At 36.7% G+C, this 63,304-nt stretch overlaps 2 protein-coding genes and 2 non-coding genes across 4 annotated transcripts in view; 1 reads left to right on the forward strand and 3 right to left on the reverse strand.

Annotated features, from left to right (window-relative positions):
• The window catches only part of LOC112722722 (GPI ethanolamine phosphate transferase 3), a 6,962-nt gene extending 3,280 nt beyond the window's left edge, over nt 1-3,682 (reverse strand). Inside the window, exons 1-12 of the mRNA XM_025773851.3 lie at nt 3,129-3,682; nt 2,827-2,861; nt 2,592-2,713; nt 2,348-2,437; nt 2,091-2,210; nt 1,872-1,955; nt 1,690-1,767; nt 1,260-1,385; nt 1,038-1,127; nt 739-774; nt 591-646; nt 198-330 (exon numbers count right to left, since the gene is read on the reverse strand). Coding sequence (XP_025629636.1) covers nt 198-330; nt 591-646; nt 739-774; nt 1,038-1,127; nt 1,260-1,385; nt 1,690-1,767; nt 1,872-1,955; nt 2,091-2,210; nt 2,348-2,437; nt 2,592-2,713; nt 2,827-2,861; nt 3,129-3,412 — 1,254 coding nt within the window. The 5' untranslated portion in view covers nt 3,413-3,682. The remainder of the gene's footprint in view (nt 1-197; nt 331-590; nt 647-738; nt 775-1,037; nt 1,128-1,259; nt 1,386-1,689; nt 1,768-1,871; nt 1,956-2,090; nt 2,211-2,347; nt 2,438-2,591; nt 2,714-2,826; nt 2,862-3,128) is intronic.
• Nucleotides 3,683-18,941: 15,259 nt separating this feature from the next.
• LOC112725592 (small nucleolar RNA R71) lies at nt 18,942-19,048 on the reverse strand. Its single transcript, XR_003164690.1, has one exon. It is a non-coding gene; the product is annotated as a small nucleolar RNA R71 (small nucleolar RNA).
• A 4,906-nt stretch (nt 19,049-23,954) lies between these two features.
• LOC112724717 (small nucleolar RNA R71) lies at nt 23,955-24,062 on the reverse strand. The gene has a single exon (XR_003163866.1). It is a non-coding gene; the product is annotated as a small nucleolar RNA R71 (small nucleolar RNA).
• Nucleotides 24,063-47,733: 23,671 nt separating this feature from the next.
• On the forward strand, nt 47,734-60,631 carry LOC112721860 (protein FAR1-RELATED SEQUENCE 6-like). The gene is made up of 7 exons (XM_025772886.1): nt 47,734-47,928; nt 48,165-48,167; nt 48,968-49,027; nt 49,123-50,356; nt 50,578-51,060; nt 59,997-60,427; nt 60,518-60,631. The coding sequence occupies exons 1-7, from the start codon at nt 47,734-47,736 to the stop codon at nt 60,629-60,631; spliced, it is 2,520 nt and encodes an 839-aa protein (XP_025628671.1).
• The last annotated feature ends 2,673 nt before the right edge of the window (nt 60,632-63,304 follow it).

Below are 63,304 nucleotides of genomic sequence, written 5' to 3' on the forward strand. Positions count from 1 at the left end.
AATAAGAGACTTGGCAGAAGTTTGAAGACAACAAATATCTCGGAGAGATAAGAGCACAAGCAGTTGGTAAGAGAGGTAGTTTCAAAACTTTAGAGGTCACACTACCAAGTCCATTTCTTAACCAAAAGTACATTAACAACAGAAAATTAACAGAATTGGTAATCTGTAATTTATAACCGAAGACTCAAGGTATGTACCTGCCAAGAATTTATGCACAGTATATTAGCATAATTCTGTATCCAGATATCTGATTCTGATAACTGTTGCGACACATCCAAGTTCCAACTACCTGCTCCTAAAGCATATAGTTCGGGATTGACTTGACCTATGCTGAGAAGAGAGAAGGTAAAAAAAAAATTCTTAATATAGTTATAAATTTCCATTAATAAAAATGTCATACAAAAAAGGCCATAAGAAAATGCCAAACTAAGTTTCCAAGTAGAAGCTTCTAGATTGAGAAAATGATTCAAGAATAAGATTAGGGTCACAAGAGACAGAAATATGAAAATTTCTTATTCACTTATATGGTTAAAAAAGTACATGAACAGCAGAAGCAGATAGTAGCATTAGACAGGATGCTTACACTGCACCTTCCATAAGGGAAAGGTATGCCAAGCAATGCTGACATTGTTACTGCGAAGTCAAGCTGCAAAGATTATATGAATAAATAAAGGCATTAATATATTAAGTTGCATATAGGGCCTTCATAATGCCATTACAATTGATAGCTTTCCTAACCTGTTGCATAGAGCTGACGCAGACATTCTTCCCATCCTGATATGGAAAGCAAGATAGTAAATTCATCCCATAAAAAGAATTATTGATCTAAGTGCAGAAATGTAAAACAGTTTTTCCAATCTTGGGGGGTGACAGTAAATTCATAATCCAAAACTAGATATGGTCTTTGATTCAAGATCTTCAAAATTATTTTATGTTGTCGACTTTTAGCTTTCTACAAGTACAGTAGGGGTACTAATCATGCAGAAAAGGTGGAGAAACCAGCATGATTATGTATGCGTAAAAGCAGGGGTAAATACCAGATCTAGTTGACAAGAAGAGGTGTCATATTCAACTGGTACAGAAGAAGGAGGTTTCTTAACACTCATAGCAAAAATTGCAGTTTCCACCTGCAAGGCATCATCGCAAATATCCTTAGTAAAATTTCAGAAAAGTATATAAATTAATCTGTTCGAACACACACACACACGAAAAAGAAAAAAAAAAAAGAAATCAACAGATACCACATGTAATGAATATACCTCTTCAGCACCTCCACCACCATGATCACCATTTAAAGTTTGTCCATGGTCACCCATTACCACCAGCAGAGTATTCTCATGTAATCTCCCAGGTCCAGACTCCTTCTCCAGCACTTCAATAACTTTCTAAAACAAAATCAGGCAACTTCATTCATTAACTAAACACGGGATTTAATAAAAGACTAAACCACGTATATTGGATAACTAAATGACCAGTTCACCACCATGCAACTGACATGAAGAGGTTCCATAAGCCCAGGAATGTAGTAAAAAAGTATAACGAAAAAATGATTGGATCATCAAAGCAGCAAACAGAAGCCACAAAAGCCCCGTCACACACCAAGGGACAATCAAAAAACAAGAGAAGTAACGGAGAACTATGCCAGGTAGACCACAAATATATGTCAAAATCAGGAAGTACAAAACTTACTTCTAAAATGCTATTGTATTGCTCCAACTTTTCTGTCATTTGAGTGGAGTCAACACCAAATATATGTCCAGCATGATCCTGACCAAGGCAGAAACAATACAAGACAAGGTTCACAATAATCTGAATAACAGGGGATAGAATATGGATAGTGGGAGTATTAGCTAGTATACAATAAAGCATACCACTCCAAGAAAATGTGAAATGAGGACGTCCCAATCATCTTCATACAGGGATGGAAATAAGTGTTCAATGCATCCATTGTCAACCTAGACAATATGCAATAGTATGTCATAGTCATTGAAAAATGGAGCAAAATAAAAGAGAGAAGCCCCCACTACTCAAATTAATAGGTACTGACTGCATCAGAAAGTAACTCAAAAATCAATCTTCATAAGGCTTACGGTATCAAGATCTTTGACATTAAAAGAAGGGTATGGGTATGATCTTTCAAAATGATGTGGAAACAACTGTGTCCATGTATCATCTCCCATCATAACAACTTTCTTCCCACTTTGAACCAACTGTTAAGTTAATAGATAAAGTTTAGATCAAACTATCTTGGAGGACTATTCAAAATCTGGAATTTAAAAGTAGAACCTGCTACAATCTTGAAAAGAAAAATAAAAAATCAATATTTGAAATACGAAGTTTTGTAAACCTGATTTAAAAAGTTATCTTCAACAATGGCCGGTGCGCCGAAACTATTACCAACATCTACAAAAGTAGGAAGCCCACCAGTCGTCAAGCCCTATCATAACATAAGATAATACAATGTGAGAAAGCTGTCAGCTCAAAGCTACACATTCCAAGTGAGAGAATTGTGATTCATACAACAAAATGTAACTGTTAACAAAGTTAAGTGATATATAATGAAATGAAAACAGTTTGAAATTCGACCAAACCTTTAAGCGCTGCAAACTGGTGGTAGGAGGATCAGCAATGGCCTTGAAAATCTTAGCTGAAGTTGGACTTTTAGATACCACTTCCTTCAAAACTTTCAACTTATCCATCCAGTGCTTCGACTCTGCCATCACATCACACATTAACGAACATACAATAATAATGATTAACAAATTCAAAGAAAAAAAAAATCATGACGTGCAACAATTGTTAAAGATTCAAGAGTAAGACACATACCTGGAAAGAAGGTACTAGGAGCAACGAAATCAAACCTGAGCGACAAATAATTATAACATGACAACCGTTAATCACAATGTATGATGCTCAGATAGTTCACTTTTACTCGATTATACGTATCTGCATCAAATATTACTATCTTAAACTTGTTAAATTTGTGATTCATTTCTTCATTAAGTATCGCACTTACATATCGTGATGAATCGTATTCAATTATCGTATTCATATGTAAGCAACATAGATCACAATTGAAGGTCAACTAAACGAGTATTAGTATACATATTATATAATACGTAGAGTACCTGAGGGCGTCGAGAACGATGATGATGAGGCGGTTAACGGCGGGTTTGGTCCAAGAGGAAGTGGTGGTGTTGTTGTGAGAGGAAGAATAGAGGCACTGTGATTCGGACACGTCAGAGGAGTTGCTGTAATAGGGAAGCTCTGTTCTCGTGAGTAGAAAGCCTCTCGTGAATAGAACAATGGCGGCGATGTGGAGCAGCAGCGTCACCCACAGATGCCAGGTGTATCCCCATTTCCCGGTGATCTTCCTCCGCCGTGCCGCTCCCTCTATCTCTCTCTCTTTCATCTTCTTTTTTTGCCAAAAACCGAACCAATGACTTCGTTATTCAGGAGTTTTTCACTTTTTTTTTTCAGTCAAGATCTATGGCTTTTTTTTTTCCCTCTCCTTTACAAGAGACTTTCATTGACTTTCAAGCTGCGGAGGTTACAAGACATCTGAAAAGAAGAGGATGAGATGGCGTCGAAGCGGCGAGGAGAGGCGGATGAGGATGGGTCTGTTGGGGATGGGTCGTCCGGGTCGAGTGCTTTTGGTGTGTTGGTCTGGTTCATTTGGGCTTCGGTTTAACTGGATCGGTCCCTGACCAAAAAACAGAAAAATTCCTAAACATCCCTTCACAATCATTTCGAAAGACAAAAAGGTTCTCAACAAAAAAAAATATCATTTTTGGCCCTGATCTTTATTTTTGAAAGAGTGATTAGCTCCTTCGTTAATATTTTTTCTCTATATTAATAAAATAAACCTACATGTCATGTTAAACTGTTGATTTATCCATTAAAAATCAATTAGGATTAACAAATTCTTTTTTGTTGGAAATGTTGTTGTATTTTAATAATAATTGTCAAGGCCGTTTAGTTTTTAGTTTTATTTTTTTATTATCTTTGTTAAATATATTAACTAAATTTATTGTGTAAAACTAAAAAATATTAGTAATTTTTAAATTTTTTTTACTTAATAAAATTAAATGGCGGATATATTAGTGATTAACATATCATATAAGTATGTTTTGAAGAGAGATCATTGATAGATGGGCTAACTAGTCTCACAAAATTAAATATCAAGGGCCGAAAAGGGCTTTTTTTTTCGGGAGCCTCGTAGTCTATTGAAAAAATTATCAGTAGCCGGAGTAGGTATTCACTCAAAAAAATGATTGAGCATCTTTAGGTTAAATTTAGGATTGGTTTTGAGAACATCGATCCAGAGAAGGAAATGTCATGCAACCGAAACCATCTTTTGAAGAAGTGGACCAACTCCAATGGAGCAAGAAGAAAATACGAAATGATATTGTTGAGTTAAGAAATTAACCAAATTAATTAGTGATGACAAACATTATTTTTGGGCAAAATAAATAATCAGTGTTGATTAATTATAAGTACTTATTACTAATTATTTATTATATGTTGCAGGTCTTAATTCAATATTAAGCAGCCCAAATGAAATGTAAAACAAATAGTAAGGATGGTGGGCTAAAAGCAAAAATCAGAAGCCCAAGAAAAAGCAAAGAAAGAAGCCAAAGGAATCAGATGGGCCAAACGGGTTACATGAACCATATCCGATCTAAGCCCGAGTTGAGTTCAATTCCCTCCATCTTGCTCTTACCAAAGCAACGTTCCTCTCTCTTTTGTCATAGTCAAATCAGAGCTTCGGAAAAGTAAGAAAGAGAAAGAGAGAGAGAGCTTCCTCCCTAAGCAAAACACCAAAGAAGCAAGAAAGAGAAATTAAGCTTGAAAGGCAGATGTCATTTCAACAAGTTCAAACCAAATCAAGCTTAGGTTAAAGGTAACCCATTTCCTCTTGCATGCATCATATCTTCCTCTCTTCTTCCCAACTCTCTGCTCTATCCGAAATGGAATACAAAGAAAAGATGGTTTCTGTTCTTCTCTACTGTATATCCACGGTCTTAATCTTCCAAGTTGGTTTTCAAAGGCTAAGATCAAGTTGACCATGGGAAGATTTCTATGGTTACTACTTTATGGCTTTCGGTCAAGATGAAGAAGTCAGGAGTAAAGTTTCTACTCTGGGGATTAAGGAGAAAAAGTGAATCTGTGGGTTGGTGAAGCTCAAGGCTCAAGATGTTGACCTTGGAAGAAGAACCCAGCAACATGCAAGGAGATAAAAGAGGTTTGCTGTTCATTCAGAAACCAAGGAGAGAAAACCAGTGAATAGAGGTTTTGTTCGGAGAGAGCTCTTTGAAGAAGTTCAACTAACTGGACAGTGTAACCTAATCAAAGGTGCATTCCGCCAGTATGAAGAACTGAATCAGAGGCTTGCCAATCTGGTTTTTCGCATAGCACAGAGGTTGTTGATGAAATCAATCTCCTTCATGTTTTACAGATTGTAATGTACTTTTCAATGTTTATCTTTCTGTAATTTCTTGTGAGAAAAGGCATTGTGAGGAAACTCAAGTAAAAGCCATGAGTGAAAAAAGGCTGAGTGAAACACTTGAGAGAAAAGCCTAGAGTTATTTTCTGATTTCTTTAGGTATGTCTATGTCTTGTATCTTGTACCTGTGAGGTATCCCTTTCTTAGTTGGATTAGCACTAAGAGTGATTAGTTATGTATTAGCATAGCCAATGTCAAGTTAGGTTAGAACTTGAGTGTGAAAGGATTGGGTCAATCCTGTGAAATTTGTGTATGTAATACTGTTAACTATAGTGAAATTCTTCCATAGTTGTGGAGGAGACTGGATGTAGGTTGCATAGCACAAGGCAACCGAACTAGGATACATGCTGGTGTTAGCTTTTCTCTTCTCTGCTGAGTTCTATTTTCTGATATTCATGAGACAAAAATAAATTGTCTCATAAATTTTCGGTGCTGAGTTCAAACAGAACCTGAATTGAAAATTTGTTTTAAAAGGGTAATAACAGCAACTTAAAAGGAAGGCATAGATTTAACCCCCCTTCTCTAAGCCTACCACAACCTTCAATTGGTATCAGAAGCTAAGGTCTCAAGAATCAAGCTTAACCGCTTGGAGCAAAGATCCAATGGCGAACAACTTGGGCACAACCACAGTTGCCTACACCCTCACTGAAGAACTACTCCTACTGGAAAGAAAGGATAAGGATTTTCATCCAATCCATTGACTACAACTTATGGAAGATTGTTGTGAGCGGTCCCAAGATCCCAACAAAAATAAGTTCTGATGGAGTGGTGACTCCAAAAGAAGAAGCTGAATGGAATGAAGATGATAAGAAGAAGATAGAGCTGAATGCTAAAGCAATCAACCTTCTTCACTGTGCTATCAGCTTTGAAGAATACTGAAAGTTGTCTAGATGCAAGACAGCCAAAGAAATCTGCGAAAAACTCTAGGTTACACACGAAGGCACTAAACAAGTCAAAGAAACGAGAATTGATATGTTGCGAAAAGAGTACGAGATGTTTAGCATAAAGGATGGAGAAAGCATTGATGAAGCGTTTGAGAGATTCTCAATCATAATCAACAACCTTGATGCTATGGGTACAAACTATGCAGAACAAACCTTGGTGAGAAAACTCCTTAGAAGCCTCACAAAAGAATGGGAAAACACTGCCACTGTCCTAACTGAGAGTAACAACATAAGTCCCATAACCTATGATGAGCTGAGAGGAAAACTCCTTGCCTATGAAGCCACACACACAAACACAGACTCAAAGAAAAAGGGAATAGCCCTCAAGTCACAAATAGAACCGAAAGAGAGTGAGTCTAGTGATGGTATTTCAGATGACGAGCTTTTGTTTTTTGCTAGGAGATTTAGAAGGATGATGAAGAACAAGGGAAAATACAAGGGTTCAAGTTCAAAGGAGCACAAGATCAACTTGAGCAAAGTGACGTGCCATTACTGCAAGGAGGCTGGACACTTCAAGCTAAACTGTCCAAAGCTCAAAAAGGAGGACAAAAGAAAGAAGGAAAGGAAGAGAGTACTCATGGCAGCTTGGGAGGATCTTGAGAACGACTTAAATGAAGAAGAAGAATCTGAAGGAGATGACAAAGACTGCTTCATGGCTGGAAACAACAATCTTGATGAGGTAAATTACTATGATTTGACCATTGAAGACTTACATGCTATTATTGATGATCTCACTTTAAACACCTCAAAACTACTTGACAAGTACAATGAATGCAGATCTGAAAGAGATGTGTTAAGAGCTGAAAATGATTTTTTAAAAGAAAAATTGAAGGAAACTGAATGTGCTTTGGACATCATTGAAGAAAACAGATTTCTAAAATCTAAACTTGAAAAATTAAAAAGAAAGCACATTGTGGATCCTTCTCATGAGTTAATTGCTGAAAATGAAAGATTAAATAATATGATTAAAAGGCTGAATGGTGACTTAGCAAAATTTGCTCAAGGTTCTAGTAACTTGGACAAACTACTTGCAAGTCAAAGACCATTGTTTAAAAAATCTGGTTTAGGCTACATAGCCAAGGAAGATGCAGTTTCCAACACTTCCTCTATAAAATTTGTGGCTTCTTCATCAAATACCAAATCCATACCAAACAAATCGGGTATTGGATATGTTTCAACTTTTGAAGAAAAATTTGATGAAGTGTACACAAATGAAACTGAGCCTTCACCAAGAACTGATCCGAGTTCAAACCGGCCAGGTTTGGGTTACATTTCGAAAAATGAGGCTGCTTTCAAGAAACCACCATTTTACAACAAAACCTCATTTTCGAAAGGTAAAAATGTTCAAAGAAATTCTGGTGAAAATGCTTTTGCAAAGAGGAATAACTTTAATAAAAATCAGTTTGTCAAAAGAAATGCATCTCCTCCAAAAACCAGAAAATTTCAACACTTTAATCATTTCAAGTAATATAACTCACCTCAATTTCAGCGACACACATCAAAAAATCATTGTGTCAATTGCAAGAAATTTGGTCACTCATATGCACAATGTTTTATTGAAAAGAGAGTTGTAGGAAACAAAGTTTATAATGTTGTTTGTGATTTCAATGCACTTGGACAACCAAGATGGATTAACTTCAAAGGATCCAAATTAATTTGGATACCTAAGGTTACTTGAAACTCTTCATGCAGATTTGCCTAGCATCCAAGAACCAAAAGGACATGTGGTACATGGATAGTGGATGTTCAAGGCACATGACTGGAAGGTCAACTTACTTCATCAAACTAAATAAGTATGATGGAGGTTTTGTGACTTTTGGAGATGATGGTAAAGGTAAAATCATTGCTGTTGGAAAAGTAGGTAATGAGCAATCTACTTTCATTGATGATGTACTTTTGGTATGTGGTTTGAAGCACAATCTTTTGAGTATAAGTCAGCTGTGTGATTTAGGATATTTAGTTATTTTCAAAAGGCTTGAATGCTGTGTTGTTAATGAAAAGACAAATGAAGTGATGTTTGTTGCCAAGCATTTTAATAATATGTATGGACTTACTCTTGATGAACTAAAAGATCAAAATGTAGCTTGTCTTCACTCTAAAGAATCTGAAAAGTGGTTATGACACAAGAGATTGGGACATGCAAGTATGTTTCAAATAAACAAACTTGTAAAGAAAGAATTAGTAAGAGGTCTTCCTTTGATAAAGTTTGACAAAGACATCATTTGTGATGCTTGCCAAATAGGAAAACAAACAAAAAGTTCTTTTAAACCAAAGGAAGACATCTCTACTAAAAGACCACTTGAGTTGCTACACATTGATTTATTTGGTCCAACAAGAACTCAAAGCCTAGGTGGTAAACATTATGGTTTAGTAATTGTGGATGACTATACTAGGTTTGGTTGGGTTTTATTTCTTGCACATAAAAATGAAGCCTTTTCGGCCTTTGAACCTTTTTGCAAGAAAATTCAAAATGAAAAGGATTTGAAAATATCTTCTATAAGAAGCGATCATGGAACTGAATTTGAAAATAATTTATTTGAATCCTTTTTGTGAAGAATTTGAAATATCTCACAACTTCTCTTGTCCAAGAACACCACAACAAAATGGTGTTGTGGAAAGAAGAAATAGAAGCATACAAGAGATGACAAGAGCTATGCTTTGTGAGAGTAATGTTCCAAAATTCCTTTGGGCTGAAGCGGTTAACACGGCTTGCCACATTTTGAATAGAACAATCATAAGGAAATTTTTGAAGAAAACCCCTTATGAACTTTGGAAAGGCTACCCACCAAACTTAGATTACTTGCACATCTTTGGATGTAAATGTTTTATTTTAAATAACAAAGAAAATTTGGAAAAATTTGATCCAAAGGCTTATAAGTGTTTGTTTGTAGGATATTCCACAACTAGTAAAGCATATAGGGTTTATCATCAAGATGCTAGGATTATTGAAGAGTCCATACATGTTATATTTTGTGATACTAATCTGGTGCAAAGCATTTTGGAAGATTGTGATGCAGAAAATCAAGCTCAAAAGAAAGATGAAGCCACTCAAAATAATGAAAAAGGAAATTCTGGTCAAACTGAACCAGAAACTGCAACTGCTGAAAATTCAAGAGACAATTCCATTTTGTCTCACGAATCTGAAGGAAACCCTGAAGCTAACAGCACCCAGATTCCCTTGGTATCTGAATCTGCCTCCAAATCCACCAGACCTCGTGAATGGAGATTCTTAAAGAATTATCCTGAGAAATTTGTCATTGGGGATGTTTCTCATGGAGTGCAAACTCGGTCTTCCACTAGAAAGGCAAATGAAGGATCAAACATTGCCCTTCTTTCACAAATAGAGCCTCAAAATGTCAAGGAAGCCCTTAGTGACCCTTCTTATGTTAAAGCTATAGAGGATGAACTTCTTGAGTTTGAAAAGAACCAAGTGTGGACTTTGCTTCCAAGGCCAAGTGGAAAGAAAGTGACCGGCACCAAGTGGATATTTCGGAACAAGTTGGGAGAAGATGATAGCATTGCAAGAAACAAGGCAAGGCTAGTGGCACAAGGATATGACCAAGAAGAAGGAATAGACTTTGATGAATCATTTGCCCCTGTTTCCCGAATGGAAGCCATAAGACTTCTCTTAGCTTATGCTGTATTTTGTGATTTTAAATTATATTAAATGGATGTGAAATGTGCATTTTTGAATGGTGTGATAGATAGAGAGGTGTATGTGGAGCAGCCTCCTGGTTTTGAAAATAAAGAGCATTCTAATCATGTTTTCAAATTATCTAAAGCTCTCTATGGTTTAAGACAAGCTCCTAGAGCTTGGTATGAGAGACTTAGCTCTTTTCTTTTGAAAAATAATTTTCAAAGAGGCACCATTGACACAACTCTATTTATCAAGAATTCTAGTGATTCCTTCATTCTAGTCCAAATATATGTTGATGACATTATTTTTGGATCAGCCAATGAATCCCTTTGTTCTGAATTTGGAAAGCTCATGACAAGTGAATTTGACATGAGTATGATGGGTGTACTTAATTTTTTCCTTGGGCTGCAAATTAAACAAACTGAAAAAGGTATTTTCATTCATCAAGAGAAGTATGCCAAGGAATTAGTTAAGAAATTTGGTATGGAAAATGCCAAACCCATGGGAACTCCCATGCATCCTAATTCAAAATTAGATAAGGGAGAAACTGAGAAAGATGTTGATGAGACTAGGTATAGAGGAATGATTGGTTCTCTTATGTACTTAACTTCCTCTAGACCCGATATTGTGCAAAGTGTTGGATTGTGTTCTAGGTTCCAATCCAAACCAAAAGAGTCACATCTTTCTGCAGTTAAGAGGATCATTAGATATGTTCATGGCACATCCAAATTTGGTCTTTGGTATCCTAAGATTGATGATTTTTCTGTAGTTGGTTATTGTGATGCAGATTTTGCTGGTGATAGAGTTGATAGAAGGAGCACTTCAGGTTTATGTTGCTTCCTTGAAAAGTCCTTAAACGTTTGGACAAGTAAGAAGCAACCAACAGTGGCCCTATCCACTGCAGAGGCTGAGTATATAGCTGCTTCTTCTTGTTGTTCTCAGCTTTTATGGTTAAAAACACAGCTTGCCGATTACAAATTAAATGCTAAAAATATTCCCTTGATGTGTGACAATATGAGTGCCATTAATATTTCTAAAAATCCAGTTTTGCACTCTAGGACTAAGCATATTGAAGTGAAATTTCACTCAATAAGAGAACATGTCCAAAAGGGGGATATTAGTATTCAATTTGTTAAATCAGAGGAGCAATTAGCAGATATTTTCACAAAACCATTAGCTGAGGATATATTCTGCATGCTTAGGACTTGTCTAGGAATTTTGAGTTATGATTCTTTATTTGAAAAATGCTGATGTGTTTGCTGGAGCTTTTTGTCTCATAAACAGGTATGAGACAATTCTGGGCAGAAGAAGAGCGTTCCCCCTTAATCAGCATGATCTGGGCCTATTTCAAGTGCAAAATGATTTGGGCCAACCTCAAAAATCAGATCTAGAGTGGTCCAATGTGTTTCCTTAAATCCAACTATCCCTGGGCCCATATATGAATGTCACCATTTTTGTTTGGTTATTATTTTTTGATGGGCTGTGTGATTAAAATATCTTTTGAAAGGATTTTCATTTTTATCCAAAAGGATTTTCAGTTTGATTTTATTTTTTGGTTGTATTTCAAAATTTAAAATTAATTTCTAGTTTTATTTTAAAATCAAATAAAATCTTTCTTTTATGAGGTCATGTCTTTTCAAGTCTTTTCAAAAAGTGATGCAGTTGCATGGTTTTGGAAATCTACTTTTGGGTACGTACCAACACTCCCTCTCTTCCCTCCATAACTTCTCCTCAAACTCTTCAGTTTCTTCCCACTCTCTTTACTGCTTCTCTTCCCTCAAAAGCCTAAATATTACCAAATGAGGAAGAAAACCATTGCTAAAAGGCCTCCTTGTGAAAAAATCTTCAAGCCTCTCACAAAGCCCTCAACTCGCTCTCACGACCGAACCTTCACTCCATCTCCTTCTCCTCCTACCTCTCCTCCTTGGTGTGATCCCATGGCACGAACTAAAAATCCTTCTAGGATTACTCCTTTCACCAAGAAGACACCACAGACGAAAGAACCTCCATCCAAGCCAGGGTCATCGAAACCGAGTTCATCCAAGGGGAAGCGACCAGCCACACCTGAATCTCCACCTGAGTCCACACAACCAAAGTCTAGGTCTGTTCCATCACGTTCTCAAAGAGGTAAAACTCGAGTTCCTCTTAAGTCAGTTAAAGAACCAGACATTGGCCCTTTTGATCACAAAGCTCACTTTTTGACTTCTCATTCGAACTATAACCCTTATAGATTCAAATCTGCCATGAATAATGATTTTTATGATGGGGTTATCAAGTATCGTACCATGTGTCCCTCTTTTCTTGCTGATTTGCTATCTTTGAAAAGAAAAGGTTTTCCATTTGTTGATAACTTGATTTTTCTGGACTGGAATCATCTTTTTAACATCAAAAAGCCTGTTTATCCCTTGTTGGTCAAAGAATTTTATGCAAACATGACTTATCATGAAGGTACTGCTCACTCATATGTAAAGGGCCGAGACATAGTTTTAAATAATGAAACTATCAGTGATGCTTTGGAGTATACTGATGTTGGGCCTTGTGCTTACACTTCGGTTAAGTGGGATGAAGGTGTTGGAATTTCTTATCATGATGCATTGGCTCACATCTGTGAACATGTTTCTTTAATTGATGGCATTACACCCACTCACAAAGCCCTGGGGTATGAGCGTGCTCAGTTGCACCGAATGGTCAACCACATTATTCTTCCTCAAAGTGGCTCATATCAAAGGGTTTCCTACACTGATACTCTTGTTTTATATGCCCTTCTCACTAAAACTGAAATTTCATTTGCATACTTGATGGTTAGATATATGTTTGATACTGTTAGGAGTGAAAATGACAAAGCACTTCCTTATGGCATGTTTCTAACTTGCATATTTGAGTATTTTGGTGTTGACTTGACCAATGAGGAATATCAAAATAGACATTCATACCTAAAAGGGGGTGGTTCAGTGAAACAGCAAAAAGGACCCACTAGATCTGAAAGAGTTGTCCTAGATGATGAAGATGATGATTTTGTCCCTGAGGATTCTGCTGCTCCTTCCACTGAGGGTACATCCATCTCTACTGGGAAGAAATCTGCCTTGCTGAATGTGGTCAAAGATGTTGTTCAGGAGTTTGTCTCCCAATCAAACCATTTGATTGCCATGAGCAAGGAACAAAGGAAGCTAGCCAGCAAGCATGAGAATTTCCTAAAGAAATCAAGGGATCGAGTGGCTGTGTTCATGTACTTCATCGATAACCTTCAAGAGGATGAAGATCCTGCCACTGATGTTGAAGAAGAAGCCAATTCGGAGGGGAATGGTTCTGATGCCTAGAAATTGTCTCATGAAAACTGCTGCTGATCTCTTTCTGTCTCATGAACTATGTTTTCTTTTGCTACTTTTGAACTGTTTCATTTTGGATGATTGTAATAACTCTAAATACTGCTACACCTTTGGTAGTTTAGTTAGTACTTTGCACTGTGAACTAACTCTTTTCTGCAGAATTCAAGACTTTGTTTTTTGTTGTTCATGCTTATTGTCCGCCCTTGATGACAAAAGGGGGAGTAATAGAATTAGGATGGTAAATGTGTCTTAGGAATTTGTTGGAATTTGTTGCAGCTACTAGTATGTCTTTTGGGATTTTTTATCCAATTGCTGCATTAAAACTTGATTTCACATGCTAAATCCTTTTGCTGCTGATATTAGCTTGATGTTAGGCTGATTATGTGATGTTGCTTATTTGATACCCTTTAGCCAAGATAAATGTGTATAGCTCTTTATTGTGCTCTCTTTAAGTGTAATATAAAACAGGAACAAAGAGGAAAGCATAAATCCAGGGGGAGCTAATCTTGAAAAGGAAAGGGGGAGAAATATAAGAGCAAATGACAAAAATCAAAGTGAGTTTCTATACCTTACTCAAATTTATTTCCTTTTTGATTATTGCTTAAATCATGTTTGTCATCAAGGGGGAGATTGTTGAGTTAAGAAATTAACCAAATTAATTAGTGATGACAAACATTATTTTTGGGCAAAATAAATAATTAGTGTTGATTAATTATAATTACTTACTACTAATTATTTATTATATGTTGCAGGTCTTAATTCAATATTAAGCAGCCTAAATGAAATGTAAAACAAATAGCAAGGATGGTGGGCTGAAAGCAAAAATCAGAAGCCCAAGAAAAAGCAAAGAAAGAAGCCAAAGGAATCAGATGGGCCAAACGGGTTACATGAACCATATCCGATCCAAGCCCGAGTTGAGTTCAATTCCCTCCATCTTGCTCTTACCAAAGCAGCGTTCCTCTCTCTTTTGTCATAGTCAAATCAGAGCTTCAGAAAAGTAAGCAACAGAAAGAGAGAGAGAGCTTCCTCCCTAAGCAAAACACCAAAGAAGCAAGAAAGAGAAATTAAGCTTGAAAGGCAGATGTCATTTCAACAAGTTCAAACCAAATCAAGCTTAGGTTAAAGGTAAACCATTTCCTCTTGCATGCATCAGATCTTCCTCTCTTCTTCCCAACTCTTTGCTCTATCTGAAATGGGATACAAAGAAAAGATGGTTTCTGTTCTTCTCTGCTGTGTATCCACGGTCTTAAACATGACTTGGGAACCAAGTTGGTTTTCAAGGGCTAAGATCAAGTTTACCATGGGAAGATTTCTATGGTTACTGCTTTATGGCTTTCGGTCAAGATGAAGAAGTTAGAAGCAAAGTTTCTACTCTGAAGATTAAGGAGAAAAAGTGAATCTATGGGTTGGTGAAGCTCAAGGCTCAAGATGTTGACCTTGGAAGAAGAACCCAGCAACATGCAAGGAGATAAAAGAGGTTTGCTGTTTATTCAGAAACCAAGGAGAGAAAACCAGTGAATAGAGGTTTTGTTCTGAGAGAGCTCTTTGAAGAAGTTCAACTAACTGGACAGTGTAACCTAATCAAAGGTGCATTCCGCTAGTATGAAGAACTGAATCAGAGGCTTGCCAATCTGGTTTTTCGCATAGCACAGAGGCTGTTGATGAAATCAATCTCCTTCATGTTTTACAGATTGTAATGTACTTTTCAATGTTTATCTTTCTGTAATTTCTTGTGAGAAAAGGCATTGTGAGGAAACTCAAGTAAAAGCCATGAGTGGAAAAAGGCTGAGTGAAACACTTGAGAGAAAAGCCTAGAGTTATTTTCTGATTTCTTTAGGTGTGTTTATGTCTTGTATCTTGTACCTGTGAGGTATTCCTTTCTTAGTTGGGTTAGCACTAAGAGTGATTAGTTAGGTATTAGCATAGCCAATGTCAAGTTAGGTTAGAACTTGAGTGTGAAAGGATTGGGTCAATCCTGTGAAATTGGTGTATGTAATACTGTTAACTATAGTGAAATTCTTCCATAGTTGTGGAGGAGACTGGATGTAGGTTGCATAGCACAAGGCAACCAAACCAGGATACATGCTGGTGTTAGCTTTTCTCTTCTCTACTGAGTTCTGTTTTCTGATATTCATAAGACAAAAATAAATTGTCTCATAAATTTCCGCTGCTGAGTTCAAACAGAACCTGAATTAAAAGTTTGTTTTAAAAGGGTAATAACAGCAACTTAAAAGGAAGGCATAGATTCAAACCCCTTCTCTAAGCCTACCACAACCTTCAGATGTTCGAGTTTTTGGAGGAAAAACGTCGAGAGCTTCGAGAGAGGAGCCCTGGATGTTCGATAAGACTACCCTTATGGGAGAGAATGGAAGAAGAAGAAGAACATACGCGGACCTTGTCATCCATAGTAGCTTGGAGTCACAATCGGTAGAATCGGAGTACTCTGATTAGGATGAGGGTATGTCTGAAGACTCTTCAAAAAGTGACTCTGGGATAGACATGAGAGAATTAGAGATGAGTCAAGCTCGGAGGGAGGCTATACGCCAGAAGAAGAAGGAGGAATGTAGTAACCCATCTATCTCAGTCAAAAAGCTTCAAGATAGCACCTTCAACATCTATGTCAACAAATCTAAGAACAAAAAGGTTGGAGAAACCTTGGAAGTAGGCGCTCATTATCAAGCTTTTAGGGAGAAGGATCAGTTATGGAGTCCTCAAAAGGAGACTGGATACCATGTGGGCCAAAACAGGAGGTATGAACTTAATAGACTTTGGAAATGAATAGTTGAATACTTTGTTTTCAGGTTATACTATGAAGATGACTATTGGCATGTCATGGAGGGAGGGTCGTGGCTCTTTTTCGACCACTACCTCACTATCCGGCCTGGACACCAGATTTCCATCCCTTTGGAGCGGCCCTCAATAAAATTGCAGCATAGGTACGCTTTCCAGATATCTCTATTGAATACTATGATAAGCGATTTTTGGATATGGTTTGGGATCAAATTAGGAAAACATTAAAAGTTGACATGAACACTATTAGTCAGACCAAAGGCAAGATCACTGATGCGTGAGCATCTTTTCTATCTTTTCTTAGTGAATTTGCATCTAAATTGTTAAGTTTAATCAATAATTAATTATCTTTTAGCCACTATGGATGCTACTTTGAGTCTTGTGTAATTTTATTTATTTTAGGTAGCATTCAGATGGATTTGATGGAGTTTCTGCAGAGAAAGAGAAGAAACCAAGGAGCTGACCAGCGAGGAGCGACGCGTGCGCGTGCCTGATGCGTGCGCGTGATTTGGAGCTGTCTATGGCGACGCGTGCGCGTACCTGACGCGTACGCGTGAAAAACGAAGTTGCTCAGCGACGCATGCGCGTACCTGACGTGTACCTGTAACACGCGAAAAAGACCATCGACGCGTACGCATGACTGACGCGTACGCGTGACATGCGCGACATGTAGAATTCACAGAAAATGCTGGGGGCGATTTTAGGCCGAGTTTCAACCCAGTTTTCGGCCCAGAAATACAGACTAGAGCCAGGGGATAGCAGAGACTCAAGGGAGATTCACACAAGAATGGTTATGCCCACTCCAAGTTAGGCGTGGACCCTACGAAGCAAGTGGTCCCCATCCATCAATTGAAGACATGCTGATTGCTTTAATTAATTCTGATTTAAACTTTAATTTTTATTATAAAATAGAAAAAAATATTATTTTAGTTTTAGAAGATAGATTTTTAAATTAATTAGGATTAGATATAAAAGGTGATTCCAACAAGGGGATTCTAGCCCAACATTATTCCATTCCATTCCAATTTATATTTTTTTAGAATCCTTATTTTCCCTTTACCATGAGCAACTAAACCTCCACTGTTAAGGTTAGGAGCTCTGTCTATTGTATGGATTGATTTTATTATTTTTCTATTTTAATTCATGTTTTGATTTATATTTCAAGAATTGTTTTCGTTCTTTATTTTATGAATTTGGGTGGAACGGAAGTATGACCCTCTTTCTAATTGAGTTCTTGTATAACTTGGAAAAGCTCTTTACTTGAACAACAGCTTGAAAACAAGTTCTCCTAAATTTCTAGTTTATCTGAATTTAACGAGATACGTGACATATAATCCTTTTATATTTGGGTAATTAGGATTTCTGTGGCATATAACTAGGATTGAACTTCACCCCATAATTGGAATTAATTGACCAAGGAATTGGCTGTTGATGAATTTTAGAGGAGACTAGGAAGGTCTAAGGAATTAGGGTCTAGTCACATATAGTTTTCCATGAATTAAATCTTACATGATTAAAATAATTTAATAAGAAAAGTCAATCCGAAAAATAAATAACTCTGAAGCCTTAACTGTCTCTCCATATTTTATTTCCAACTTATTTACTTGCCTTTCTTTAATATTCTTGCTATTGTTTAATGTCTTTGAATTCTCAACCACTATTTTCTGTTTGCCTAACTAAGTAAATCAATTAACCATTGTTGCTTAGTCCTTCAATCTTCGTGGGATTGACCCTCACTCACCTGAGGTATTACTTGGTACGACCCAATGCACTTGCCGGTTAGTTTGTGGGTTATAAATACCGCATCAAGTTTTGGCGCCGTTGCCGGGGATTGATAGTGATTAACAACTATCAGTTGTTTGATTGCTTAGATTAGGCGTTTTAGTTTTAATTTTGTTTAAATTTTGCTTATTATTTTCGAAAATTTTTTTTTTAGAAATAAATAGCACTAATATTTTTCCTTAAATTCTGAAATTAAGTTTGGTATCACCTAGTTAATTTTATTTATTTTAATTTGCTTGTTTATTTTCCCTGTTAATTTTTGAATTTTCTGTCTAATTTCATTTAACAATTTCGAAATTAATTTATTTATTTTATTTAGTATTTTTATTTTATTTTTTTTACACAGGATACCTCACTGGGAATTTTCTACACTCTGACGTAGAGATTCCCATCTTTTTTTGTTTTCTGTTTGTTTATGCACAAGAACAGAGACAAGGAACCTCTTTTAGACTTTGATCCTGAACCTAAAAAGACTTTCAGGCGGCGTTTGCAACAAGCAAGACTTTGCAAACCTGCAGAATCCACTATGGATCACAATAATGATGTTAATGCCAATATGGCAAATCCGAATGGGAATGAAGAACAAAGGAGAGTGCTTGACTCTTACTCTGCTCCTACTGCAGATATTTATGGAAAAAGCATTGTGGTACCTCCTATAGCTACGAACAACTTTGAGCTGAAGCCACAATTGGTCACCCTTGTGCAACAAAACTGCTAGTATAATGGTCTTCCTCACGAAGACCCAAATCAATTTATTTCTAATTTTTTACAGATTTGTGATACTGTGAAGACAAATGGAGTGAACCTAGAGGTGTACAAACTCATGCTCTTCCCGTTTGCTCTGAGGGATGGAGCAAATCTATGGCTAGATTCCTGACCCAAAGAGAGTTTGGATACTTGGGACAAGGTTGTTACTGAGTTTTTTACTAAAATTTTTCCCACCAAAGAAGCTGACTAAGCTTAGGGTGGAGGTTCAGACCTTCAGGCAGAAGGATGGTGAAACTCTTTATGAAGCTTGGGAGAGGTACAAGCTACTGACTAGGCAATGCCCTCTAGACATGTTCTCCAAATGGACCCAACTAGATATCTTTTATGAAGGCTTGGGTGAAATGTCCAAGATGTGCTTAGATAATTCTGCAGGTGGTTCATTGCACAAGAAGAAGACATCGGAGGAGACTATTGAGCTGATTGAATTGGTTGCTAGTAACCAATATTTATAAGGGTGTTATGAAAGTAGAAGCTCTTAATGCTCTTCTTGCTCAGAATAAGCTTATGTCTTAGCAAATAAGTCTACTTACTCAACAGATGGGTGGCATGCAAGTCTCAGCTATCAACACCCAAAATCCACCTCAAGAGGCCTCCTATGACATGACAGGTAATTTTGTGCAAAATGATAATTATGGTTATGCTCAATCTTCTTCTGAACAGGTCAATTACATGGGGAGTGCTCCTAGAAATCCCAACAATGATCCCTATTCTCTGACCTACAATCAGGGGTGGAGAAATCACCCAAAATTTGGGTGGAAAGAGCAACCTCAGAGGCCACAGAATTTTAATAGTAATTCTTAAGGTGGTTTTCAACAGAAAAATTTTAATAACCACCATTTTCAGTAATCTCAGCAAGCAACTTCTCAGCCCCAGTAGAACAATGATTTGGAAGCAACATTGATAAGTTTTAGACAGGAAACCAGAGCATCAATCAAGAACTTGGAGATTCAGATGGGTCAACTAGCCACAAAAGTTAATGAAATTGATCAGAGGACCACTAATAGCCTTCCTAGTAATACGATTCCAAATCCAAGAGAGGAATGCAAGGCTATCACCTTGATAAGTGGACAAGTGGCAAGTACAGAAGCACAATTTAATGAGGAGCCAGTTGAAAAAGAAGATTGCAAGGTTATTCAATTGAGAAGTGGTAAAGTAGCTGGCTCTGAGACCAAGGTCAATGGAGAGTTAGTTGAAAAAGAAGCTTCAGATGAGAAGAAGGAAGAAATAGAGCACGTCCCTCCAAAGCGTGCAAACAACCCATTCCCAGACTCTCTTGACACTTATCCTACATTGCCAAAGGCTCTTGAGTACAAGCCTAAAATGCCATATCCTCAGAGACTTCAAAAGGAGACCAAGGACAAGAAGTTTTCAAAGTTCTTGAAAGTCTTCACAAAGTTGCAAATCAATGTTCCTTTTGCTGAGGTTTTGGAACAAATACCTATTGATGAGCGGATATTTTATACACTTTTTGGCATTGTTTTTACATAGTTTTCAGTATGATTTAGTTAGTTTTTAATATATTTTTATTAGTTTTTAAATAAAAATCACATTTCTGAACTTTACTATGAGTTTGTGTGTTTTTCTGTGATTTCAGGTATTTTCTGGCTGAAATTGAGGGAGTTGAGCAAAAATCAGATTCAGAAGCTGAAGAAGGACTGCAGATGCTGTTGGATTCTGACCTCCCTGCACTCAAAGTGGATTTTCTGGAGCTACAGAACTCTAAATGGCGCGCTCTCAATTGAGTTGGAAATTAGACATCCAGGGCTTTCCATAAATATATAATAGTCCATACTTTGCCCGAGTTTAGACGATGTAAACTGGCGTTCAACGCCAGCTTCCTGCCCTATTCTGGAGTTAAACGCCAAAAACAGGTTGCAAAGTGGAGTTAAACGCCAGAAATAGGTTACAAACTGGCGTTCAACTCCAAGAGAAGTCTCTATACGTGTAAAGTTCAATGATCAGCCCAAACACACACCAAGTGGGCCCAGAAGTAGATTTCTGCATCAATTACTTATTTCTGTAAACCCTAGTAACTAGTTTAGTATAAATAAGACTTTTTATTATTGTATTCGAAGTCTTGGTTACTCCGGTTCCCCCTCTGGGGCCGAAACCAATGAACTCCATTATCACTTATGTATTCTCAACGGTAGAGTTTCTACACACCATAGATTAAGGTGTGGAGCTCTGCTGTTCCTTGAGTATTAATGCAAAGTACTATTGTTTTTCTATTCAATTCAAGCTTATTCCTATTCTAAGATATTCATTCGCACCCAAGAACATGATGAATGTGATGATTATGTGACGCTCATCACCATTCTCACCTATGAACGCGTGCCTGACAACCACTTCCATTCTACATGAAGACAAGACAGAATGAGTATCTCTTAGATATCTAATACAGGGGACCGAGTCCGAGATATTAGAGTCTTCGTGGTATAAGTTAGAACCCATGGATGGCCATTCCTGAGATCCAAAAAGTATAAACCTTGTCTGTGGTATTCTGAGTAGGATCTGGGAAGGGATGGCTGTGACGAGCTTCAAACTCACGAGTGCTGGGCGTAGTGACAGACGCAAAAGGATAGTAAATCCTATTCCAGTATGATCGAGAACCGACAGATGATTAGCCATGCAGTGACAGCGCATTGGACCATTTTCACAGAGAGGACGGGATGTAGCCATTGACAACGGTGATGCCCAACATACAGCTTGCCATGGAAAGGAGTAGGAATGATTGGATGAAGACAGCAGGAAAGCAGAGGTTCAGGAGGAACGAAAGCATCTCTATACGCTTATCTGAAATTCTCACCAATGAATTACATAAGTATCTCTATCCTAGTTTATATCTTAATTATGTTTTTATTATCAATTCACCATAACCATTTGAATCCGCCTGACTGAGATTTACAAGGTGACCATAGCTTGCTTCAAACCGACAATCTCCGTGGGATCGACCCTTACTCACGTAAGGTTTATTACTTGGACGACCAAGTGCACTTGCTGGTTAATTGTGCGAAGTTGTGACAAAGTGTGATTCACGTTTGAGAGCACCAAGTCTTTGGCGCCATTGTTGATGATCGCAATTTCGTGCACCAAGTTTTTGGCGCCGTTGCCGGGGATTGTTCGAGTTTGGACAACTGACGGTTCATCTTGTTGCTCAGATTAGGTAATTTTCTTCTTGTTTCAACTTTTATTTTGTTTTCAAAAAGTTTTCAAAAATTTTTCAAAAATTTTTTCTTTGTTTTCGTTTTTCTAAAAATAAATTTTCGAAAATCCAAAAAAAAAAATTTAATAAAATCATAAAACCAAAAAATATTTTATGTTTCTTGTTTGAGTCTTATGTCAAATTTTAAGTTTGGTGTCAATTGCATGTTTTTAAAATTTGTGTATTTTTCGAAAACTCATGCATGTGTTCTTCATGATCTTCAAGTTGTTCTTGACAAGTCTTCTTGTTTGATCTTCATATTTTCTTGTTTTGTATCTTTTCTTGTTTTTCATATGCACTTTTAATTTCTTAGTGTCTAAATATTAAAAACTTCTAAGTTTGGTGTCTTGCATGTTTTCTTTTATTGAAAATTTTTCAAAAATACATACTTGATGTTCATCATGATCTTCAAAGTGTTCTTGGTGTTCATCTTTGCATTCAAAGTGTTCTTGCATGTTTCCTTTGTTTTGATCCAAAATTTTTTTTGTCTTGAGTCTTTTTTATGTTTTTCTCTTTCTTCATTAAAAATTTAAAAAATAAAAAAAATATATTTTCCTTATTTCACTCATAATTTTCGAAAATTTGATTTGATTAGTCAAAAGTTTTAAAAATTTAGTTATTTCTTATGAGTCAAGTCAAATTTTCAATTTAAAAACCTTATCTTTTCCAAATCTTTTTCAAAAATCAAATCTTTTTCATTTTTCTTTCATAATTTTCGTAAATTTCAAATTGATTTTCAAAAATCTTTTTCTTATTTCTATTTCATATTTTCAAAATTAATGCTAACAATCAATGTGATTGATTCAAAAAAATTTTTTTAGTTTGTTACTTGCCTAGTAAGAAAGGTTCAATCTTTAAATTTCTAAATCATATCTTTTTGTTTCTTGTTAGTCAAGTAATCAACTTTGATTTCAAAAATCAAATCTTTTTAAATTTCTTTTTCAAATCTTTTTCAAATTAAGTTTCAATCACATCTTTTTTAAAATCAATTTCAAAATCTTTTCTAACTTCTTATCTTTTCAAAATTAAATTTCAATTCCTTTCCAATTAATCCTATCTTTTTGTTTCAATCATATCTTTTTCAAAACTACCTAACTAACTCTCTCTCTAATTTTCGAAAATCACCTTCCTCTTTTTCAAAATTTCTTTTTAATTAACTAATTGTTTTAAATTTTAATTTAATTTAATTTTTCTTTTTTTTTAAAATTTTCGAATTCTAACTTTAATTTTAAATTAAAAATAAAAATATTTTTATTTTATTTTAATTAATTTTCGAATTCTTCCCTCTCTCATCTCCTTCTAATTATTTATTTATCTACTAACACTTCTCTTCTACTCAAAAAAATTCGAACCCACTCTTCTTCTCTGTGTTCGAATTTTTCTTCTTCTATTCTTTTCTTCTTCTACTCACATAAAGGAATCTCTATACTGTGACATAGAGGATTTCATATTTTCTTTTCTGTTTTCTTCTTTTTCATATGAGCAGGAACAAGGATAAGAACATTCTTGTTGAGGCTGATCCTGAACTTGAAAGGACTCTGAAGAGGAAGCTAAAGCACAACTCTCTGGAGAAAATCTGACAGAAATTTTCGAAAAAGAAGGAGACATGGCCGAAAATAATAACAATGCAAGGAAGATGCTTGGTGACTTTACTGCACCAAATTCCAATTTACATGGAAGAAGCATCTCAATCCCTGCCATTGGAGTAAACAATTTTGAGCTAAAGCCTCAATTAGTTTCTCTGATGCAACAGAACTGCAAGTTTCATGGACTTCCATAAGAAGATCATTTTCAGTTCTTAACTGAATTCTTGCATATCTGTGATACTGTTAAGACCAATGGGGTTGATCCCGAGGTCTACAGGCTTATGCTTTTCCCGTTTGCTGTAAGAGATAGAGCTAGAATATGGTTGGACTCTCAACCTAAGGATAGCCTGAACTCTTGGGATAAGCTGGTCACGGCTTTCTTAGCCAAGTTCTTTCCTCCTCAAAAGCTTAGCAAGCTTAGAGTGGATGTTCAAACCTTCAAACAGAAGGAAGGTGAATCCCTCTATGAAGCTTGGGAGAGATACAAGGAACTGACCAAAAAGTGTCCTTCTGACATGCTTTCAGAATAGACCATTCTGGATATATTCTATGATGGTTTGTCTGAATTATCTAAGATGTCATTGGACCATTCTGTAGGTAGATCTATTCACCTAAAGAAAACGCCTGCAGAAGCTCAAGAACTCATTGACATGGCTGCAAATAACCAGTTCATGTACACTTCTGAAAGGAATCCTATGAATAATGGGACGCCTCAAAGGAAGGGAGTTCTTGAAGTTGATACTCTGAATGCCATATTGGCTCAGAATAAAATATTGACTCAGCAAGTCAATATGATCTCTCAGAGTCTGAATGGATTGAAGGAATCATCCAACAGTACTAAAGAGGCCTCTTCTGAAGAAGAAGCTTATGATCCTGAGAACCCTGCAATAGCAGAGGTAAATTACATGGGTGAACCCTATGGAAACACCTATAATCCCTCATGGAGAAATCATCCAAATTTCTCATGGAAGGATCAACAAAAGCCTCAACAAGGCTTTAATAATGGTGGAAGAAACAGGTTTAGCAATAGCAAGCCTTTTCCATCATCCACTCAGCAACAGACAGAAAATTCTGAGCAGAATCTATCTAGCTTAGCAAATATAGTCTCTGATCTATCTAAGGCCACTCTGAGTTTCATGAATAAAACAAGGTCCTCCGTTAGAAATTTGGAGGCACAAGTGGGCCAGCTAAGTAAAAGAGTCACTGAAACTCCTCCTAGTACTCTCCCAAGCAATACAGAAGAGAATTCAAAAAGAGAGTGCAAGGCCATAACCTTACTTGGTGTGGCCAAACCTAGAGAGGAAGAGAAGGACGTGAATCCTAGTGAGGAAGACCTCCTGGGACGTCCATTGACCTATAAGGAGTTTTTCTTTGAGGAACCAAAGGAATCTGAGGCTCATCTAGAGACCATAGAGATTCCATTGAACCTCCTTTTACCATTCATGAGCTTTGATGACTATTCATCTTCTGAAGAAGATGAAGACATTGCTGAAGAGCAAGTTGCTCAATATTTAGGAGCAATCATGAAGCTGAATGCCAAATTATTTGGCAATGAGACTTGGGAGGATGAACTCCATTGCTCATCAAGGAACTAAATGCCTTGGATCAGCAAACTCTACCTCAAAAGAAACAGGATCCTGGTAAATTCTTAATACCCTGTACCATAGGCACCATGACCTTTGAGAAGGCTCTGTGTGACCTGGGGTCAGGCATAAACTTAATGCCTCTCTCTGTAATGGAGAAACTTGGGATCTTTGAGGTGCAAGCTGCCAGAATCTCATTAGAGATGGCAGACAACTCAAGAAAACAGGCTTATGGACAAGTAGAGGACGTGTTAGTAAAGGTTGAAGGCCTTTACATCCCTGCTGATTTCATAATCCTAGACACTGGGAAGGATGAGGATGATTCCATCATCCTTGGAAGACCCTTCCTAGCCACAGCAAGAGCTGTGATTGATGTGGACAGAGGAGAGTTGGTCCTTCAACTGAATGAGGACAACCTTGTGTTTAAGATTCAAGGATCTCCTTCTGTAACCATGGAGAGGAAGCATGAAAAGCTTCTCTCACTACAGAGTCAACCAAAGCCCCCACAGTCAAACTCTAAGTTTGGTGTTGGGAGGTTCCAACCTTGCTCTGATTACCTGTGAGGCTCCATGAGAGCTCACTGTCAAGCTATTGACATTAAAGAAGCGCTTGTTGGGAGGCAACCCAATGTTATTTAATTATATTTAATTTTATTTTTATTTTTATTTCATGTTTTATTAGGTTGATGATCATGTAGAGTCACAAAAACTACTGAAAAATCAAAAACAAAATAAAAAATAGCATTAAAAATAGCACACCCTGGAGGAGGAGCATTCTGGCGTTTAAACGCCAGAAACAAGCATCTGTCTGGCGTTTAACGCCAGAAACAAGCACCAAGCTGGCGTTTAACGCCAGAAATAAGCATCTACCTGGCGTTAAATGCCAGAAACAGGCTACATTTGGGCGTTTAACGCCAGAAACAAGTAGCAGTCTGGCGTTAAACGCTAGGATTGCACAGCAAGGGCATTTTACACGCCTAATTGGAGCAGGGATGTTAAGTGCCAGCCAAAGGAGTAGGAGCATGGGCACTGGTAAAAGATTCAATCGATCTTGGTTCTGGTAACAAAGCAGTAGGCAAGCCTTAGTGGGGACCATCCATACCTCTAAGCCTGATACTTTTTCCCCTCGGATGTGGACCCCACAGGATCCCCACAGGATCTGTGGACCCCACAGGATCCCCACCACTTCTTCTCTCCTCTTCACACCTTTTCATAACTCTCTTCCCCAAATACCCTTCACCAATCACCTCCATACCTCTTCCAAAACCATCATACAATTCACCTATACCCACCCACTCAAATTCAAACCATCACTCCTTCCTTTTCACACATCACACCCCCTTAGCCGAATTCCCATATCTCCCTCCATCTCCTCCATTTTCTTCTTCTTCTACTACTTTCTTTCTTCTTTTGCTCGAGGACGAGCAAATCTTTTAAGTTTGGTGTGGAAAAAGCATTGCTTTTTTGTTTTTCCATAACCACTAATGGCTCAAGGGATGCACTTTCCTCCACAGAACTATTGGGAGCAAATCAACACTTCCCTAAGAGAATTAAGTTCCAATATGGGACAACTAAGGATGGAGCACCAAGAGCACTCCATCATCCTCCATGAGATTAGAGAAGATCAAAGAGCTATGAGGGAGGAGCAACAAAGACAAGGAAGAGACATAGAGGAGCTCAAGAGCACCATTGGTTCTTCAAGAAGAGGAAGATGCCACCCTCACTAAGGTGGACCCGTTCCTTAATCTCCTTGTTCTTATTTCTCTATTTTTCGTTTACTATGCTTTATGTTTATTTATGTTTGTGTCTTATTACATGATCACTAGTGTCTAAGTGTCTATGTCTTGAAGCTATGAATGTCCTATGAATCCATCACCTCTCTTAAATGAAAAATGTTTTAATTACAAAAGAACAAGAAGTACATGATTTCAAATTCATCCTTGAAACTAGTTTAATTATTTTGATGTGGTGACAATACTTTTTGTTTTCTGAATGAATGCTTGAACAGTGCATATGTCTTTTGATATAGTGGTTTATGAATGTTAAATATGTTGGCTCTTGAAGAATAAGAAAAAAGGAGAAATGTTATTTGATGATATGAAAAATCATAAAAATGATTCTTGAAGCAAGAAAAAGCAGTGAATACAAAAGCTTGCGAAAAAAAAAAGAAAAAAAAAAGGCGAAAAAAAAAAAGAGAAAGAGAAAGAAAAAGCAAGCAGAAAAAGCCAAAAGCTCTTTAAACCAAAAGGCAAGAGCAAAAAGCCAATGGCCCTTAAAACCAAAAGGCAAGGGTAATAAAAAGGATCCAAGGCTTTGAGCATCAGTGGATAGGAGGGCCTAAGGGAATACAATCCTGGCCTAAGCGGCTAAACCAAGCTGTCCCTAACCATGTGCTTGTGGCGTGAAGGTGTCAAGTGAAAACTTGAGACTGAGCGGTTAAAGTCAAGGTCCAAAGCAAAAAAAAGAGTGTGCTTAAGAACCCTGGACACCTCTAACTGGGGACTTTAGCAAAGCTGAGTCACAATCTGAAAAGGTTCACCCAGTTATGTGTCTGTGGCATTTATGTATCCGGTGGTAATACTGGAAAACAAGGTGCTTAGGGCGGCCAAGACTCATAAAGTAGCTGTGTTCAAGAATCAATATACTGAACTAGGAGAATCAATAACACTATCTGAATTCTAAGTTCCTATAGATGCCAATCATTCTGAACTTCAATGGATAAAGTGAGATGCCAAAACTATTCAAGAGGCAAAAAGCTACTAGTCCCGCTCATCTGATTGGAGCTAAGTTTCATTGATATTTTGGAATTTATAGTATATTCTCTTCTTTTTATCCTACTTGATTTTCAGTTTCTTGGGGACAAGCAACAATTTAAGTTTGGTGTTGTGATGAACGGATAATTTATACGCTTTTTGGCATTGTTTTTACATAGTTTTTAGTATGATTTAGTTAGTTTTTAATATATTTTTATTAGTTTTTAAATAAAAATCACATTTCTGGACTTTAGTATGAGTTTGTGTGTTTTTCTATGATTTTAGGTATTTTCTGGCTGAAATTGAGGGACTTGAGCAAAAATCAGATTCAGAAGCTGAAGAAGGACTGCAGATGCTGTTGGATTCTGACCTCTCTGCACTCAAAGTAGATTTTCTGGAGCTTCAGAACTCAAAATGGTGCGCTATCAATTGCGTTGGAAAGTAGACATCCAGGGCTTTCCATAAATATATAATAGTCCATACTTTGCCCGAGTTTAGATGACGCAAACTGGCGTTCAACGCCAGCATCCTGCCCTATTCTGGAGTTAAACGCCAGAAACAGGTTGCAAAGTGGAGTTAAACGCCAGAAATAGGTTACAAACTGGCATTCAACTCCAAGAGAAGTCTCTATACATGTAAAGCTCAATGATCAGCCCAAACACACACCAAGTGGGCCCGAAAGTAGATTTCTGCATCAATTACTTATTTCTGTAAACCCTAGTAACTAGTTTAGTATAAATAAGACTTTTTATTATTGTATTCGAAGTCTTGGTTACTCCGGTTCCCCCTCTGGGGCCGAGACCAATGAACTCCATTATCACTTATGTATTCTCAACGGTAGAGTTTCTACACACCATAGATTAAGGTGTGGAGCTCTACTGTTCCTTGAGTATTAATGCAAAGTACTATTGTTTTTCTATTCAATTCAAGCTTATTCCTATTCTAAGATATTCATTCGCACCCAAGAACATGATGAATGTGATGATTATGTGACGCTCATCACCATTCTCACCTATGAACGCGTGCCTAACAACCACTTCCGTTCTACATGAAGACGAGACAGAATGAGTATCTCTTAGATATCTAATACAGGGGACCGAGTCCGAGATATTAGAGTCTTTGTGGTATAAGTTAGAACCCATGGATGGCCATTCCTGAGATCCAAAAAGTCTAAACCTTGTCTGTGATATTCCGAGTAGGATCTGGGAAGGGATGGCTGTGACGAGCTTCAAACTCAGGAGTGCTGGGCGTAGTGACAGACGCAAAAGGATAGTAAATCCTATTCCAGTATGATCGAGAACCGACAGATGATTAGCCATGCAGTGACAGCGCATTGGACCATTTTCACAGAGAGGACGGGATGTAGCCATTGACAACGGTGATGCCCAACATACAGCTTGCCATGGAAAGGAGTAGGAATGATTGGATGAAGACAGCAGGAAAGCAGAGGTTCAGGAGGAACGAAAGCATCTCTATATGCTTATCTGAAATTCTCACTAATGAATTACATAAGTATCTCTATCCTAGTTTATATCTTAATTATGTTTTTATTATCAATTCACCATAACCATTTGAATCCGCCTGACTGAGATTTACAACGTGACCATAGCTTGCTTCAAGCCGACAATCTCCGTGGGATCGACCCTTACTCATGTAAGGTTTATTACTTGGACGACCCAGTACACTTGCTGGTTAGTTGTGCGAAGTTGTGACAAAGTGTGATTCACGTTTGAGAGCACCAAGTCTTTGGCGCCATTGCTGATGATCGCAATTTCGTGCACCACCTATCTATGTCAAGTTCATGAAGGAGCTGTTGTCAAAGAAGAAGCCTTTAAGGGGAGATGAGACAGTGGTCCTGACTAAAGAATGCAGTGCCATCATTCAGAATAACTTACCAAAGAAGATGCCAGATCCAGGGAGCTTTCAAGTTCCATGCACCATTGGGAGCACAACCTTTGAGAAAGCATTATATGACCTGGGGGCAAGCATCAATTTAATGCCCTTGTCTGTGATGAAGAAGTTGCAAATCCAGGAGGCACAACCCACACGGATAGCATTACAGATGGCAGACAAATCTATGAAGCCTGCATACGGATTAGTGGAGAATATCTTAGTCAAAGTGGGTAAGTTCTTCCTCCCAGCCAATTTTGTGATTTTTGACACATGGGAGGATGAGAATGCCTCTATAATCCTAAGAAGACCTTTTCTAGCTACTGGAAGAGCTCTAATTGATGTAGAAGTGGGTGAATTAGTGCTCAGAGTGCATAATGAGCAGCTGGTCTTTCATGTCTTCAAAGATATACATTCAGCAGGTAAAGAAGAGAAGTGCATGCAGACTGAGCTTATTGATCCAAACCTTCAAGAACCCCCTGATGATGCACAGTAGAAATTGCAGCTCAAACCTCCTTTAGTGACAACTAATAAAATCCCTCCGACAACAAACCTAAGTTTGGTGTTGGGAATGCATCATCCACCAAGGAGGAGGTCCCCAAAAAGAAGAAAGTACCCAGGGGATGGAGAAACAAAAAGATCTCCACCGAAGGTTTCTCCCCAGGAATGAAGGTGGTGTTGACTAGGAATCCAGTTTGGATTTATACAGTAAACAGAATCCTCTCTCTGGACCATATTGAGCTAATTTATGGAGACACAGGAAAGAAGTTCAAAGTAAGGGGTGAAGAGCTAAGCCCCTATGATCCTCCTCCTTAGAGGAGCTGACCGTCAAGCTAGTGACGGTAAATAAGCGCTTGTAGGGAGGCAACCCGATAATTTCGTATCCTTAGTTATTTTTCGTAGTAGTAGTTTTATTACTTATTTGATTTTTATTAAGTTTTTACTATTTTTCTGATCATGCAGCTATTTTATAACAGGAACCGAACACTTCAGGCGACAAAAAAAAAGAGCACACGACACGCAAGCGTCGCTGACGTGTATGCATCATATGTGGGTGCGAGAAAAAATAATAAAAGTTACAGAGAGTTGCACGAGAGTGGCGCAGGAAGTGTGCCTTGCGCCCAAACATGGTCACGCGTGCGCGTCATTTGCGATTTTGGCACTCCACGCGGACACGTCAAGCACGCGCACGCGTGGATAATTAAAATCGGCGTAAAAAGTGTTTGGGCAGAGAGTTGTAATGGATTGGGACAGGAAGTGTGCTAGAGGCACAAAGTTGATCACGCGTACGCGTCCCTGACGCGTGCGCGTCCTTTCCCCAAATGACCTTCCACGCGTGCGCGTGCATGACGCGCACGCGTCATCTGAAAATTTTGATTTCCAGGCCACACGAGCAGAGAGTTGTGCGTGCGCGCGGCCGCCTTTACACGATTCGCACAAACCAAATCCACGCGTACGCGTGTTTGACGCGTACGCATCATATGAAATTCTCGCGATCCACGCGTACGCATGCCTTATGCGTACGCGTCGCCTGTGATGCCCAAATTAAACCCCTCAGCGCCTGATTTCAAATCATCCACCCCCCAATCCTAATTCTCGCCTGTTCTTTTTTTTTTCCTTTTATTCGTCTTTCATCTTACTAATTATTTTTGTTTTCAGTTCTTCTTTGCTTGAGGACAAGTAAACCTTTAAGTTTGGTGTTGTGTCGCTTCGCTTATGGCTTTTCTGCTTATTTTAATAGCACCAAAGGAAGATGAATGTTCTTCATGGAGGAATTAGATGGCCACTAGCATAACTGAGGTGGTTGAGCTCCTTTCATTCTATTTCTCTTCCGTTCTTATGTTGTTGTTTTCTGTTTTCTGTTGCTTTGATTGCCTGCATGATCATTAGTACTTTCAGTTCTTAGAATTAGTTTCATTCTATTATTTGTCTCATGTACCGCTCACTGAACTTGAATCTAAAAAGAAAAAGAAAAAGAAGTAATGTATTGCATGAGAAATTGAGTTTATATTGAAGAGTAGTCTTATTCACTTAAATGTGGTGGTATTTTCTGTGATTCTGAATGCATGACATGAACAGGGCATATTTAAATTTGAATCAAAGAATGTTGATGTACAAAGAACAGGAATTTAGAGAATTATTATGACTTCTCTGAAATAAACAAAAATTTAATCTTTGAAGCAAAAGAGACAGCAAAAAAAGAAAAAAAAAAGAAAAAAAGAAAAGAGATATAAAAGCAAGGTCCAAGGCTCTGAGCATCAATGACTAGGGAGGTCAGACATGATTAAAAGCTCAAAGAGTTGTTTCCCTAGTCACATGCTTGTGGTGTTCTTGTGTCAAGTGATCATTGAGACAAAACATTTGGAGTCGAGATCAATTGTAATTAGCAGAGTATGCCAAAGGCTTTGAGCACCACTGTCTGGGAAGAACTAAAAGAAAAATCAGAATTTCAAAAGAGTTCCCCAGTTAAGTGCTTGTAGTGTTTCTGTGTCAAGTAAAACTTGAGACAAAACATTTAAAGTCACGGCTAGGCTCAAGGTGCAAAGCACCAAAGAAAAGAAAAATTGCTGTGTGCAAGGGTTAAATTAAGTTACAAAAGATCAGAGCATTCATAATATTATCCGGATTCTAATTCCGAAAAACAGTAACATTCTTCTGATTCAAAGGAGAGTGAGATGCCAAAACTATTCAGGATTACAGTTGTAAACCCCACTATAAGAAGAGACATGAGCTTAATCAAACTCTCATTCTCATGCAAATTCACATTCTAAGCGTATATTAGTTTGGTTGCTTGAGGACAAGCAACAATTCAAGTTTGGTGTTGTGATGCGTGAGCATCTTTCCTATCTTTTCCTAGTGAATTTGCATCTAAATTGTTAAGTTTAATCAAGAATTAATTATCTTTTAGCCACTACGGATGCTACTTTGAGTCTTGTGCAATTTTATTTATTTTAGGTAGCATTCAGATGGATTTGATGGAGTTTCTGCAGAGAAAGAGAAGAAACCAAGGAGCTGACCAGCGAGGAGCGATGCGTGCGCGTGAAAAATGAAGTTGCTCAGCGATGCGTGCGCGTACCTAATGCATACGCGTGACACGCGAAAAAGACCATCGACGTGTACGCATGACTGACGCGTACGCGTGACATGCGCAACATGCAGAATTCGCAGAAAACGCCGAGGGCGATTTCAGGCCGAGTTTCGACCCAATTTTCGGCCCAGAAACACAGACTAGAGCCAGGGGATAGCAGAGACTCAAGAGAGATTCACACAAGAATGGTTATGCCTACTCCAAGCTACGCGTGGACCCTACAAAGCAAGTGGTCCCCATCCATCAATTGAAGACATGCTGATTGCTTTAATTAATTCTGATTTAAACTTTAATTTTATTATAAAATAGGAAAAGATATTATTTTAGTTTTAGAAGATAGATTTTTAAATTAATTAGGATTAGATATAAAAGGGGATTCCAACAGGGGGATTCCATCCCAACATTATTCCATTCCATTCCAATTTACATTTTTCAGAATCCTTATTTTCCCTTTACCCTGAGCAACTAAACATCCACTGTTAAGGTTAGGAGCTCTGTCTATTGTATGGATTGATTTTATTATTTTTCTGTTTTAATTCATGTTTTGATTTATATTTCTAGAATTGTTTTCGTTCTTTATTTTATGAATTTGGGTGGAACGGAAGTATGACCCTCTTTCTAATTGAGTTCTTGTATAACTTGGAAAAGCTCTTTACTTGAACAACAGCTTGAAAACAAGTTCTCCTAAATTTCTAGTTTATCTGAATTTAACGGGATACGTGACATATAATCCTTTTATATTTGGGTAATTAGGATTTCTGTGGCATATAACTAGGATTGAACTTCACCCCCTAATTGGAATTAATTGACCAAGGAATTGGCTGTTGATGAATTTTAGAGGAGACTAGGAAGGTCTAAGGAATTAGGGTCTAGTCACATATAGTTTGCCATGAATTAAATCTTACATGATTAAAATAATTTAATAAGAAAAGTCAATCCGAAAAATAGATAACTCTTAAGCCTTAACTGTCTCTTCATATTTTATTTCCAACTTATTTACTTGCCTTTCTTTAATATTCTTGCTATTGTTTAATGTCTTTGAATTCTCAACCACTATTTTCTGTTTGCCTAACTAAGTAAATCAATTAACTATTGTTGCTTAATCCTTCAATCCTCGTGGGATCGACCGTCACTCACCTGAGGTATTACTTGGTACGACCCGGTGCACTTGCCGGTTAGTTTGTGGGTTATAAATACCGCACCAATCACCCGTCTCTACGTGGATCTGGACCTGGATAAGACTTTGCATTCCAAATACCTAGTGGATGGAAAAACTATCACATAGAATATGAAGGGCTGTATATGATCTACTTCACATGTAGAAAGTTTGGTCATACTGAAAGATGTGTAGAGAAGGCACAAAGTGCAACAGTCGGAGGTACAAGTAGAGACCAAGATATGGGAAATCAGGCAAACCCGTAGGGGGAGAGCCAAAATGGCACCAGAGACAGGAGGATAGGGAGGCCAAACGATAAGAGTAAAATAGTAATTCAAGGGACTCCAATATTTGGGCCCTGGATGATGGTTAAAAAGTAGAAAATGACAAGGAGACAAGCTAATGGTGAGGGAGGGAACGTAGCTGGAGGTGCTCACTAGGGAGGTCAGAAAGGACAGAAGGAGGTAGTGGAATGAAATCAAGGTACGAGGTTCTCGCTATAGAGGACGTACAGAATCAACCCAACAACAATTGGCTCAGCAATAACGGTAATGTGCAGGCCCCATGCAAGAACAGGTGGAAGTGTAACACCCAAATTATTAGCACCTCATGATCGTACCAAGAGTTCAGGCGTTACTTACCTCTAAACTTTTTTATTATATACTATCTTTATTTAGTATTGAGCCTTCGCGAATACGAACCGAAACTTTAATTTAGAAAAAAAGATGAGACTTTATAGACTTTATTTTCTTATACATAGACTTATTCAAAGAACCTCAATCACAAGTCCTACCCCCTCTAAAAAAACCAAAATAATAAACGACGAGGGGAAAATAAATTTTAACAACTCAACTCGTGAATATAATCTTCTATGCTCCTGTAGCTCCGCACTAAACCTTCGCACCTGTAGCTGAAAGGGGGTGGAAATAGGGGTGAGAACTAGGGAGTTATTAGTAGGGTCGAGGTGTATAGTTATACGCATTTTAATACCATAGCCAACAGCAACATGCAATATAATACATTTAGACTTAACAAATGAAGGACACAGAAATCAGGCAATCATATAGCATACCCACAATCACAAGAAACACACTCACAAACAAATATGCGTAAACAAGTATGATGCATGTCTATCCCTAGTGCAGGTAATGAGCTTATCTGTCGGTTTCGACCCGCTCCCAATGTAACTCAGCAACCTTTGTCTGAGTTTAGTTTTCAGTGCCATAACCTCTGTAATCAACCTCTGTCTTACATGTGCGACTCTCTTGAGCCGATGTATGCAAACATAATCTCTGTAAGCAACCTCGGTCTTACAAGTGAGGCTCTCTCTAGCCAATGTATGTATCGATAACCTCTGTAAGCAACCTCTGTCTTATAGGTGCGACCATCTCCTGGATTGGCCGATTTATCTCTAGAAAGCAAATCTCGGTGAACTCACCACCATATCTCTGCTCGTTTTCAGCAAGTAAATAATCATCTCAGCTCGTTCTCAGTGCCAAACAATATCTCTGTGAGCTTATATCTTTTTATTTTCGTTCTTTCTTTCTTTTCTTTTCTGTTCTCTGCTCTCCTGTGGCAGAGGTTCTTTAGATTCTTTTAATATTTGCTCTCTGCTCTCCTGTGGCAAAGGTTCTTTAATATTTTTCTTCCTTTTTTTTCTTTCCTTTCCTTTTGTTTCTTCTTCTTTTCTTTTTTATCATTCCATAATATAATTTATCTTCGCATTATTCTCTCACCTTTCCCTAAGTATCTTATGAAAAAGAATTATAAAGTACTTTAATTAAGTCTGCATTCTCTAAAACTTTTAAATCACTCTATTTGCCCTTCTCTGACTTATAATAATATTAATAATATCTTTACTAATTAATATTCGTAATAAAATATTAATAATAATTTAAATAGAATAATTTAAATGGTAAACAAATAATATGTATACCTTTTCTTAAAAACCTAGCTTCATAAAACTTTTATTTCTAAATTCTTATTATCTATGTTTTAACTCCAAACTTTTAAATACTTCATTTTTAACTCAAAATTTTTATAAAATTATATTTGAAACTTCAGATATCTTAATATTTATAAAAGTAACCCTGTGCTTTTATAAAATATCCATTTTATTCCTGTACTTTATTTATTATCCAAAATACCCTAAAACGTCTATAATTACAAAACTAACTTCCAATTTTTTTTAAATTACTATTTCAATTTCAAATATAAATTTTATTTTCCTGATTTTAACTTTACCAAAGGACTGAATCTCATTTCTAAAATTCTTCAAGTTTTCAACTTGAGTTTTAAGTCCATTTTTTAAGCTTTACTATTACTGATCTTTCACCACTTTTTATTTAGTCTCTCAGTCATCAAACCTCATCAATGTCAATTAATAATCCTTATTCACAACAGCCCCAAAATCACCAAAATAACCTCAGCTGGACTGTTCTTCATGGCCGAACCACAATTCACAAGCAACAATAATAATTCAACAAAATTTCAACATAAAACTCAACCAAACTCAATAATAATCAATCAAAACAACATTTACTTATAAAATTCACATTCAATTATTATAAAATTACCAAACCTACCTTCGTACGAAATCAAAACAACAGAAGTTCCGGAGAAGCTTTCTGACCAATCGGCTGAAGAAGAAAATGTCTGAAATCATTTGTGCCTCCTAGAAACTCCAATTGGCCAAACTCAAGAGGAAGGAGAGCTGTGTCACCATCAACTTATACCGAACAAAAGCAATGTCAACATGAAGAGGAAGAAGATACGAACACCTTTATCGGATTAGATTTTTTATTGGAATTACAGATCTCAAGAAATCAAGCTTGGAAGCTCTCAAGTTCGATGGAAACTCACATTCTCTCTCTATTATTTTCTTTCTTTTGGTGATGAAAATGGGAAATTAAGGGCTGGTAGTGATGATTATATAGTGAAATAGTGGGCTACGTGTCATTAAGGGGGTTGGGTGTTGCAGTCAAGCTGCTGAGTCAGTGATTCAAGTTATAAATATCTTAAACAGATAATTATGAAAGCTGGATATATTAAAACACAAGTAATAATATATATGAGTTACTAATATAAATGACATTAGCAACATAACAATAAAAGATATACGGTGAAATATTAGCAAAGCTACGTTCACCAAGAAGTACCAATATTTAGTCATATCTGCGAATATCGAACTCGATAATAATATTATTAACTAAACTTTGTTTTCAAATTAAAAATATCAATTACTTAAATTAATATATATATATAATTTTTATTATTTATAAATTAATAAAATTATAGTTTTAATTATGTAAATATTTTATCATAATAAAAATATATATAAGAATCTGAATTTAATTAAACTCAAATAGTTATAAAATTAATTTAATTACTTAAAATAAAATAATTTCTAAAATAAGAAACTCCAATTCATGAAATGAATTATAACTTATTTATATTTATATTTTCAAAATTGTGGATCGTTATAGGAAAGATCTCCCAAATTCGTGTCAAATAGCCATATGAGGAAGGCAAAAGCTTTGAGCATAGCCCAAAATCCAAAACGGACCCAACCCAACGAGGCCCAAATCAAGAGCAACCTGAAGCAACCCAAAATGCTTTTTACCAGGCCACCTCAAGCAAAGCATCCAATCAGGAAAGGGCTATGCACTACCGAGGTAAGAACAATATGACTCCAACTGAAGTGGGAAGGGGCTTTCTCCAACCGCTTCTTAATAATAGTAATCACAACCCCTTCCTTGACAGCTCACCTGTTACTGATGAGATAATGGGCCCAGGAGACACTTTTGTGTTAGAAATACCTATTGGGTTTATACCCCACCTTAAACCACCTGACCTAGAAAGAATGCAATTCTCGGGCTCTGAATTAGATGAGATTATGGCAGAGAAAACTGTTATCGTGATGAACAGAGATAACAGGTTTGTCCCTTTGCGGGAAGATGTAGAGATGGCCTAATTGGGCCTGGTTTATTTTTTTCCTCCTTGGTCCCTTTGGGCTTATACCTCCCTCGTTTCTTGGGTTATAAATATTTTCTGCTGGAACACTAGAGGGGCTGCATGCCCCAACTTCTCCAAGACCTTAAAAGAGTATGTGTTACAATATAAGCCTAGTTTAGTGGCTATACAAGAGACATGTTGTAGTGGTGCTACAGCTTTGGAGTCTATCAAAAGAACTGGTTTCAATAATCATATTATTGTGGATGCGCAAGGTTTTGTGGGGAAATTTGGCTGCTCTGGAACGAAACTAGCCTGCAGGTTAATAAGATCCAAAGGCATGAACAATCGCCCCATGTTAAAGTCGCTAACATCTCTGGCCATTGGGAGCTCACGATTGTGTATGCCAGTCCACATGAAAACAAGCAAAGAGAAGGGAGATGGTTCTTGAAAGACTTAGCGGCATCAATGCAGTAAACTTGGCTCCTCTGTGGAGATTTCAATGAGATTGGAGATGTCTTTAAAAAGAAAAGGGGAGCTCCCCCTGACATGATCCAAATCAGAAGGTTTAGGGATTGGATGGATGATTGCAATCACATAGACATAGGGTTCAAAGGCACCAGATTTATCTAGAAGGGTCCGCTATGGAGTGACGGTTGTCGTATATTTAAGAGGCTTGACAGGGCTTTATGCAATGCAGAGTGGAGACTATGATTTTAGGATGCAGTTGTAGAAACTCTCCCCAGAGTCCACTCAGACCACCATTCCCTGTTGATAAGGTGTGAGAGAAGAAGTGGATGTCCAATAGCCAAACCTTTTCGATTTGAATACATGTGGATGCAACACTGTGACTTCCAGAATTTTCTGAAGCAAAATTGGAAAATGGACAATAGCCTTCCAACTACTATTTAGGACTTCAGAATAAAAATTAAGTAATGGAACCAATTAGTTTTTGGCAACATTTTCAAGTAGAAGAAAACTTTATTAAGTAGATTAAAAGGTGTCCAAAATTCTCCCAGGTACGAAAGATGTGATTTTCTGGACAAACTAGAAGCAGAGCTGAATAAAGAATTGGAACTAATCCTGGACAGAGAGTAAATACTTTGGCTTCAGAAGTCCAGGGAAAACTGGATTGTGGAAGGTGATCGAAATACAAAATACTTTCACACCAGAACTCTCATCAGAAGGTGAAGTAACAGAATTCTCAAGCTCTGAGACGAAAATGGTGCTTGGATACAAGACCAGATTCTTATAAGAGACCACATCTGTAACTATTACAGAAACTTTTTCAGAGAGAATAAAACAAACCGTGACTGTCACATTGCTATGTCTAATTGGTATCCCATGCTGGATGAAGCAAGTATTCAAAAGTTAAGAAATTTTGTGTCTAATGAAGAAATTGAAATGGCTATTTTTCCCATGGGGTCCCTTAAAGCCCCAGGGGATGATGGGGTTTCCTGCGGGATTTTATAAGGAGAACTAGTCTATAGTGGGTGGTAAGCTAAAGGGGTTTGTTGCAAATTGTTGGGCCAATCCCAATGAGATCAGAGCTATGAATAATACCCTCCTGGCTTTGATGCCAAAAGTGGAACATCCAGAATTCATATCCCAGTTTCGGCCAATTGCACTGTGCAATGTCACTTATAATGTGATCAGTAAAATTATTGCTAACAGAATTAAACCCATACTCATGGTTGTATCTCTCCTGCCCAGACCAGTTTTATTCCAGGTCTTCGTATTCAGGAGAACATCATAGTGACTAATGAGATTATTCATCCAATGAGAAGAATCAAATCAAGAAGTGGTTTCGTGGGCATTAAAATCGATCTCGAAAAAGTGTACGACCATATGAGCTAGGATTTCATAGAGCAATATCTTAAGGACTTTTCCCTCCCCCCAAAACTGATAGAGATTATTATGATGTGTGTTAAGTCGGCTAGCTTCCAGGTTCTTTGGAATGGAGAGACAACCAATAAATTCATCTCTTCTTGCAGTATTCGTCAAGGAGACCCACTCTCTTTGTATATTTTTGTTATTTGCATGTATAGACTCTTGCATCTCATTGAGGATTTGGTAGAAATGGGAGACTATAAACCCTTATTTTTTGGCAGTAGAGTCCCAACGATATCCCATTTTATGTTTGCTGACGACCTCATGTTGTTTGCAGAAGCATCAGAATCACAAATGAGAAAGATCATGGGTTGCCTCCAAAGATTCTGTAATACCTCTGGTCAAATTGTAAGTAGCCAAAAAACCTAAATCTACTTCTCCAAGAGAGTTTCCAATTCGACTCAAAGAGACATTGCTTCCTATTTATAATTTACGGAGACAATTGAAATTGGTAGATATTTGGGGGTCTACATCCTTGAAGGACGGAACAAGAAGTGAGCTTATGCTCATATACTTGACAAAGTAAAGACCAAATTACAAGGCTGGAAACAGAAGTGCCTTTCAATGGCGGGAAGAGTGGTTTTGGCTCAGACTGCCATCACTCTGATGGCATATTACCAAATGCAGCATGCTCGCATACTTAAGATGGTGTGTCATGAAATTTAAAAGGCTCAAAGAACCTTTGTGTGGGGATCAAACTAGCAACATAAGAAGGCCCAGCTGATCAATTAGAAAGCTTTATGTATGCCCAAGGAGGCTAGAGGTCTGAGATTTAAGAGCTTAGAAGGTATGAACACTACCTTTCTCTTGAAAATTGGTTGGAAGCTGATCAACAACTCCAACGGTCTGTGGGTTAAGGCCTTCCATAGTAAATATGGTATTTCAAACTCACTTCCTAGTGTGAGAGCTATGGTGGGGGACAGTGACCTTTGGAAAAGCTTGTCACATTTATGACCTGTCATACAAGAAAGCTTGATACACAGGGTGGGTGATGGCACCTCAACCAAGTTCTAGAAGGACGACTGACTCAATATAGGAAGCCAACTTCTGAATTATAAATTTTTCAATGTCAATTGTGAAGGTGAGGATGCGAAAGTTTGTGACTATGTGAATAATGAAGGGGATTGGAAAATTGAGGACCTACAACAGCTCCTGTCGGCTAATTGCATTCAAAGCATATGTGCGCATCCTGTCCCAAAAGTCACCGATCCCCCTTATAAGTTAGCCTAGAATCACTCCAAGGATGGAAGATTCTCTGTAAAATCTGCTTATCAACACAGTATTGGTGTCTCTTCCCAAGACAAGGAAGTTTGAAATGCATTGGAGCTTGGAAGGGACCACAAAGGATGAAGTTGTTCCTGTGGCAAGCTACCCTAACAGAATCATGACAAATAAGAGAAGAAATCAATGGTATGGTATTTCACCTATGTGCTACCATTGTGGGATTAATATTGAAGGCACCCTTCATGTTTTGAGAGATTGTGGAATTGTTAAACCTGTTTGAAAAAAATTCATCAGACAAAATAGCATTACAACCTTCTTCCAGTTGGACTTGGTAGAATGAGTTGAAAAGGGTCTCAGTACCAATTGGGGCTTCTCTAATCATGAAAACTGGATAAACATCTTCTTTATTTTATGCTGGAGATTTTGGAATTGGAAGAACCAGAAAATTTTTTAGCATTCCTACAAAAGACCGTCTGTAGGTCATATCATCATCCAATAATTTGCTTCTGAAGTGGGGAAAGCTATCTCTAAACAGAGTTTGGAGTGTGATCTCAATACCCAGTACGTAACCAATATTAAATGGCACCCCCTCCGGAAGGTTGGGTCAAAGTCAATATGGACGGAGCAGCCAAGAACAATCTTGATAAAGTTGGGTGTGGTGGCTTAATTCGAAATAATGATGGTGAATGGGTGATGGGTTTCACTAAAAATTTAGGGGCGTGTTCTGCTTATATGGCAGAATTATGGGGATTTGTTTAGGACTGGAAATGGCGTGGATCCTGGGTTTTAGAAGGGTGATGAAGGTGGAGCTTAACTCACAAGCGTTCATCAGTAGTGTTACTCAAAACAAAGACTCCATTGACGCTGGATCGATGCTCTATTGCAGAATTAAAGAGCTCATGGGGAGAAATTGGATGGTCCATATGGTTCATAACTTCATATCTATAGGGAGACTAATGTATATGCCAATTGATTAGCTAATTACAGCCTTCAGCAAAATTGTAATACTCACTACTGGAATACTCTCCTAGCAGGAATTCATTTCTTGTTATTTGTTGATGAATCTGGGATGCCGCATCCTAGAAGTGTAGCTGCTATTTAGTTTTGGGTCCTTGGCAATGGCTCCTCTGTTCACCCAAAAAAAAAAAGAGAATTGGTTTAGTAAAAATTTTTGCATTGAGAAGTGGTGAATTTTTTCAGAGTTAGCTTATTCTGGTTGAAATTAAAAATTTTAATATAATCTCATGTAATAATAAATATCTAAAACGGTCCTTATTAATTATTAACAAATTTTTACTATTTGACTATTTTTTGTTAAATTTAATTTTGATTTATTATAGTGTAAAATATTTCTACATATGTATCTAATTATATAATATCATATCAGTAAAAAATAATTACCTTTCATATCAACTATATGAATGATTATCCAAAAATATAAATGTAATTATACAATTATATAAAATACTTTACACGGTTAATGTATTAAAATTAACTCTTTTTCATTAATCAAGTCCTTATATATTTCCTCGCTCTAACCTATAGAAACTACAATGCACATATATCTCTATTATACACATCAGGTATAAACTTTTATCAATAAATTATTTTGTATATTTTTATATCTTTTCTTTTTGTATTTTATCCATGAATTTTTGAATTTTTTGTCTATTATTCTCTCTGTTTTTGAAGAATTATAGCATTGGAACCTTATTTACTCCTCCATAATAATAAATCTCATGTGCTTCTTTTGTAATTGAGAAATTATTCGATTTTTATGATTTTTCTTACAAGTGATGTTAATTAATTTGTTAATATATAATTTTATAATATATGATGTTTTTTATGTGTTCTTGTTTTGAATTACTTTATTATTTTTTATCCTTATAATATATTTGATTTCTGTAGTGTCATTGGCCTAATAGAGTAGATTAGTAGAATATTGTTTTATGTTTGTTAATCTTATTAAATGATAATAGTACTTTATGAAGTCCATTAGTTAATACTTAATAGCACATAACTTTATAAAAAGATTGAGTTATGTTACGTGTACATTAAAATTAGTCGCCAAAATTAGCTATCAGTATAAAATATATATTAAAATATAAATATATATTAAAAATAAATTAAACCACACATGTATTTATACACAAATACATTAGTGGTTGATTTTAGTGACTGATTTTAGTTTATAAATAACATTTCTCAAAAAAATTAAGTAACTCTGTTATGCTTATAATTTGTAAACTGGACAAAAATTAAAATAGGTTTTGTGGTATTATTGATGCCTCATACATATACTTTCTCCTCTTTTTAGATCAATAATGAAAAATTCGATCTTTTTAATTAAACCATAAATATAAAACTAATAAACAAGTGCATAATACACATAGAATTAAATTATTCCTCAAATATAATGTAATAAGTTGAATTGAATTTTTTTTATTGTGTTCTTCTATCATTTATATTCCATAAGAAGTCAATATAGTCATTTTTTTTTCACTTTATCTATCTATAGTCTTTAATTATTGTCTTTAATTCCCACTTTCTTCTAGACTTTATTAACTTTCTCCTTTAAATTCTATATTTATGTTCTAGAATACATGTTTTATGTTGTTTGTCTTGTTTCTTTAAAATCTCAACTCCCAATTAGTATTCATATTTTCATGTTTTAGAATACATGTTTTACAGTATATTTATTATCAACCATCATTTTTACATCTTCTTCTTTTACTCCTACCTCTTCAAGAATAAATTGCAAGAATATTTACAATTCAACCAATAATACATTTTTCATTGGCTCATCATTCACCAAATCGTCCATATAACAGTATTTTCTCTAATATAAAATATATTTGTATTCGATTTATACAAACTACAATTTCACTATATTCATTTTCTGTCTTTTTCAAATTGCATCTCACTCCTATGTACATCACTTCTCACTTTTTTTTTGCCTCATACCATTAGTTTACTATTATTTTTAATTTTTCTGCTCATTTTTTCATAAGACAGTTTTATTCTAAAAAATTTTACTATTTCTATAATTTCAAACAGTCCACAAAATACCTTCTCTTATATTGGCTACATCGTCCTTTAATTATTTCTTAAAACAGAATTTAAATCAATAATCAGTAATATTAATAAAGAGAAAGTTTTGAAAGCTAGTATTGCACAATCAATATTACAATCAATACTAGTACGAGAGAAAAAAAACTCTTAAGAATAATAACATTCGAAATTTCAATTAAAAAATATCTAAAATACAAACTTTAAGAAAAGTTCGTCTTTAGTAGATTTTATACTGCACTTATTTGTTAACATGATAAAATATTAATTAAAATCAATTATTATAGTATTAATTTCTTAACATTACTCTTATATAAATTATAATAATATAAATTTTTAAAAAGAATAAATTTATAATTTTATATTTACTCCACCACATGTCAACTGAATTTCATGTTTCTTTGTTAAAACCTTTTTTAATATTTTTTCATATATAATGGCATAATGCAAATTTTTGTTTTTTTGTTTGGCCCATCTCCCCTCATTTTATGCATTTGTATATGAGATGATAGTAAAAAAAAAATTAATTGTTAAATTCGTCTTTAAATGATACTTTAATTTCTATTTTATTTTGAAAAAATAAATTAATCAAAATAGTCTGAAGATTATTAATGATCTAAAAAAGTGGTTAAATTTATGGTTTTTTTAAATTTGTATATTTTAATTTTAAATTGGATTTAAAATTGAACTGCTGTTGATAATATAGAAGACAATTTTATTTTGTCTCTTCACAATTGACTAGGAATAGAGCAAATTTATTACTTTTGGATACTTTGAATTACTGTAACTTCAATGAGATAAATTAAACAAGAGACAATTTCATTTTATCTCATATCGAATGTAAAACAGAAACAGAATAGATAATAGAAAAAATGACACAGCCATATATCTTGGTTCAACCACCATGTGCAATATGACCTACATCCAGTCTCCAGTACAACAGTGGTAGAATTTCCAATATCTTTCACAAAGATTACAATCACCGATTCCCTAAGATTTTATCCAATCCTATCCAAAATAAACCGAACTTCTACCTAAGCTTGATTTGGTTAGGTTCACTTTCTAGACTTTCAACCACTAAGTACTTACCCAACTTAGCAAGGAAATCCTCTCAAAATCATGAATACAAAAGAAATACATACAAAAGAGATTGAAACAATTTTATAACTTTTCTCCATGAATACTCTCTTTACCTTTTCTCTCAATGGCTTTTACTGATTCCTCACTTAATGCCTTTTGTCCATTGATAAAAAACAAAGATAAAAACTGAAGAATAGAAAATTCAATAGAAAACCATGAAGGAGAAGAAGGTTAAGCTCGAAAACTATGAAGACCCCAAACAATATGCTTACTCTCCTTACTTCAATTTCTAGCTGTTTACACTTTTAAATAAGAGTAAAGCTTCCAAAATTTGAACTTAGTTGAACACCTTTGACTTTGTTCTTCTTTCCTAAAATTCAGAGCAGAAACACAGAGAAGAAATGGGATAGCAGCAATGATTAAAGTGGCTTGAATCTTTACCTAGTTGTTTCTCTTCCTTCCTTTTTTTTACTTCAACAATCTGAACCATTGATCCATTATTTGGACCCAAGTTTTGTTTTTTACCTTCGATTTACAGTAGAGATGCACAATCTCTATTTTTTCATCTTACTTGAATGGTGCATGCAAGAGAAAGGCAGCTTCAACAAGCTATAATGGTAGGACAAAGATGAAAATGCCATTCTAATTTTTCGTCTGATTCGACCTTTGATTTAATTTTTATTTTTGGCACTAGCATCTGACTTTTCTTCCTCTTTTCTCTCTGTTGTTTGGATTTGTTGATTACCTTTTTCATTTTGATGGAACCCTAAACTAAGCTTCTCTTTCTTTGCTTACTTTTAAAAATTTTTCAACTTTGATATAAGGTTATTCACATGGGTAACAATCAGAAGAGAGAAGTGAGTGTTTGGTTGGAGTTTAGGCACAATGGTAACAGACTAGAGAGAAAAGTGAGTATTGGTTTTTGTAATTGGACCTGTTTTTGGTTTTCTGCACAAAACACACACATCACAAACAATTTTTGAACTTTCAACCCAAAACTATAATGTTAGTCATCATCAAATTATTATTGTTGTTTTTCTCAAACTCAACATAGTCCCCTAAAGATAATAGAGTTAGTCGTGTTAGTCTTTCTATCATCTTTATAGCTAATGTGATTAATGTTTATTGATGTGGGCCATTAAGTGATAATGTGGCACACCTCACTAATAACTTATTGATACTAACCAAATAAGTTGATTAAATTAACTCAAATCAATTTCCAAATCCTAGAGTCCTAATCTCAATCTCAACCATAAATAACTTTTTTTTTCTAGTTAGATGATATTATAATTAGAAAAAAGATAAATTTGCTTTGTTACCAGCACTTGTTGTTCACCATCACATTGAATAACCTCTCAGTCTTACAAACCTTCTTATTTCTCACCGAGCACTCAACAACAATGTTTTAAGTGAGGGAGTCAAGGAAAATACCCTGAAACGCCATTTGATCCAAAGAAAAAAGTATGACCAATCTCATTGTTATTACTAACTAAGCCAATGATAGCATTGTGCATTACTAAGCTAGGCACTACCGAGCCACTCTCAAACATGACATCCTACATAACGATAATGTTTTGCTTGATGATAATATCAAAAGTATTAGTAAAGAATTTCAAACTTGGAAAGTAGTCATCGTCTTTCTTAACCTTTAAGAACTTGACAGCCTCATTGATCTACAATGCACGAACCAATGTTACTAAGAAAGCCTCTTAGATAGTCATGTTATAGTTATTTCAACCAACTCTAATCACCATCTTCTCAAATGTGCTATTGGCCTTGGTGGCATTTCTTTTCTTTTTTTAGTCGTCCAGCAAAATGACAAAAATAGTTCAGTTTGGCGCAGTCTTGCCTTTGATCTTTGATCTTGTCGAAGAATTCCAATGCAATTATTGTCTGATTGTTCTTGACTTCTTGGTGCTTTGGAAAGAAAGAGTTATTCGTGGTTGAGATTGAGATTAGAGTTTTAGCATATGGGACTAATTTGCGTTAGCTTAGCAAATTTATCTGATAACATTAATGAGTTACTGACTTATTATTGGAGTAGGTTATGTTATCACTTAACGATCCACGTCAGCAAGCATTAACAATATTATCTACAAAAATGACGAAAGAACAAATACAACTAGAAAAAGTATGAGGAGACAATAGCCTTATTGTACAATGCATACAATGGGGTTTAATTGAAATTAAAATTAAATTATGGGTAATTATTTAGTTTTGAATTCTTTCTAATTTGAAATTTGAAACAAATTAGGATTACCGTCAGTTATAGAATCAAAACAACGAACTCCCTCTCTCAAGACGGCGTGACCTCCATTCTCTCGATTAATCCGAGAATCTCGATTAACAACGAACTGCCGTCTGCGTCTGTTTTCACCACTCAACAGAGTTCACTGGCAAGCACTGCGTCCCGTTGTTCTGTTTCCACCGCCCTTTCGGATCGCACAGTCCACCGCCCAGCACCGCCCCTTTGTCCGTACAGTGCGTAGCCGGTTTGCCTTTCTTCGGAATGGCGACATCACAAGACGAACGTGTTTCAAGCGAGGGTCTTTTTTCATGCACACCACCGAGCCAAAATTCATTAATGGAGTGCGATATGGTTGAACCGCTAGTTTGTGTTTCGTCTGAGGTTGCAGAGAATTTATCAAACCAATATGAAAACTTATTCGGCGATGTCGTCATCCACGGTCAGAAGTCGAACAAGGTGAGCAATTACGATCAACAAATTCTGCCATGGATGGTTATTTTTCGATTAATTTATATTTTTAGTCACAATGTAAATGAGGTGTTGGTTTTTATGTTTAATGCAATATCCAAATGTGATCGATGAGTTGAGATTCAACTAAATTTGTGATTGTTTTATATTGAATGGTATGATTATATGCATGGAGGATTTGCTTAAATTAATTAATCATTTCATGCTTATATGAATATATGCAGGAAGTATATCTTATGCGTGTATTTGTTGATGAATGTATGCTGCCTTCATGTTATATGGAATCTTTATATGCTAACCATCCTATTATATTCTTATTTGTCATGTAGATGGCCTTATGTGCTTATATGAATGATGAGATAGCATAAATTAATTGGTTGCATTTCATGCTTATATGAATATATGCAGGAAGTATATTTGATGCGTGTATTTGTAGATGAATGTATGATGCCTTCATGTTATATGTCACCTTTATATGCTAACCATCCTATCATATTATTATTTGTCATGTAGATGGCCTTATGTGCTTATATGAATGATGAGATGGCATGAATTAATTGGTTGGTATGCTTATATGAATGCATTATAATGTATGGTGTGCGTATATTCTCCCTACATGATGGTCATTCAATGAATTAAAAAGCAACCATAGGTTGATGCAGTGGCTGAAATCGTTGTCTGAATTAAAGTGTATGCTTATTGTATTTGCTGCATGTTAATCATGGAATGCTTATATGAGTGTTTTATAATGGCATGGTATCCTTATATGCTCCCTGCATATTTTTTATTTATATGCTCATATGCTTTCTGCATATTATTTGGTATACCTACATGCTTCCTGCATATTATTTTAGCTAAAATGGGTAAAATGATTAGCATGCAGTTGTGTTAAGCTAAAATGGGTAGGATGATTAGCATGATTTCTAGCTGTTGTTGTATTTTTTGTGCTTGTGTTTGAGGTTTTATTTACATGATATTTAATAAGAATTTTTTCCTTTCCTTTACTGTGTTTATTTCGGAATTATAGGCCATGCAACTGTCGGATGTTATTGAGGTTGGAAGTGAAGAAATGGAGCTTGGTGACGAGGTTTTAAACTCTAGTTTAATTTCGTGAAGTCATAATTCGCATGTTTCATTTAATCAATAATGGTAATTATTTTTTTTAATTAATCTAAAATGTAGTTACCAGATCATGGTTGCCTTCAAGAAGACGAGATACCAAGAGTTGGAATGCGGTTTGCGCAGTTACAGATGGCTAATGACTTTTATGTTTCCTACGCAAAGAAAGTAGGATTTGCAACTAAGATAAGGACGACAACATATGACAAGATCACAAAGATACTCGTTAACCAAGCTATCCACTGTAATCGCGACGGGTTCTGTGGGTCTCGTGTCAAATCACCAATACGGAAGAATACGATTTCAGCTGCTGGGTGCAAGGCAAGGATATATGTCAAGTTTGACAAAGACATGCAAGACTGGGTTTTGTTCAAGGTTGAGTTGAGGCACTCCCACCCTTGTTCAGCGAGAAAGGCTGTTCACTACCATGAGTATAGGCAGCTGACCATGCATTCGAAGTGTGTGATCGAGGATAATGATGAGGCTAGGATTCGACCAAATAAGACATTCCTAGCTTTGGCAAATGAGGCAGGAGTCCCATCTAACCTTGGATTCTTAGAAAAGGATTTAAGAAACTATATAACAGTAAGACTTCGAACTAGCAACATGAATACGGATGTTAGGGAGATGATGAGCTACTTCATGAGAATGAAGGACATCAATCCGAACTTCTTTTACGCGGTGAAGTTGGACGAGGAGCGTAAATTTAGGAGTGCAGTATGGATGGATGCAAGGTGTAGGGCGTCGTATGAATACTACGGAGACGTCGTGTCAGTTGATAACACCTACAGTACAAACAAGTATGTAGTAGTTAAGTTGGTGTTTTGTCCTTTATTCGGTAAAACTCTATGCGATCGTGTTTGTCATTACTCATGTCCGGTTGGTTTTTCTAGTAGGCATGGATTACCATTTGTGTCGTTCATTGGGGTCAACCACCATGGTAAGTCGACCCTTCTCGGTTGTGCTTTGCTGGGGAATGAGAAAATCCCAAGTTATGAGTGGGTTTTCAGCCAATGGGTGAAGTGCATGGGAACTGCTCCACAGCGTATCATAACCAATCAATGTCAATCCATTTTTCATGCGATAAAAAATACATTACCCGACACACGCCACCGGTGGTGCATTTGGCATATTACAAAGAAGTTACCACAGAAGCTTGGGGGTTACCACCGGTACAGAGATTTGTATGATGACCTCAATGACATTGTGTGGAACTCTCGGACTGAGGAGTCATTTGAAGATAACTGGTCTGATTTTATAGATGAGTACAACTTACATAACAACACATGGCTGTCAGGTTTGTTACTGTACGATTACTTCACACGCTTTAATTGACAATTATCTTGCATCTGGTTTTTTATTATATCAGTAATTGTGGATGATAATTGAATGGATGTTCATTATAGTATACATAAGGATGTTCAGTATATCAGTAATTGTGGATGGTCATTTCTCATTTGTAGTAATAAGTTTGGTGTAGGGTTCTATGCTTAAATTGGGATTCTTTATTTTCTGTAGATCTGTATGATGACCGACGCATGTGGGTCCCCATATACTTCAAGGGTGAATTTTGGACTACCATGAGGAGTACGCAAAGAACTGAGAGCATGCACGCATTCTACGGTGGATTCTTACACAGTAAGACTAGCTTGGTTCAATTTGTTCACGAATATGACAATGTGCTTAGAGTCAAGGAGCAGAGGGAATTGGAGGATGATGCTGTAGACTTGAGGGGTGTTATCCCTTGTGCAACGAGCTCACCTATAGAGAAACAGTTTCAGCAAGACTACACTACCAGCATGTTTAGGGATGTTCAAACTGATTTCGTAAAGAAGGCTAATTGCAGGGTCTCTGTAGTTGCTGAAGATGGCCCATCGGTGTGCATGAAGGTGGAAGAGAAGATATTAGTCAACAATACTATTCTCTGCGTTCCGTACGATGTACACTTTGACTGTTCCACACAAGAAGTTCGTTGTGATTACAATCTTTTTGAGAGTTCAGGTGTGTTATGCTGTCACTGTCTTGAAGTTTTCCACTTGTATAAAGTGTACAAAGTACTAGTCCAAACCAATAGTCAATCCTCAAATCAAATTAAAATTTGGTCTTGTCACAAGTACAAACCCCAACGAAAATTAACCGAAGTATTTAGACTCCGGGTCATCTCACAAGGAATTGCAATGAAGTGGTCAATTATTAGCTATGAGAGAACAAGGGGTTTGATTGGTAAAGGGGCTAGAAAATAAACGGGCAAGAATTTAAATGGCAAGAAAAGTAAATCAAGCAAGTAATTAAAGAAAACAAGTAATAAAGAGAAACATTCATGACAAGGATTGAGATCATAGGCTTTCCATCCTAGTCACTAATAACAATAATTAACAAAAATTTATCTTATTTCGTCATCTCTAACGTTGGAAGAAGGTATAAGTTATCTTCCATGAGAGAAAGTCAAACAAGACTAGTTAATCTCAATCCAAAAATCCTAATCAACTTACTAATAGAATTAGCAAGAGATTAGAGTCAATGGAAATAATATTAACTAACAACTCTAGATCACCAATCTAAATTAGGTTTTCATGACTCAAGATTGCCCAATCACTCTTTCCAAGCCAAGAATGCTCAAAATCTACTCTAACATCCTTCCAAGCATTTTGTCAAACACTTGGAAGGCATAAAGGGAAAGCATAGTAAAAGTGCAAAGAATATAAATCTACCAACTACCAATTGCAAGGGAACAATAATAACAACTCAAATCATCAATGAAAGAAACATTAAACATCAATTTGCATTAAAAGAGATCCAAATCCAACAAGAGTTCATTAACATGAAAGAGGCATAAAAGGGAAATTAGCATGAAAACTAAGAGAATCAAAGTAGTGGAAACAAGAAATCATAAAAGAAACAAGATGAAAATATGAAATTTGGACCTAGATCTAAGAAAGATTAACCTAATCCTAACCTAATTCTAGAGAGAAGAGGGAGCTTCTCTCTCTAGAAAACTAACTAAAGGCTCATCATGACTAACTAAGTGCTCCCCCTTTGCTCTAGCTTCAATTCTGCATGAAATACCCTCAGAAACAAGTTGGATTTGGGCCTGGGCAGCTTAGAAATTGCCCCCAGCGTTTTGCCTTTAAGTGAGTCACGTGCGAGCATCGACGCGTACGCGTGCGCGTCGCTTGGCAATTTTCCTATCCACGCGTACGCGTCATGTACGCGTACGCATCTCCATGCAACTTCACTTCCACGCGTGCGCGTCTGCTGTGCGTGCGCGTGGGTTGATTTACTCCAAATCCTTGTTTTCTCATGCATTTTCCACTTTGTATGCTTTTCTCTTCATTTCTTCTATCCAATACTTGCCTTATGAACCTGAAATCACTCAACAAACACATCAAGGCATCGAATAGAATTAAAGTGAATTAAAATCACCAATTTAAGGGCCTAAAAAGCATGTTTTTACGCTTAAGCACAATTTAAGAGAATTACAAAACCATGCTATTTCATTGAATAAATGTGGGAAAAGGTGATAAAATCCCCTAAAATAAGCACAAGATAAACCACAAAATTGGGGTTTATCAAACCTCCCCACACTTAAGCTAAGCATGTCCTCATGCTAAAATCAAGAAAGAAGGAAAGGGTCTCAACATTTATTCAATGCAAACTAACTAAATGCAACCTATCTACATGCAATCTATCTACATGAATGCATCTACTTGGTCAAAACAAATCAATTTCCAAGAATACATGTACAAGGGCTAAAGCAATAGTAATCAAAGTAAACCCACAATTGAACTGAATTATTGAAAGATTTTACAAACTTGCAAGAAAAGATGATCATGGGTGGAAACATGTAATTGAGCGATCGAACACTCACCGGATGTGTATCCGCTCTAGGCACTCAAGTGTATGGGGTTGATTCACTCAATTCTCCCCTAATCATGCTTTCCAAGATTTATTTTTCATCTAACAATCAACAACTACTTCATGCATGCATACAAATATCATGAGGACTTTCCCATGGGTTGTAATGGGGCTAGGGTCAAGGTAGGATGCATATGGTCAAGTGAGCTTGAAAGTTGAATCTTTGATTAACTTAAACTTCCCACCTAACCTATGACAACCTATACAATTCTAAACAAACCTAACTACCCATTCTTCACTTATTCACACACTCATGCATTCTCTTTTGATCACCACACATATGCATTGATTATTATTGAACTTCACTTTGGGGCATTTTGTCCCCTTTTTTATTGCTTTTCTTTTTCTTTCTTTTTCTTTTTCTTATATTTTTTCTTTTTGTTTTTTTGTTTTTGTTTTTTTTTTTATTTTTTTTCCTTTCAAACTAAAATATATACAAGAACATCAATGCATATGGTTTACACATGATTAATACATGAGTATATACCCGATTCTCATGATTTTCAACAAAAATACAAAAATATACTTTTATCTCTACCCAATGTTCCCAACTCTCCCAAAATCAAATAATGAACACTCTCACCAGCCTAAGATAATCAAAGATCCAAACAAGGAATATTTATTGTTTTTCACTTAGGCTTGTAATGTGCTACAATTAAGAACAAATGGGTCAAGCATAGGCTCAAAATTGGCTAACAATGGAAGATAAAAGGGTAGGCTATTTGGGTAAGTGAGCTATTTGGGTAAGTGAGCTATTTGGGTAAGTGAGCTATTTGAACAATGACCTCAATCATATAAGTGCATGTATACACAAGATAATGGACATAAAGAATCAAACAAATCAAGGATTACAATCATAGGAAAGAGAATAATGCACACAAGGATGAAAATAAGTGGTTACATGATGTAACCACACAATTAGGCTCAAGTCTCACATGCTTGTGTTCTTAGCTCAAAAATCATGTTCCACAATGTATAATTCAAGCAAGTTCTAAATTTTTTTTTTTCAATCAATTGGGGTGCCCTATAGATAAAATTCTTGAAAAATTTCATTATTTTGACTAAGCTTATTATATTATATATGCAAACTAAGAAAATGTCACTAAAAATCCTAAAAGACCTAAAAATGAAATACAAAAGTGTTGGGATTAGAAGCTTGTCACCAAAAAATGCCGAATGGTCGGACGACCTCCCCACACTTAAAAGTTTGCACCGTCCTCGGTGCACTCAAAGATGAGCAAGGGGGTACGGCGACTCTCCAAATTGCTACCTTCAGCTGGCGGATCAACCGGTTGCTGCGTGTTCTTTCTTCCGCTTCCATTTTTGCTTGTGGTGCATTAGTCATGAAAAATAGAAAATGACACCGTAAGATAAGAAAGTAAAAAGCAAGGAAGCATAAATTGTTGAAATGAGGTAAATCACTAGAATGAAGTGAGTGAATTAGTGTGACATTGATGAAAGATAGGTGTGTGAGTTCTAAGATGCATGCGATCTAGAACACACACTAGCATAAAGAGAGCGATGTCACAATTACATAAAAAGGAACATGCACTTCACTCATCCTAATGTGCTTGAGATGCTCTAAACTTGTAGGCTAAGACAACCAAACAAGCAATAAAAAAGCGTAAAAGCATTCAAGCTAAGAGTCAAGCAATTGTGAAACTGGATAATGAATGGACATTGATTGATGTGTAAGTAAATTTAGTGAACAAAATGGTATATAAAACTTTCACAACAATCAATGACACATATTGAAGTTGTTGCAACACCTAAGTGACATAGAGGTGGAAGACATGGATGCTATGGAACTTAGAAAAAGAATATAGAAGTCAAAAATCAATCACATAGCAAGCATGGCCCACAAATCTTAGAAAGCTCAAAAATATGTCACTTAGGCAAGCTTTCGATCCGATTTCACAATTCCAAAATCTCAATGCATGAAATAGGTGAGGTAAATAAGGCTTAATCATGAATAAGCAACACCTAATAAACAATGCATCGATAATGTACAATTGCCTAACAATAGATGATGAGTGCATGGTGGCCAAAACATGCAAGTCAAATAGTTAAGATGCACGAAGGCAATGTAACATGTACTTGGTATTCAAAAAACATTAAGCATAAAAAGTTCCAAGCCAAATAACCAAATACAACCTTAACAAAGAAATCCAACAATGACAATCAACAACAATGATGTTAAACTAACATCCTATTAGTAATAAGCAGCAGTAAACAGTAAACAAGATTGGTAATCCAACACTTATAATTGAAAACAAAAATTAAACTAACTAACTAACTAAAAGGAATGGTGTTATATGGTGTTTGGTAGTATTGGATGATGTTTGAAGGGTGGAAAGAAAAGAAGAGAAGAGAGAAGAAGGAAAGAAATGGAAAGAAGAGAAGAAAAGAAGATGGTTGATGCAGGGCAGCCCACGCGTGCACGTCATTGACGCGTGCGCGTGGAGTGATGAAATGGGCGCGGCGCATACGCGTAAGGCACGCGTGTGCATCGATGGGTTATTTCGCGAGCGACGCGTATGCGTGAGTTGGCCTGCGCGTTTCACGCAGTGTGCGCGCGCTGTTCGTGCAACTCTCAAGAAAATGGCTTAGAGTTGGAAATATGCAATCCATGCGTATGCGTGCATGACGCATGCGCGTGGATGGTCAAGAATACTTGGGTCACGCGTACGCGTGGAGTGCACGTACACGTGGATGGTGCTCTGTTTTTCAAAAAAAATTTCATGTTTTTGCACCAAACCAAGCATTCCAAACCTCCAAACAGCTACCAAAACATCATAAAACCTTATTTAACCTACTAGACTCCCAAATAAACTCAACAAACTCAACAAAACATGAAATTAAACTAGTTTTACCAATATATACAAAAGAGAAAAAGGAAAGAGTTTACCATGGTGGGTTGTCTCCCACCTAGCACTTTTGTTTATTGTCCTTAAGTTGGACTTATGGGGAGCTCCTCATCAAGGTGGCTTGAACTTGAATCCATCCTTGAACATCCACCAATACTTGGACTTCCATTGTGCTTCTTCATTCAAGGATAATAACTCCAAGCTTTGATGGAGTTCTTCACAAACCACGGGCTCCCAAAGTTGATCCACACCTTGTAATCCGGGATCCCATACTTTGTTTTCACACCCGTCTTCAATTTGGTCACTTTGATTCCGTTCGGGTGGTGGAGAAGACAAATTCTCGTGAAGGCACCAAACGACCCTCCTAGACCCATTTAATTGAGCACTACACCAATCCATGCTCCTCAAATTCGAGCTTCCAACCATAATGAGCCTAGACTTACAATGCCAACCACTAAACATCCTCCTCTTACGTTTAATTCCGCAAAGTGCCCTAAGTTGGCCATCCGTTTCAAGCAAGCCAAATTCAAGCGGGATAATAAAGTTAAGAGTTAGAAGTTTTACCCACTCAAATGAAGGATTAGATGACAACCTAGGTGGAGTAGTTTCTAACGGTCTTGACAAAGTACGCTCCACTCCCGTCCATCCTCTTCTAGAGGCATCCATCACTTGGCAAAGTTTTTCAAGCTCTACCTCTTGCCAAGCTTTCTCAAGTTCACATTCTTCTTCACTAAATTCTTCTATCTCTTCCCCATCACTCAGATCATAAATAGGAGGTTTAGTAAAATCTACCTCATCATCAATTCCAAATGTATTGGGGAAGGACTCATCATGCTCAAAAGGATCATATGTTGATGCGGAATCATCATAAATAGGAGGGCTTGTCGCTTGTACCACTTCTTCCACTTCTCCAATCACATTGTGCTTTGGAGGTTGTGCACTCTCCTCCTTAACACCAATTTCGCACTTCATGGGAGAAGGTTCCTCCACTTGAGATTCCTCTATGTACTCAACATATCCTAAATACCCAACCACTACTTCCTCTTGTTTAATAATCTCTACCTCCTCCTCTTGTTGCACTTCTTGCTTTAACTTCTCTTCCTCGCCTTGGAGCTCCAAATTTACTCCCTCACTAAGCTCTTGGGGTGCTTCTCCACATTCAACAATGGGAGTGCCTTGATTGCATAGGCTTAGGCAGGATGAGACCATGTTGCTAACGGCTTCCGCTATGGTAGCAATCTTGGCTTCTAGCTCCTTGAACGCTTCTTCATGATTCGTGCACCTAGCTAGAAGTTCTTGTTGCTCTCGCATTAGGTCTTCCGATGAAGGTGGTGGTGGAAGAGAGGGTTTATTATTTGAGGGAAAGGTATTATAGTTGGAAGGTGGTTCATATTGGTGAAAGTCTTGAGGTGATGTGTATAGAATTTGTGGCTCTTGGGAGTATTGGTGTTGGAATGGTGGTGGCTCTAGATATGGTTCATATGGTGGTTGGTATGGTGGGTATGAGTTAGGATCATATGGAGGTGAGTGGTGGTATGAGGCTTGTGAGTATGGTTGTTGAGGGCTATATTGAGGGAAAGGGGTCATATGTATGTGGTGGTTGTGGTTGACAATCACAATAAGGGTCATCACACACATTAGATTGATATGCGTTAGGATTTGGATTATACCCATAAGAGTCCGAAGAGTAATCATGTTGGGGTGGCGCTTGAACGGCTTGGATGGAATAAAATGCCTTTTGGTCCTTGCGCATCTCCGTGAGGAGAGTAGTCATATCCCCAAGCACTCTTGTCAAACTTGATTTGGAAGGAGGTTGCTGCCAAGAAGGTTGTCCATAAGCTTGTGGCTCCTCCCACCTTTGATTTCCAAATCCTTGATGCACATCCTCATTGAAGCTTTCATTTCCTACAACATAGTTTGAACCACACTCATAGCCAAAGTGATGAAAATTCATGGTGATAAGAGAAAACAAAAACAAATTCTAATAAGAAACAAAGAAAGCAAAATCCTACAACTAGTAAAAACCAACAAAGAAGAAAAAGGCAAACATATTCACAATATTTACAATAGCCAATAACATAGCACCATTGCAACTCCCCGGCAACGGCGCCATTAATTTGATACAAGGATTTATACCGGTTCAGAATTCCACAAAATAATTCCGTTGTTAGTATAGTCTAAATCAATAGTCAATCCTCAAATCAAATTAAAATTTGGTTTTGTCACAAGTACAAACCCCAATGAAAATTAACCGAAGTATTTAGACTCCGGGTCGTCTCACAAGGAATTGCAATGAAGTGATCAATTATTGGCTATGAGAGAACAAGGGGTTTGATTGGTAAAGGGGCTAGAAAAACGGGCAAGAATTTAAATGGCAAGAAAAGTAAATCAAGCAAGTAATTAAAGAAAACAAGTAATAAAGAGAGACATTTATGGCAAGGATTGAGATCATAGGCTTTCCATCCTAGTCACTAATAACAATAATTAACAAGAATTTATCTTATTTCGTCATCTCTAACGTTGGAAGAAGGTATAAGTTATCTTCTATGAGAGAAAGTCAAACAAGACTAGTTAATCTCAATCTAAAAATTCTAATCAACTTACTAATAGAATTAGTAAGAGATTAGAGTCAATGGAAATAATATTAACTAACAACTCTAGATCACCAATCTAAATTGGGTTTTCATGACTCAAGATTGCCCAATCACTCTTTCCAAGCCAAGAATGCTCAAAATCTATTCTAACATCCTTCCAAGCATTTTGTCAAATACTTGGAAGGCATAAAGGGAAAGCATAGTAAAAGTGCAAAGAATATAAATCTACCAACTACCAATTGCAAGGGAACAATAATAATAACTCAAATCATCAATGAAAGAAACATCAAACATTAATTTGTATTAAAAGAGATCCAAATCCAACAAGAGTTCATTAACATGAAAGAGGCATAAAAGGGAAATTAGCAAATCAAAGTAGTGGAAACAAGAAATCATAAAAGAAACAAGATGAAAACATGAAATTGGACCTATATCTAAGAAAGATTAACCTAATTCTAGAGAGAAGAGGGAGCTTTTCTCTCTAGAAAACTAACAAAAGGCTCATCATGACTAACTAAGTACTCCCCCTTTGCTCTAGCTTTAATTCTGCATGAAATACCCTCAGAAACAAGTTGGATTTGGGCCTGGGCAGCTCAGAAATCGCCCCCAGCATTTTGCCTTTAAGTGAGTCACGTGTGAGCATCGACGCGTACGCGTGGGTCACGCGTGCGCATCGCTTGGCAATTTTCCTATCCACGCATACGCGTCATGTACGCGTACGCGTCGCCATGCAACTTCACTTCCATGCGTGCGCGTTGGTTGATTTACTCCAAATCCTTGTTTCCTCATGCATTTTCCACTTTGTATGCTTTTCTCTTCATTTCTTCTATCCAATACTTGCCTTATGAACCTGAAATCACTCAACAAACACATCAAGGCATCGAATAGAATTAAAGTGAATTAAAATCACTAATTTAAGGGCCTAAAAAGCATGTTTTTACGCTTAAGCACAATTTAAGAGAATTACAAAACCATGCTATTTCATTGAATAAATGTGGGAAAAGGTGATAAAATCCCCTAAAATAAGCACAAGATAAACCACAAAATTGGGGTTTATCAAACCTTCCCATACTTAAACTAAGCATGTCCTCATGCTAAAATCAAGAAAGAAGCAAAGGGTCTCAACATTTATTCAATGCAAACTAACTAAATGCAACCTATCTACATGCAATCTATCTACATGAATGCATCTACTTGGTCAAAACAAATCAATTTCCAAGAATACATGTACAAGGGCTAAAGCAATAGCAATCAAAGCAAACCCACAATTGAACTGAATTATTGAAAGATTTTACAAACTTGCAAGAAAAGATGATCATGGGTGGAAATATGTAATTGCCTTATGAACCTAAAATCACTCAACAAACACATCAAGGCATCGAATGGAATTAAAGTGAATTAAAATCACCAATTTAAGGGCCAAAAAAGCATGTTTTTACGCTTAAACACAATTTAAGGGAGAATTACAAAACCATGATATTTCGTTGAATAAATGTAGGAAAATGTGATAAAATCCCCTAAAATAAGCACAAGATAAATAAAAAAATTGGGGTTTATCAAGTATCTCCCCCCCCCCGTTATGTTCTCCCTCGATGGAGCAAGAAAATAAAGCGCAAGCATACGTATGTCAAGATTATCCATGATGTTAGCCGGTTGGATGAGAGTCATGTTGCATTCAGGGAACTATGTGCATACTTCTATAATATTTCTCAAGAGTTCGTTAGTGATGATGACGAAACAGCATTGCTGCATGCTGCTCTAGAAGAAACAAGGGCCAAGTTGGCTGCGCACAGTGCCAAGAAGAGGTCCGAGAGTGTGTCAGAGACCCATAACAGCAATGGCTCACAGAGTTCGAACGTTGTCGGTGTGGTCGACATCCAAGGCCCGTCGAAGGTCACCACAAAGGGCCGGCCAAAGAGTAAGAGGCTCGGCGCTGCCCTGGAGAAGTCCTTCAAGAATTCTGCTAGGAGGGAAAACAAGAATTCATCCCTGGTACATGTTTGGATTAATCTCAACGTTGCATCCTTATTTTGTATAGTACTATGCAAGAAGATAACTTTTGGTCTTTTTTTTTTCTAGCAGGTGGTTCGTCCGGACGCATCTCAAGATGTAAACCTTGGTGCTGTTGTTGGCAGGAATGTGCCCGAACAAGCCAGTGGCTTCATGTCTTTGTTAAGCTCCTTCAACAAAAGTTAGGATAAGTTGGACAAGCTTTGTGCTAGTGTTTATGTTTTCATGTGTGTTTATAGGGTTCATATTAGATATAAGGTTTGTAGGCAACTGTTGCAAAAGTACAAATGAGATTAACTCCCAAAACCTTTTTTTCATTGGTGAAAACGAACCACTTTACTCTTTTAATTTCATTTAGACTGAATGCATATTGATTATTGTTGATGGTTATTCTGTAATTTACGAGTTAGGTTAATCAATTTGTACTTGATTGCTCCATGCTTTACTATATAGTTTTCCGGTGCGTAGCCGTTCGTGCTAGAGAGTGACTAAACGGTTTTTTTTCAACTTATGTGGATGTTCAATTCTGTATGTAATCGGATGTTCACTTTCACTCCGAAGATGGATGGTTATCTGTGGGTGATTGTATGTGCAGCAATTTGTGGTTATGTTTTTGTTAACTTTGACAGTTTTAAATGGTTATTTTAAACGGTCATATGGAACGCCCCTGGTTATTTTAAAGGGTACTTATGTTATTATTTTTACCACGTTACATTGGATGTTCATTATAATATACCGAAGGATGTTTAGTTTATCAGTAATTGTGGATGGTCATTTATCACCTACTTCAAGATACACTTTCTGTATCCTGCATTCCAAATGAATCAATATATCGTCTCAAAACCAGTGATTCCATATGTCACAACCTAACACATTCAATTCAAATCTGAACTACACAAGAGACAACATGTGACAATAAATAACAAAATAAATGTTCGGTTCAATGCGTGCAAAGATGGTTACCTTACTAAACAAGATGGATAAATCCAGAAATTTAAGCTAAAAATAACATTAATCCTTTTAAAGTAACATAGCTAATAAATCCATTTACTGTAACAAAAAATTTCTCGTTTAAAAAGTACTTCTAATATAACATAAATAGAACCCAAGTAATATAAGCATTAAGCAAAATAGGTTTATTATGGTAATTAAATTCACTGTAGCTAAACCTAAGTACGCTATTTCTTCCTCCCTTTGCGCATCGCCCCCTTCGGTAATCCTTCCGCATGTTCAATCAATGATCTCGTGCTAGGTGTAGTGAATGGTGAACTAACTTCCCTTTTCTTGTTCCTTGGTTGATTGCGCCGAACAGGTTTAACCTTGTCGTTCAATAATAAAATAACCTGGTGAACCAATGCATTGTGTAGCCCACAGATAATGTCTAGCATCAACTCCATCCTATATTATCTGAGTAAATCCTGTAAATAGATTTACCAGGCGAGTTCATAGTAACAACTGTTACAGTGATAGTTGTTCAAATTGAAGAGTGATAAATGCCGAAAAGTTTATTGAACAAACCTCGTCCCAATCATCAAGATCACGGTCCTCGGTCCAACTTTCCATGAACTTAATAACGCACATGCCACAGTCAAAGCTACATGCAAATAACATAATTTTGGAATCAGGAAGTCAAGAAGTTTTAAAGAAGAGTATGCCCCATGATTGAAAGATAACTAAAAAGCCTCAAAGCTGATTTATAATTTCATCTCACTTGTTCGGTTGCTTTGGAACCCTGGCGTAAGAACGAGCTGGGTTGTATGTAGTCCGGACGAATGCAGGAATTGCAATGCTTGCCATGTCCTCACAAAGTCTCCCCTGGAAATCATGGAATGAACATATTCAAAAAACATGCTATTGAATTAGATACTATAGCTGTATATTGTATAAAAGAAGTATACTAGCTTACCACATATGCATCGAGGTTATCCCATTCATCATTTTCTGGTGCAAAATGCAAACTGTCAATTATAACTAGATGCTTCGCATTCACCTCAAATGCATATACCCACCAATGGCCCCTCCAACAATTAGGAAATAACCACTGCAGCAAACAGTATATAGGAATGAGTTTGTCTCGTAAGAAATAAAAAAGAGGAAAAAAAACTATTGATCTATCTTGACCATGCAAGAACTAGAACATTCTCAACTCAGATCACAGTCACGACATATTTCTTTAAAAAAGGAAAAAAAAAAGATTACAACTCACCCATTTTCTCTTTGCAGCTTCTACTTTGTCAAAGAACCTAGCATCCTCACCAAAGCTTGGACTTAGACCAGCATAAATTGGTCTTACACCGTCAATAAATGATGCGAGATTATCATTTCGTGTGACTGATTCCTGCAAGCCCACACATAGTAAAAATCCCTACAAAATCTTTTTCACATTGCAATAAGTAGAGTGAAATTACCAATATGCTGATGCGTGAGCATCTTATCTGTCTTTTCCTTGTGAATTTGCACTTGAATTGCTATGTTTAATCAAAATTTAAATATCTTTTGGCCACTATGGATTCTACTTTAAGTTGTGCACAATTCTATTTATTTCAGGTAGCATTCGGAGGGATTTGACGGAGTTTTGTAGCAGAAAAGGAAGAAAGTGAATGATGTTGTCAATCCTGACCTCCTTGCACTCAAACAAAAATAACTTGAGCTATAGAGGTCTAATCAACGCGATTCCAGCAGCATTGGAAAGATAACTTTCAGTGCTTTCCAACGATATATAATAGTACATATTTCGTCTCCAGCAACCTCTGCATCCTCCACGTTGAACTTGGTTCCTGCCAAGTTCAGTGTGGATTTGAGAACTCCCAGGGAAGCACATGCTGCCTTCTCCACGCTGAACTTGGGAAAAGCCAAGTT

This window comes from Arachis hypogaea, chromosome 11 (genome assembly GCF_003086295.3).
Source record: "Arachis hypogaea cultivar Tifrunner chromosome 11, arahy.Tifrunner.gnm2.J5K5, whole genome shotgun sequence".
Lineage (NCBI taxonomy): Eukaryota > Viridiplantae > Streptophyta > Magnoliopsida > Fabales > Fabaceae > Arachis > Arachis hypogaea.

Coding starts and splice junctions, on each gene's coding strand:
- LOC112721860 (XM_025772886.1), top strand. CDS start 47,734: ATGGCGACATCACAAGACGAACGTGTTTCAAGCGAGGGTCTTTTTTCA. Junction 51,061..59,996: donor CAATCTTTTTGAGAGTTCAG/GTGTGTTATGCT, acceptor GGGTTTATCAAG/TATCTCCCCCCCCCCGTTAT. Junction 60,428..60,517: donor AAAACAAGAATTCATCCCTG/GTACATGTTTGG, acceptor TTTTTCTAGCAG/GTGGTTCGTCCGGACGCATC.